The sequence below is a fragment of the Muntiacus reevesi genome, chromosome 2 (genome assembly GCF_963930625.1).
Source record: "Muntiacus reevesi chromosome 2, mMunRee1.1, whole genome shotgun sequence".
NCBI classification, from domain to species: domain Eukaryota; kingdom Metazoa; phylum Chordata; class Mammalia; order Artiodactyla; family Cervidae; genus Muntiacus; species Muntiacus reevesi.
This window is the reverse complement of record NC_089250.1, coordinates 122,582,146-122,653,648: the sequence shown is the minus strand read 5'-3', so window position 1 is coordinate 122,653,648 and position 71,503 is coordinate 122,582,146. Positions and strand designations below refer to the sequence as shown.

General features: G+C 46.6%; 2 protein-coding genes across 2 annotated transcripts in view; both read right to left on the bottom strand.

Moving 5' to 3' along the window:
* C2H10orf53 (chromosome 2 C10orf53 homolog) overlaps nucleotides 1-7,451 on the bottom strand; it is an 8,763-nt gene extending 1,312 nt beyond the window's left edge. The window contains exon 1 of the mRNA XM_065919952.1: nucleotides 7,355-7,451. Within this exon, the coding sequence (XP_065776024.1) occupies nucleotides 7,355-7,451 (97 nt within the window). The remainder of the gene's footprint in view (nucleotides 1-7,354) is intronic.
* Nucleotides 7,452-15,893: 8,442 nt separating this feature from the next.
* On the bottom strand, nucleotides 15,894-68,416 carry CHAT (choline O-acetyltransferase). Its single transcript, XM_065919951.1, has 14 exons — nucleotides 68,351-68,416; nucleotides 65,385-65,576; nucleotides 64,648-64,766; nucleotides 63,240-63,293; nucleotides 58,633-58,813; nucleotides 56,566-56,743; nucleotides 32,444-32,613; nucleotides 29,897-29,997; nucleotides 28,600-28,728; nucleotides 25,816-25,938; nucleotides 22,774-22,918; nucleotides 22,559-22,621; nucleotides 17,883-18,020; nucleotides 15,894-16,163 (listed from the first exon to the last, which is right to left on the bottom strand). The coding sequence occupies exons 1-14, from the start codon at nucleotides 68,414-68,416 to the stop codon at nucleotides 15,894-15,896; spliced, it is 1,929 nt and encodes a 642-aa protein (XP_065776023.1).
* Nucleotides 68,417-71,503: the final 3,087 nt, after the last annotated feature.

Here is a 71,503-nt window from a genome sequence, read left to right as displayed (position 1 = left end):
AAAAAATCAGAAATACAGGCAGACTTTTACAACAATAAGCTCCTTTCTGTAGGAATATAATATTAATAATGAAATACTGTGAATTACTTACATGCCCAATAATAAGAAAATGGTCAAGTAAATGGTGGTAAAGATGATAAGATAAGATTTTAGTTTGACATTTAAAAAATGTCTATGAATTTTTAATAGCAAGAAAAAAATTTGTAATATAAGCAAAAAATCAGGGTTACATTTTAAGATGTATTAAAAATATGTATTCAGTGTAATTAAAGTATGTGTATATATTAGGAAAAATAAAACTAGGGGTTAGCTCTGTGGTGAGATTATGAGAAACTTAAAAAAAATTCTTTTAGCATATTCTAGGCTTGTTAATAATATTGAGAGACAAATGTTTTCAAAGTTAATGGACTACATTTTTATTCTCCCCTTTGAAATCTGCATTTTAGTTATTATATTCACCAGTGCCTTCCCTAGAGGCCAGCTATGGGAAAATTGTTATTTATTTTATAAAAAATGTATTCTTTATTATGGAAATGCAAGGGTATATGGGCTTAGGAGAAATGGCGTGCATGGGACAGCCTGGAGCTGTGTTTTCTCCAACACATTTCTCCCCAGGTCCTGATATGCTCACACTATAACCTCCATGTGGGAGTTTGTGCACTACATCATCACATTTGGCAGTCTTTGTCGGTGAGGATTTTGGTGAGGATGGAAAGAGAAATCAGATGGGAGGAGGGCATGTTTTTCAAAGTTTCAGCATTTCAATCAGGCCTATGTGGAGAAAAGCTAACAGTTATGACAGTTAATTGCATTTAATTACAGAGACAATTGCTGTTTCAAAATGTTGGCGTGTCCACTTCTTCATCTTTTAATCAGTTCAGGAACATCCAGCCCCAACTGTGAACATTTTGATTGTGTGATTTTAATTTCACTTCTGGAAAGGAACTTCAGAAAGCAACTCAGCGAGGATCTCCATTAACAAGATAGCACTCCTTGGGCACCCAGGGGTGGCCCTAATTGTCCTCGTGTCTGCTAACATCTTTCTCTACAGAATACCCACATCTTTGGCATATTTGTATTATTGTATTCTATTTCAGTGTCTTATTCTTAAACATCTTTGGAGGGAGGCACTCAGTTTGGACCAGGGACTTATTTAAATGAAGCTGTCCGCCCAGTTTGGAATAGTGAGTGGATTTTCTAGGGCATAAAGGCATAAAAACTGTCTATAGACAGTTTTCTGGGGATCCTATGCCCCCTGGCAGTGCCTGCTCAGGTGAAGGGAGACACAGCCTGAGAGGGAAAAGCTACAGACTGGTAGGTAGGAGGAAATTTGACTTCCACGACCCTGGTTGTGCATTGTCTGAAGACACCCCTGGGACATGTAGTTCAATTTGAGTGGAAAAAATCAGGAACAAAACAGCTTCTGCACTCTCATCTTATACCCCACCCTTATCCTAATAACCCCGAACACCAGCTCTCCAAAGCCTGGGGGTTCTGGAGAGAAGGAGCACAGGTTCTGTCTGGGGCTGGCCCCTGTGTCCACAGGATAAGGGATGAGAGGCTTTGCAGGAGATCTGGGAAGATGTACCCCCCCTCCCCACGACCTGACATGGTCCTTTCTCTGCAGGGCACATCTGACTAAGCCTCACATGAGCATCTGGATTTGGGGTTTGCTTTACGAGAACAGCGGCACTCTTTTCATGAAAAGTGTACCTAAGACATAGGGTTTGATTCACCAAATAACCCACTCTATGGAGGTGGAGGGCAGTGCTCAAAATGGGAATCTGCCTCAATATCTGAGCAGATGAAGTCTCCCAGGAAGAAGTCCTTGTAACAGAGCATGTCCTTCTTCAATTTGCCTTATAAAGCTCTCTGCTTCCTTCACTGACCACAATCCATCCCCCTCCAGGGCGGGGAGGGGCCTGTTAATACAGCTCATTGAATAAACAAACTCATAATGGCATTGGACACCTCCAAGGACTCTTTTGACATAAATCTGCATCTTATTAAAGGGATAAGCCACCTCAGAGTCTACATTGTGTATTCATCCTCAGGATGCCCATCCCCTTCTCACCAGTCCACAGTCCAGGATGTGTTGAGCCTGGCAGTAGGGCAGCGAGTCCAGGCTTAAGGGATCAAACTCAGAGAAGCACCAGAATTCCTGCAGTTCATCCAAATGCCACCTCTCTACATGGAGGACCCATTTTTTTCCTATGAGCTGCTATGGTTGCCTATTCAAAGAAAGGTCAGATAAATATACTCTGTGCAACAAAGTCTTTGCAAAGGTAGTGGCTAAACTCCAGCATAAATCAACCAGAAGCTGTAAGGCCACCTGCAGATAGTCTGACTCTTTGAAGTGGCACCTCATTCTTCATGAGGGGAGCTGGGTGAACTGCAGGGATATGGAAAAGCCTCCCTCTTTTCAATACTGGTGGAACCGTGTGCCATCTACAAATGATTTAGGAAGTCAAGGCAAACAAACAGGCATCTCCCCCTCCTCTGCTCACCACAGATGCAAAATCGATGACCATTAACAAGTGCAGTTAATGCATAACTAGGGACTGGAGGATGGCACCCAGAGCATCTCAGCTAAATAAGGATGGATTCTATTCTCATGAGTCTCTTCCTCTGTAGCAGGTCATTTGGCAGACTTAAGTATAACAGGCAAGGGGTAACCGTGGCTAGGGAAATTAACACTCTTTGTTAAGTATGAGTTAGTTTCATCAGTCTTGAGGCCATAGTCAGGACATTTTTGCTGAGCTTTTATAATTTATAGTAATGAAGAAAGAACTAAACATTTCAGATTGCTTAAGGCAGGGTAAGTTCAGGAGAAATCAGGCATATTTCCAAAGCCAGCAGGGTTTCGGGAAATGATAGAGGACTACGGTTTTTAAAGAAACACACAGAACTTGGAGGCAGGTTTTACAGACACGGGTCTGTGCCTGGTGTGATGTGTGCATGTCTGTGTGCTCAGTCCTGTCTGACTCTTTGCATTCTCCATGGACTGTAGCCTGCCAAGGTCCTCTGCCCATGGGTTTTCTAGGCAAGAATACTGGTGTGGGTTGCCATTTCCTCCTCTAGAGGATCTTCCTGACCCAGGGATCAAACTCACATCTCCTGTGTCTCCTGCATTGGCAGGTGGATTCTTTAACTACTATGCCACCATGTGAGTTGGGTCTAAAGTGATGGGGGAGTGTCGGACAGAGAAAGGGGAGCAGATGCTCCCTGCTTTGCTTCTATTAACACTTTGGAATTTGTCACTGGCCCTCAGTAAATATTGGCTGAGAGTATTGTATAAATTACCATTCAGGGATACACAGAGCTAACTTTAAAAATCAACCACCTGCTGACAGCTTGGAATACTCAAATCTCCTTCAACCATAAAAATTCTCCTTTCCATTTTCTCAAAATACTCCTTCTCCTCCCCTACTGTGGAAAGAGCTGCCTGGACTGTTTATTTCCTCATCTTCACCCACTCCCTCACCTCCTGCAGTTGTAGCCTCAGCCCACCTTCTGAACCTAAACTGTCAGAGGTGAAGACCCATCAGTACATTTGTTGACTCACCCAGTTCTTCCCCCCAACCTTCCAGCAGATTGATGCTCAGACCTACCTCCTTTCTTGCTTCTTAAAATACTTGGGCTGCCAAAAAGTATTTTAAACTCTCAATTTTATCAGATTGTAAATGTAATGCAGACTAGTGATTTCTTAAAACCTTTAAAATTAAAGAAAATAAAGGACAAAATTTTTAAAATCACTTATAATACTTCCCCCTCTCTTTGTCTTTTTCAATGGAAGCGAGTTCATAGTGTAGCTAAAATTCAGGAGTATGCTTTATTCTTTTAACATTATGTTGTGGTGATCCAGCCTGTTAGTATACATAGATCTGCCATAGAGGGTTTCACGTGATGGATGAACTGCAATATATCCAGTCGCTCCTTTTTCCGGCTGTTTCCAATTTTTCACAATGACCAAGGAATGCAGAAAATGTTCCTGGGCATGCTTCCATGTGTGTGTGTGAGTTTTTATATATCTATGTAACTGAGAAATGAAGCAACTGGATTCCACAGTATATGGTTAAGTTTTACAACACTGCCAGGTTGCCCTTCAAAGTGACTGTGCCAACTTCCCCTCCCATCACAGGTCTCTGAGAACACTCTTTTTCTATGTTCTTCATCAACCATAAATTCATCTTTTTCTAAAGATAACTCCTGCTAACAGTGTGGTGCCCATTAGCCATTTTCTCTTGAAATTCTTATCTTATCCTATGCCTCCATGTTCTCTGTCTTTGCCCTCCTCAGAGGGTGGCAAAAAGTGGTCTGCCCAGCTCTAACTTTCCTTTGTTTCCTCCACAGTCTCTCCTTCTGGGTTCCAGTGTTCAGCTCTATGCAGGTTCATTTTAACTAATATTTATCCATCCTTAAGATATTCCAGGCACAGTTTCAGACTGTAGGACACAGTGGAGAATAGAACAGACAAAAATCCCTGCTACCCTGAAATCCTGGTAGGAGAGAAGGATAACAAGAGAAATAAGTGAAACATAGTTATGTTGGATACTAATGTGCACTAGGAAGAAATAAAAGAGGAGGGAAGGGAGATAAAGAAGATGGAGGCAGAGGGAAGTGTTGATATTGTCAATGGAGGTGCTCAAGGAACACCTGTCCATGAAGGTGACTTTTGAGAAAGACCTGAAGGCTGAGGGAGTAAAGACCAGGCAGGAATGTGTAGAAAGAGCATCCCAAGTTGAGTACTTCCAAGCTCCAAGGTAAAAGTGGGCTAGGTGTGTTCAAGGTCAGCGAGGAGGCTTATACAGTTGGAGCAGAGTGAACAGGAGGAGAGGGTAAGCAGCAAAAGGAGGAAATGAGGTTAGGGAGGTCATGTGGAGCCTGGCTGTCCACTGTAAGCCTTTGGCTTCTGCCTTGAGTGAGCTAAGAGCAACCGGAATATTCTTGGAGGCAAGAGCTGTGCTCTCACTCAGGTTTAATGGCATCGCCTGGCTTTGGGGCTGAGGATAGACTACAGTGGACAAGGTGGTCACAGGGGACTCAGGGGACTCAGTGAGGAGGCCAGGGCAGTGATCCAGGCAGGAGATGACTGACAGTGGCTTGGACAAAGAGCCAGAGGGTGGTGGGAGGGAAGGTAAGACATGGTTGAATTCTGCAGGATGCTTTGAAGATAGAACCAACAGGATGGGCTGCTACATGAAAGTGGGTGTGAGGGAAAGGGAGGAGAGAAAGATGCCTGCAGGGTTTTTGGTTTAAGTGAAAGAATGGCACTGCTATGAACTGAGATGGAAAAAATGCAGGAGTGACTGGTGAGTACTACAGAAGCTAGTTTAGAAATTTTGAACACATTGGTATGAGATGCTTACTAAGCATTCCAATGACAATGAGAGGTCCTGCTTGCAGATATATGATTCACAAATCTTTTCTCCCATTCTAGATTTTCTTTTTTACTTTCTTAGTATTGTTCTTTGATGCACAAAAGTTTTCAATTGTAATGAAGTTCAATCGTACTGTTTTTTCTTTTGTTACCTATGCTTTGATGTTTAAGAAATACTTGACAAATCTAAGGTCATTCAGATTTGCCCTTATGCTTTCCTCTAAGAGATTTTTAGTTTCTAAATTTAGACCTCTGATCCATTTTAAGTTCGTTTTTAAATATGGTATGAGTCTAATTTTACTCAAAAGATATTCATGTGGACATCCAGTTTTTCCAGTAAAATTTATTAAAGAATAAAAAATTTGCCCATTGAAAAGTCCTGACACTCATGACAAAAGTCAGTTTACTAGAAATGTGATGGTTTACTGTTAGATTCTTGATTCTACTCCATTGTTCTATATGTTTATCCTTATGATAGTATCACACTATTTTGATTACTATAATTTTGAGGAAGTTATGAAATCAGCAAGTGTGATACCTCCAACTTTGTTCTTTCTCAAGATCATTTGGGCTGGTCTCAATCCCTTGAAATTACCTATGGATTTTAGAATGACTTTTTCCATTTCTGCAAAAAAACCATCATCAAGATTTTGATATGAATTGCATTAAATCTGTATACCACTTTGGGAAGTATTGTCATCTTAACACTATTAAGTCTTTCAATCCATGCAAATGGTATATTTTCCCATTTACTTGGATTTTCTTTTATTTCTTTTAGCAATGTTTGTAGTTTTCAGTGTATAAGATTTGCACCTCCTTGGTTAAATCTGTTTATATGTATTTTGTTCTTCTAGATGCTGTTGTAAATAGAGCTGTTAATTTCCTTTTCAGATTGTTCATTGCTATATACAGAATTACAACTGATTTTTGTGTGTTGATTTCATATACTTAAACCATGCTGATTTTATTAGCTCAAGCAGTGTTTTTGTGAACTCTGGGTTTTTCTAGCCAGGCACTGACTGGATCTGAAGCACATCTTCCTGACCCTTTCCCCCCATCTCCATCCTCTTAGGGAGTACCAATACTTTTACTTTAATCCACCACCCCTTTATGGCCGTTCTGGTCCAAGCTAATATTATCTCTCCCTTGGACCACCCCAACAGCCCCTTATCTCCCTGCTTCCATTCCTGGCCCCCTCTAATCTGTCCTACTTGCAGCAGCCACAGTTTCATTCCTCTGCCTAATACAATACAGCCTGCTGTATCTGGCCTCTGTCCACCTCTCCAGCCTCATCCTCCCATCAGTTCAACAAAGACACAGGTCATTTGTTCATGCTTCCAGCTTTTGCAGACATCAGTCCCACTGCCTGGAAAGCTCTTTCTTCCTTTTCCCTAGTTAGCTTCTCCTCATTCTTTAAAGCTCAACTCAAATGTAATTCAGGCAAGTAAATCTTTCTAGTTCTCTTTCCTCTCCCCTCCTATTATGGCCAGTGGTAGGTCCCACTATGATTATGCACCTCCATCAGAAGCTTGGCACAACTGACAATTAGTAGTCAACAAGGACACACACACTTCAAGGTCTTGTATCTTGTTCAGCCGTGTGTCCTCAGTACATGGAAGAGTGTTCAACAAATACTAGATGCTCAATAATGAAAGATCAAGGAATAGACTCTGCCATTTTCCAGCCAGGTGACCTTGGAAAAGTCACTTAATACTCCTGATCCTCAGTTTCCCAATGTGTAAAGCAAGGCATGTAACCTTTCTATTCAGGAAATTTACTACTCAGCACCCAGTGGGCTCGCCGTGAATGTCTGTTCTCCCCTTAATACTAGGCAGCAGGGGTTTAGGGAAGATTTCCAGAGAAAGTAAGAAGGAAGGAAGTCTAGGCAGAGGGCACAGCCTGTACAGATGTTCAGAGGCTGGAGTGCACCTGAGCACATGCCGTTGGATGGCCCTTTGGCGCTCGGCTGCCTACCTAGCAGGCCCTCCAGGCGATAGGTGCGGTGCTCCACTGACAGACCGATTGAGCTGTATGGCCCATAGCGCATGATGACCTGCGCGTTCTTGGGCATGGCCGGGACTCTTGCTGGGGTTACAGCGCAATACACACTGCTAGGCAACTGCTCTTCTGGCCTTCGGTGGGGGTGGGCGTGGTCATGCGTGGGTGGGCGGAGCCACGGAGGTTGTGGAGGATTTGCACCCCAAATCACCAACCAAGGACCTGGCGTGGGGACTGGGGATGAGGAATCCTGAATGCCTGCACCTAGGGTGTGCCTACTTCTCAGGTGCAAAAAAATGTAGTGATGTCGGAACCACTTGCTCTCGCAACCCTCACAAGCCGGTAAACACGGTATTTCAACCTGGTGTGGCAAGTGTTAATGATAAATAATAGCAGTTAACAACATATATAGCTAGTTACAGAAAGTTTATGTCAGGCGACAAGCTAAGCACATTCCATGTTATCTCATTTAATCATTTTGCCGTTCCTATGAAGTAGGTTATGTTTTGTATTTACAAAACAGAAGCTTGGAATGGCCAAGTAACCTTCCCAGGCAAGTCAGGCATGTGGTATAAATTGGAACCCTTTGTAAGGTGTGTATAATGTCTTTTTATTTCTCTAGCCTGGTATTTGTTGGAATTCTTGAAACTGTGAATTTAAGTCTTTCATCTGTTTTTGGAAAATTTTGAGCCGTTATCTCTTCACATATTGCTTCTGTCCCATTTACTCACTTTTCAGGGACTCCAGTTAAACATATGTTACAGTTTCTCAACATATTCTCATTGCATTCCCACTGTATTATTCTCACTGTCTCCTTTCCTGTGTTTTTCTTTCTTCCATGCTTCTTTTGGGATTGCATGTGTATGTGTATACATATGATCATTTTTGCTTGTAATCCAGTTTACTAATTTTCTCTGCAATTGTGTCTTAAATGCTATGAAACCCATCAATCTAGTTCATTATTTCAGCTGTTTATTTTTCAACTCTAGAATTTTAGTTTAGTTCCTTTTCAAATCTGCTGTGCCACTTTTTTATACAGTTGAGTTTCTTGCCAAGTTTTTTAGGCCTGGTATTATCTTCTTGATCATTATAAAAATAGTTGTTTTATACTCTGTGTTTGGGAATTCCACTATCTGGAGACCTTGTGTGTCTATTTCTATTGTTATTTCTGCTAGGTTCTGTCGATTTGTCTTGTCTCCTAGAGTGCTTGGTTTACTTTAATTTTATACTGGACACTGTATTAGAAAAATTATTTGTAGAAATAATTTGAGGCCAAGCATGATGTTATTTTCCTCTATGGAAGACTTTATTTTTCACTTCTTGCCAGGGCCTGGTAGCACCAGCAACCCAGGATCATCTTAATACAATTTCAGGATTTGAGATTTGCTTAGCCATCCAGATGGCCTGAAACTGGGCTGCAGTCCATGTGGAGGTTGGTTTATTTATATTGTTTTCCTCATTTCTATGGTGCGGTCTTTTTGGATCCTGGCCCAATGAGGGTGATGGCTTACCAAGATTCATTTGGTGTGTTTTAACACTCCAGTTTTTGGAAGCCAAACTCTGCAAACTCAATATTGCATCTCATCTTTTAGGTTGCCTATTCAAGATCACTAGATAGCTCCAGAGAAAAAGCATCTCAGTGTTATGCTTGCTCTCATTCTCTCCCTGATCTTAATCCAGCTAGCTCTTTTATGATTTTCAGGAAGATTTTAAAAATATATATGCCAGGTTTTTTTTTTTTTTTTTAATATGCCAGGTTTTTAAAGATATCTTATGTTGGAGTCAGAGTCTGAATTAAACTACTCTATTGTAATCAAAAACAGAAATTCTCCCATTGAGAATTTTGCTGGAGTTGCACTGACTCTAGAGATCAACTTGGGGAAAACTGAATATTTCTGGGACCTTCTTATATATCATACTGAAATATCTCTCCTATGGGGCTTCCCAGATGACGCTAGTAAAGAACCCACCTACTAATGTAGGAGACATAAAAGACAGATCCTTGGGTTAGGAAGATCCTCTAGAGTAGGAAATGACAACCCACTCCAGTATTCTTGCCTGAGAAATCCCATGGACAGAGGAGCCTGGCGAGCTACAGCCCTATGGGGTCAAAAAGAGTCAGACATGACTAAGTACATGTGCACACACACACACCTCTCCTTTATTTAGATCTTCCTCAATGCCTTTAAGTGTTGTTTATCATTATCTATGTATGGTTTTGCATGTGTTTTGTTAGATTTATTGCAAGTCATGTATTTTTTTTTTCTTTTTTTGGGGGGGCCACACCATGTAGCTTGTGGAATCTTAGTTCCCTGACCAAGGATCAAACTCATCCCCATGAGTGAAAGTGCCAAGTTCTAACCACTGGACTGCCAGGGAATTCCCTAAGTCCTGTATTTAGCATTGTGATTTTATTGTTGTATAAAATGAAGTTGACTTTTATATATTGATCTTATGTAGCTACCTTAACCATTTCTTATGATTTCTATTAATTTTTTATTATTCATCTCCTGAGTGGGAAGATTTTAAATCACCACTTCAGTTTAAGATTAAAGCACTATCCAGAAATTTTATTTCTTCTTACATCAGTCTTAATTAATTATATTTTTATAAGAAAATTTCAATCTGAGTTTTTGGACATTTTTGACATAAACTGGTTGGTGTATTTTTGCCATCTTTTTATTGTCTACTTTATTGTGGCTATGTCAGTTTTTATTCATAATATTGCTTATTTCTGACCTTCTCTTTTAATTTTATTGGTTTTACCTGTGACTTGTCTATTTTGTTAGTCTTTGAAAAGACTGATTTCAAAGTTGAAAAGTTGAAAAGAATCAACTTTTCCGTTATTTAGCTTCTCTGTTGTTCTTGTTTTTTCTTTCATTGATAGCTGTTTTTGTCTTTATTACTTTCTTTGAGTTTATTGGTCCTTCTAATTTCTTTGAGTCTACTGTTCCTTCTACTTTCTTTGAGTCTACTGTTTGGTCCTTTTTCTTACTTTTTTAAGCTATCTTAACTCATCGGTCTTTCCTCTCTCCTTTTTTCTGTTGTAAGTATGAATTTCCCTCAAAGCATCACTTTTGCTGTATCTCAGAGGCTTTTTAAAAAAAATACAGTTTCCTGTGCTATATAGTAAATCCCTGTTATTCATCTATTTTATCTGATTTTAGTTTCCCAACCAGGGATTGAACCTGGGCCCCCTGTATTCGAAGCACAGAGTCTTAACCACTGGACTGCCAGGGAAGTTCCTATCCTAGAGGTCTTGATATGAGGTATCTCTATTTTCTTGCTCTAAATATTTTAAAATATCTACTATTATTTTTTTGACCATGGGTTTTAGAGTGATGTGTTTTTTGGATTCTGGAATATTCTTAGCCATTTTCTCTTTAAATAGTGCTTTCTCCCTATTCTCTCCCTTTTTCATATATTTTATTTCTTTGCAATGTTAAATGAATCTATTTCATAGCTCCTCTCAGTCATCTCTTTTCTCCAGCCTTTGCGATGCTGTTCACCTATTTGTCTTATCTGCTGCCTTCCTTCCTATAAGCCATTTCTTGTGCTGTTTTTTGCCCGTGACCTCATTTTTAATGGAGCGTTTTCTCCCATGGGGGTTTGGTGTGTTCAGGGTTGTGGAAAGTGGTTTTGTATTTGATCCTGCTGAGGTCCTTTGGCTCTTACTGACCTAGGCAATTTAAATAAATTATTGGTTTGGAATTCCTGCTTTAGAGATAAGATGTATATACTCAGATTCTACATCCACATATAGCAGAAATTTATAATTAAATTTCTTGTGGATGTCTTTTTTCCATCATCTGCAGTCCTATGTGAATAGCATGGTTCCTTAGTACTCTCCTGGACTGATGGGAAGAGCGTTTCTAGTTATTTTTACAGAGTTAGGACACCTCTCTGAGGTTCTGGTTTAGTGTGGGGCATTTAGCTGCAGCTCCGACCCTGGCTGGGCTGAGGTTATGTCCTCTCAACTTGCAGGGGTGGAAAAGACCACTGTCGACCACTGGAGTCTGTGTCTGGTCCGATACACCTTTAGCTCCTGCTCACTGCTCTGTTTTGGATACTGTTTTTTTCCCCTTAGAATTTGGGTTTATTTTCTTTCTTTTGAACTTGACTATGTGTTTAAAATTTTTTTCCTTTGTGTGTATGTCTTTACAGGTGGAAGGGACCCTTCTCTATCAGTTCAGCCTGCTGTTTTGCAGTTTCATAAATATAAGAGATAGAGACCAAGGACAGAAACTTGGGATCCAATGAGTGAAAGGAACAGAAATGGGAAGTGAAATCCCACGAGGAGATGGAAGAAGCAGTAGGAGAGAACAAAGAGCGAGCTGATCCTTAGGATACAAGGGTGAACAGGGCTCTGAGAAAGGCCCTCTCTTGTGATATGAGGACAGCTTTCCCTTCAGATGTCACACTGTTCACCCTGTAGACTCAAGAGGCTGCTGTGGAAGGAAAACTCAGAGAAAGAGAAAAGCTGAGAGGCTGCCTCGATTCATAAAGGGAAGCCAAGGTACTGGTTCTCCCTCTGTCCCCAGGGGGAACTGCTTAGGCATAATTTGGAAACTCGTGGTTGCTCTTGTGAACCTGGGAGGGACTCCTCCTTACATTTCTACCTGAATGTACCAATGTCCACCTCCCAGAACCTTCAGATGAACAGGAGGGGAGTGGCATTATTTTGCTCATTGGGGGTTGGCTTACCTGTTGTTACTCTTCTCTGTCACCTACATCTGGTTATGTTGGGGCCAACAAGAGCAAAGCCACATTCCTTTCATCCTGTTCCTTCATATCCCCTCCATTGCTCCTGGAATATTCTTAGTCATTGTCTTCTTGGATAATGCCTCTTTTGCATCCCAATCACACAAATTCATACACTTGAAGGTTCCTTTTGGGCTTTGACCAGAAAGCATTTGGGCTTCTATTTGGAGGGATCTTGGTTCTGGTTCAGGCTTCCCGGGTAAAGAATCTTCCTGCCAATTCAGGAGACTCAGGTTCGATCCTGGGGTTGGGGATCAAAGGAAATGTCCACCTACTCCAGTATTCTTGCCTGGAGAAGCCATGGGGTTGCAAAAAAGTTGGACATGACTGAGCGACTAAACAATAACAACGACAGTTCAGGTTCTGTGGATTCTTGGGGTTGTGGAGGGGGTTTTGCAGTTTGGAATATATCTGTGCAGGGTGCAGGGCCATGCAGGGTTCAGGAAGTGTGTGCACATGTACTTGTGAGCCTGTAATAAGAATGTCAAATTTTTATATCACTTCTAAGTTTTCGAACAATGACCATCGTATGTCATTTTGCCACAACCCTGGAAATGGGTAGGGCTGATATCAATATTCCCATTTTACAGATGAGGAAACTGAGGGCTAGATAGGTGAAAGTGGCATTCCCCAAAGTCACTCTATCTTGCCATTAGAGCTAGAGCTGTGTCTGTAGTTTAGGCATCCCACCTCCAAACCTGATGCTTTTCCCTCCACTTCATTCTGTGTATGCATGTTCTTACAGACTTAAGTGGAGACACCCATCTCTATACCCAACCTGATCACAAATACCCCATGAAACCTCTCTGTCCTTCACCCTATACATGCCACACACTAGAAGAAACTAAGTTCTTTCTTGCTCTCTGTCTCCCAGATCCTGTTTTTTAGACATCCACTGCTGCTGTTGTCAGACCTCAGACAAAGGCGAATGAATTGTTGACCCAGCTGACAGAATTTACTACACAATTTTTTATAGCATTTCTGGGTAGAAACAGCAGCCAATGCCATCTTTCTTGGCATTACTTTTTATTGAATATAGACTTACAGTCTTTAAATAATTTGAATATAGTGCTTTCAATATACAGTTCTTTAGTCACACATATATTTCTTTAAAGCACAAAACTATAACTTAAAATCAAAAGGCTATAAATACACATGTACATATTGCCATAAATCTAGAACTGTTTTATAAAAATAGAACTCAAATATCAACTTTATATATTTTGGCAACTTAGCAGTATGGTAAGGTGGCCACATACATTTTTATTATGCATCATTGTCCCCCCAAATCTGAGTCTCTAAGTTTCGTTTTCCATCTCTCTGAGGACTCGTGGGACAGTCTCCTCTATCAGGGTCCCCACAGAGATGGCCATGGCCATGGCTCAGCATTGCCTTTACATAAAGGCTCAGTGTATCCACCTGAACTTGGAGGGGGAAGACCAGCTTCCAGCCCCTCCCTCGGAGGGAGGGAGGAGCTGTTCCCTCCTACCAAACGTCTGCCATCCACACATGGTCGATATCGGAATACACAGTTAGTTTCCTTTACCTAAGCTCAGAAGAAGGGAAATGTAAGCTTGGTTCTGACAAATGAGCGTTTGAGAGAAAGTCTGAAATAAACATCACCTGAACAGTGCCTGCTGGGGTAACATCATCCCGACAGCGGGCACCAGTGCCCACCTGCTCAAAGGTCCTTCACACACGTGACCTACCATCCTGACCACCTCACAAGGCTGGGATGCTCTTATCCCCATTTGATGATGGAAGAACTTGAGTCTCTGGACTTTTTAAGTCTCTTGGCCAAGACCAATGAGGCTGCCTGATTCCCAAACCAGAGCTGTCTATCTGCCCAGGAATTTTTGGAGAGAAACCAGAAGAGAACTTGGATCTTCACTGTGGTCATTTGCTGGAAACCATAGGCAGCTTTGAGTCAGCTTACAGCAGGTGAACAGCAGTTCCCCAAACATTCCTGGAACTCTTGGGCTGTACTTTTCCAGGGGGAGCAGAAAGGTGGATGTGTGAGGGAAGTAGCATGGACCCTGCAGACCAATGATTTTGAAGGGGGCAGTGGCAGAATCTCCCAGATCATACAGTAGAAAGTCTCAACCTAAAACCAGGGGCTCAAGAAATTTACAGCTTAGGGTTGTCTGTGTTATCAAAGGTCCCAGCAAAGGTCAAAATGTTCCCCCCATCTCAGCCCTGCCTGCTTCTATGTTAGTCAAAGGACAGAGAGCTTGCACAGTGCTCCAAAGAAGAGACGTTCAGAGTCCCTGGGCCACAGTGGAGGGTGTGACAGAGCAGGATGGACAGGTCATTGCCTCATGTCTTTGCGGGAGTAGAGGGCTTTTCTTTTTTTAGGAAAACCCACAGGAAGCATGGCAGAACTCAGTGTGATTGGAGCCCAGTTCTGCACCTCCTCTGGACAAAAGCAGGCTGCCTTGGCTATTTGCAGTCTTGATTTTTCTGGTTGCTTTCCCATAAAAATATGCCCTAGCAGAAAGTGCCTCTCACATCTCCTCCATGATCACTGCCTCCCCAGACATTCTCAGCTCAGTTCTGTGGACTGCTGACCCCTCCATCAGGGCTGGCTCTGTGCACAGCCATTCCCTCCTCCCAGCCCCTCTCTTCACCAGCTGTGCCCTCAGCCCCCAGGCCAGTGGAGAGCTCTGACTTGGGCTCCTCCACATGCATTTTAGTCAGAATCCCTAGATAACATCCGCTACATAAAGTAGCCCAGCTGTCCAAGGATGTCCAGCTTAGGCCACTGAGATCGTATTCTGAAATTAATGTCACTGTGCTTTTCTTAAAAGCCTCTCTTAAGAATGAATGAAACAAAACAAGTAAATAAGAGCAGCAGAAAACCCCTGAAGCATCCTCCTCTCCTCCCAAAGGCAGATCACCTATCAGGGCATGTTTCTTGTGAAGGCGAGTGGGAACGCAACCAGAAATAATGCAAGCGGCAGGATCCCTGGGGAGGTGGACCAGTCCCTGCCAGGCCCCCAGGGAAACCAGGGAGCAGCAGCTACTCCAGGGCAATGGCAGACCATTGTCTTCCCCTTTCAGAATAGCCAGACCAGATTTTCTGAACTCAGTAGAAGCCTGCTTCTGGGAGGCAAAAGGAGAAATGTGTTTGCAGGCTCAGATCACAGTATTTTAAATTAACTTGGGCTGTGTGTGTGTGTGTGTGTGTGTGTGTGTGTGTGTCGGGGGTGGGCACTGCTTATAGGACCACGTGTCTCAGGGCGGGTCGCTCTGAATGCCATGATCAGACTGCTTTGAATCTGAAAACAAAGCCCTCTGCTCCTCCGCAAGAGACACAAGGCAATGACCTGGGGTTAGCCTCTTCCTTCATGGTTCATTTGGGTATATTGCACATAATAAGGTGACTCATTCCGTCATTGGACATGCTAGGTCCTGCTGGGAAGCACACACCAATACTGAGCTTCTGTGGCTATGGAGGGAAGTCAGTGGTAGCTTTCCCATCTCACCCGGGCCACCTCAGAGCCAGGCTGGTCTTATTTCCCAGCACACAGGCCCAAGGACACCTTGGTAAATAATGATGACTCCCATGCCTCATGAGGGATGCGTTCCTCCTACCAGTCCAGCTTTGAGTGATGCCTCACTGTGGTCTGCGTTGGGTCTGGAGTTATAGGGAAGCTACAGAAAGCTGGGGTGAAGGCTGGGAGCAAGGGATTCGGCGGGGTCTGGCAGCTGCAGAATGCTGGGTTGAGGAGTTGAAACGTGGCGGCAGCAGCCATCAAGGTTGGTGCCCCTGACTGGGCCTTGTTACTTTTTCCTTTGTCGCCGGTGGCTTGGCTGTGGCAGACAGTGGCAGGCTGCAGAGGCGTCTCATTTCAAGGAGGCTTTCTTCCACAGCTTTTGCAAACTTGGTTGATGATGTCTCCTTGCAGTTGTGGAAGCTGGAGATGCAGAAAAGGATGCTCTCTGGCTGGGGGTTGTAGCAAGCACCGTACCCATTGGGTACCACGGGACCATAGCAGCAAAACATCTCCATGGTGGTGGGTACCTGGAGGAGAGGACAGGTCAGAAGTTGCTTGTGCTGAAAGTCTGCTTAAAGCATGACGTTTCAGCAGTCCAGGGACCTCAATGAGATATTTGCTTTTCTTTGACTATTTCCCACCTGGGTGTGTGACTGAATTAACCACATCAACTGATTGCTTCATCATGGATGGCCACAGCCAGAGTCATCAAAACAAACCCATCTAACTGCATGAATCAGAAGAGAGGCCATAAGCCCCTCCTTGGTGTGAAATCCGCTCTACACGTGGAGTCGGAAGCTCCCAGAGTGACCTGGTGCTGGGCCGAATCTCTCCTTCACCTGGGGGCTGTTTGAATCACCCAGGCAATCAGAGTAATTTACTAAATCGCACCCTGGTGGCACCCAACAGTTAGATGGCTTCCCAGAGGGAGTAATTTATGAACTGGAGGAAATCTGGCTCCTCGTCTCTGTCGATTTTTTCCCACATCCTTAATTACTGTCAGTATTGCCTGACTGGTCTGCTTTTCTCCCCGCAGCCTGGTCACGCACAATTACCCAGCATTGGGCATTTCAGAGATTGCCATCAACTGGAGTTTTTAGTTATGTACCTGATACATTTTGAATTCAGAGGGCTGCGATTTTGTAATCCGGATCACAAGCCAAGAAAAAGTGCTTCTGAATGCATTGAAGCCATCAATGTTCATTCCAGTTGGAGGAAAAAAAATACCACCACACCCTGAATTAATTGTATTAGCTGATTTTAGAGGGGAAATGGAGCACGTTCTTGAGCAGGTGCAGGGCGCGGTGTGTGTTTTAAACCCACAGGCTCTGTGTGCTCAGGCCTTCAGAAATGACACTGGCCGTTTTAATGGTGCAGAACAGACCATTAGTCTTGCTAATAGAGTCACCTCATTGTCAGATAAATTTGCCGTGCAACAGCCGAAGGCCACAAAGCCGTTCCGAAGCACTTTTTGCTCATGGATGGTTTCCTGAAGAATTTATGTTGTTGTGTTCTGTCCTCGTTTATTCACGTCTGCAAGCTCACTGCCGTAATGACAAAATGAAATTACTGAGTGGGCTTTCATCCTCAAACACAACTTTATCAGCCCTTTTTATTGCCCATGTTCTACTTTTTGCAGATGAGGTGGAGTTTTAGTAAACTGACATTTGCGGGGCGGAGTAGGGGGAGAGGGTGTAGGTATTTTCTCTCCTAAATGGCTGCCTTTCTCTAATGGATCATGTTCTGTTTTTTTGTCAGCGGTCCTCCAACAGAACAAGGCTGTAACACTGGTTTAGGAGATGCCAGGCCTGCAGTGGCCCCTTACGATGAGGTCTGTGACCTGTTTGGAGGACTCTGTCTGTGCCAAGCACTGGGGGTCTGGGCTTTCCACCTACATCATCGCATTTGATTGAGCCAGGACTTGCCTCTGGGCCCATGGTCACCATGGTAGGACACTACCTCTTGGGCAACACTGGAAGAAGTATGCCTAATGGTTAGTGCACCAGAGTGGGTATTCTCCCATCCTGCCCACCTCTGCTAAGGAGGCATTTGTGATTATGCACGTTTAGAAGACGGGGAAAACAGCACTCTGAGCATTTCAGTCCTTCTGCTGAAGGGCAAGCAGTTCACTGGAAGCAGAGCCAGGACCAGCTGATTCCAAGCAGTGGGCTGTAATCAGCCAGCTTGTGAGAAAGCCCACTGCTTCCACTAAGTGCTCTCGGGTGCTGACTGCACTGGGGCAGTACCTGGCTGGTAGAGAGGACAAATCGGTTGCTCATCAGGTATGTTTCATCCGTGAACATCTCGGGCAGTTCTTTGCACATTTCCCGGGCCAGCTCCCGCAGCCCCAGCAGGTGGTTGTCGATGGCCATCCCTGTTATGGCCTGAGACAGAGAACAGGACTTGAGACACGGGCTTCCCCTCCTTTCCTCCTCTCTAGTCTGGAAAGCTCATGGGGACACTAATGGCTCTTGCCCACCCAGTGCTTGCTGTGGACCACATCCATGTGTGGCGGCTGCCCAGGACCAAGCACTGTCCTACATGGCCTCTGCTCCTTGTATATTTCTTCACACACAGGATGAGCCAGAGCAGGTTGGGTTCTAGATGAGGATGCCCGAGTTAAAAGCTGGTGAGTCTGACTCCTCGCCCCCCAACAGCATGGTCCCTGTCGATGTTCAGCGTGTATAACCCCTCATGTTCCTAAATGGCTGCCTTTCTCTAACGGATCATGTTCTATTTTTGTGTCAGCAGTCCTACAACAGAACAAGGCTGTAGCACTGGTTTAGGAGATGCCTGGCCTGCATCTCCTAAACCAGCAGTGCTGGAGAAACAGCAGGGCTGGCTTGGCCCTCCTGGGTACCTCTTCAGTGGCAGAAGCTGGGCAGGAGCACAGGTGCTGGCTGGAACCCATCCAAGCATTGGGAGGGGTACCCCAGGCTGTCACTGGATGGGTTTTCACCACAACCAACAGTTCATCCTCCAGCAGGAGCCCAAGGAATGAGGGGCAGAGGGTGCTGAGGTGTCCTTGAATCCGGGCTGCTGTTTCACAGGCTCAGAATCTATTCAACTAAACTGGACTCAGAATCTAAGAGTAATTTTGAGACAGGAGCTAGATAGCTTAGCAGAGGCTCAGCTCACATTTTCAAGGGTTGTTGGATGAAGAAAGGGTCTTTCTTTTTGTCACAGGTATTTGAAATCTTATCAAAGGATAAGAGAATAGCAGTGGAAGACTCCTACGTAGGAGGAGCTCAGGGGTGGTGGTGTGGCTGGAAGGGGACAGTGGAACCAGGGCAGTCTTTTCTGTCTTCCCCACGGGAGGCTGTGTGCAGCAGGCACAGGGGTTTTGCATGGATTACAAGTTTGATTGGGGCAATTTGTGCGGCTGATGGAAACCTGGAGGCCTCTTTCTTTTAAAATAAATTTTAGAACGTATTTATTTTATTTTTGGCCATGCTGCATCTTCGTTGCTTTCTGTGGGCTTTCTCTGGTTGCAGTGAGCGGGGGCTACTCTTTGTTGTGGTGTGCGGGCTTCTCCTTGCGGTGGCTGCCCTTGTGGCAGAGCACAGGCTCTAGGGCGCGTGGGCTTCAGTAGTTGCGGCACGTGGGCTCAGAGTTGTGGCTCACGGGCTCTAGAGCACAGGCTCAGTAGTTGTGACGCATGGGCTTAGTTGCTCCACAGCATGTGGAATCCTCCCAGACCAGGGATTGAACTCGTGTTCTCTGCATTGGCAGGTGGATTCCTATCCCCTGTGCCCCCAGGGAAGTCCCTCCTCTGGCCTCTTGTAATAACCTCTGGATCAACATCAGGGTACCCGTGAGTAATTCTTAGGGGTTTCACGGTTACATAAGATGGCCACTTAGCTGTTAACAATGCCCCACATAGGTGGAAATCTTCTACCACAGTGAACTTCGTTCAGGTTTACAAGGCATGTTTTAGAATTTGATAGCTGTTCTCTTTCAGTTGAGAATGGATGCATAAAGATGACTCAGGGACCCCAGTCTCTCCAAACACACCTAATCATAGGCTGAAAAGACATGTTATACAATCACCACTCACTTTGGACGTGCCCCGTTAGGACAGAGGCGAAGATCTGTGAGACAGGCCAGTTATGAAGTAGATGCATTTTTAATTTCTCAGGTTGTCTCTATTTAATGACTGATTTGTGTAGATCTATCAAAGCAGCTACTCTGAACAGCAGCCCCCATTTCACCATCTCTGAAGTCACTGTAGCAACTGGGGTTGATTCAACAGACTCTTTGGATCAGAGTCATGAGTAGTAATGAGCAAAATGACTCAACATCCAGTCTTTTGTTCATTCAAGAACCTTAACTGAGTGCCTACTATGTGTCTGAGAAGCTGCTAGAGAACAAAGCAGTCACAGACTCAGCCTCATGGAGTCTTGGGTGGGGTGGGAGACATATTAACCAACCATACAAATAAACTTGTGATCGTAAACTGAGTAAATAATAGAAAGGAGAAGCATACGGTGCTATGAGAGGATGTGACAGTGTGTCTGGACCACATTTTCTCCTTTCCTTGGAATTTCCTTTCTCCACAACCTCTACCAAATGTACTTTCCAGATACATGGAGGTTTCCTGATTTCCTCTCTGTCCCTTACCCCGCACAGCTAACCAGGGACCTACAAAGCATCTTTATGACTCTCCTCTCCCCATCCCTGATCTCTTTTATTTAGTTGTTTTCACCAACTTAAAATAGTTAACACAGCAGAACCCTATGGCAATGCTTTGGAGAATATTTTCCTAAATTTTTCATAAAATTTTAAATTATTATCAAAGTTGTATATTTATAGTTTAAAAAAAAAAAACAAATAAGCCAAAGACTTATGTCACTTTGCCAGCACTGAGTCCCACTCCATAGAAGCAATCACTTGGAACTCTTTTAGCTACTGACTTTCTTAGTTCTGAATAATATGCTTAGACTGCTGCTACTGCATTTTTCAATTTCCTTTTTATAGAATATGAAACTTTGGCTCTTTGATACCCTCCTTCCCAAATATACTTCCACTCCCCTATGCTTCCAACAGAGTTAGATTTGAACTCCTTGTCACTTGATCAACATTCAGTGTTTACATGGCTATAATTATGCAAGTATTCACAGCTGAGTCCTGAGTCCTGCATGTGTTAGGATTAGATTTCCTTTCTTAATCAGTTTTTCGTGTTCCCTGGAATCGACAGTCTGTAAATGATTAAATTATGATTTTCCCACTTGCCTACCTTTCTATGTATCTACAATTTATTGATTCGTAAATCCTCAGCCAGAACTGTAAAACTCTCCTTAATGCATAAAAATGTATCAGATAATTTATCAGTTTAATTTCTCCTTTCATTTCTTGCTTCTCTGTGGACTGACTGTTCCCTGGGTCTGCTGAACAGCTGTCAACTTGAGACCTCCCTTTGCTCTCATCCTTTTTCTCGACCTCTTTCTGGTGTTGCATCTTCTGATGTTTAAGTCTGTGATTTTCTTTTTTTGTGTTTTATTCTCTATGTTAGTGGTCTACATCCTCCAATAGCTTTACTAGAAAGAGAGCTTAATAAATAAAATTTGTAAGCCCTTGCCTTTGCCTATGCTGTTCCCTTCTAGGGCCATCCTTCCCTTCTACATCTACCTGACAAACACTTCATGCTTTAAGTCTCATATGAAGCACCACTTCCTCTGGGGAGTTCACCTGGCTTTCCCAAGCAGAAGGAACTTATTCCTCCATGTTCTCTGCTACTTCCTGAAATACTTAAGGCCTCTTTTACCTACTACATAGTGAACTCCCCAAGGATAGGGCTTCATTTTTTATTTGCCAGCACCTAAAGCCTTGCCTGGCATAGAGCAGAAAAACAAAGGATACCCACGGAAGACATGAGAGCAAGCTTGATTTTCCCAACAGAACAAACACCTATTCAGATGAATCAGGGACCTAGCAACTGAATTGGAGAAAAGCCTATACTGCTGCTGCTACTGCTAAGTCGCTTCAGTCGTGTCCGACTCTGTGTGACCCCATAGACGGCAGCCCACCAGGCTCCACCTTCCCTGGGATTCTCCAGGCAAGAACACTGGAGTGGGTTGCCATTTCTTTCTCCAATGCGTGAAAGTAAAAAGTAAAAATGAAGTCGCTCAGTCATGTCCAACTCTTCGAGACCCCATGGACTGCAGCCTATCAGGCTCTTCCGTTCATGGGATTTTCCAGGCAAGAAGAGTACTGGAGTGGGGTGCCATTGCCTTCTCCAAAAGTCTATACTGGCTAGTTCTAAAACCCAGATCTATGTTGTGCTTGCTTTCAAATACATAGACAGTAAACAAAGTAAATACAAAGTAAACTCCTTTTCATAGATTGTATGATCCTTCAAAGACTGTATCAGAATGATTCACAATATATTGATCACCAGTCCAAGCAATAGCTTATTTTTGGTTTGTATGCAAATAATGACTTTGCAGTGCCAGAAAATATATTATTTTCTTAACCCAGGAAAGCATTTCCCTTACCATTTCAATTTCATCATTAACTTTCAGCAAAAAAAATCTTTTTATTCACAAGCAGTATAAATAAATAAATACATTGAGAATAAGAAGGCAGAAACAGCCCTGGGTGGGAATAAACACTGCCTCACCTGAGACTGAATGAACCACATACTTCTGCCTTCTCTTATATAAACTGTAAGGTGCTTTATGTGTTGGTGCTATTATTACTGGTGTTGTTTCAAAGACCATTCATTGTATCCCTGTAAAATTCATGTAAAAAGCAGGAGTGCCATGTTACCCAGCTTTTAAAAATAAGAAAGAGGAGGCTCTGAGAGGCAAGGTGGCCTCATCAAGTCGCTGCATAGGAGGTGGTCCAGCTGTCACCCAGAGTCTGTGCTGAGGCCCCGGCTCTGGGCGCAGCCTGGGTCCTGAGCGCAGGCGAGGTCACTCACCATGACTGTGTACTCTGTCTGGGCTCGGATGGCATCCTTCAGGAGCAGCAGCTTCTCCGAATCCTGTAAATGGACAGAGGCGCAGTGCACGGGGCTTTAAGAGGCTGCTCAGGTACAGACCAGCCAAAGGAGCTGGGTGTCCCGGGGCTGAGCCACAGGCGGCCCACAGCTGCCCCACTGACCTCCCTGAGACCCCTCAGGCCAGCAAGACTTACCGGCACAGCGGCTGTGTGGTGGTCAGCGATGGCTTTCACAAAACGCAGCGCCTCCGGAGTGGCCGATCGAATGTTGTCTACCCGTCCCTCGTGGAACCGGCGGATGGACGCACTCTCGTAGGTGGGCACGAGTTTCCCGTGGAGCCTGCACAGGATGAAGGGGGAATGGCAGACAGTGCTGCCTTCTCAGGGAGTCATAAATGCTGAAGGAAAAATAGCCTCGCCTGCCTTTATTTTTACAGTCCTGCCTTCGCTCGGCACAATCTTTCATTTTAATGCTAATAGAATTCTGGAGGAGATTCCCCAAAGATGAATGTTGGGGAGCCTGTGATATGAAGAGCTGAGCACACTTTCCTGCGTGGGTGATACTGTGTGGATATAAAATATAAGGAAGTCATGACTGGTAGTTGTTGTTTTTTTTTTTAAAGTCCCAATCTGGTGGGAAACCTAGAATTTTCTGCAAGACCCAATGAGTGAGTGATTAATAGCACAGCGTGGAATAATTCATCATTCCCACTCTTGAGGGAATCCTGTTTTATTTAAAAACAATTCAAGCATGACCTATGGATCGAGGCAGGGAGGGGGCCTTAGTGGCCATGGGTGCCAGCTGCTGCACAGGCCCACCATCCAGGGGCAGCGTTGCTTCCAAAGTGACCCATGGGTACCAGGGCTGTGTCTCTCCTTCCTCACGTCTGTGACCCCTGGGCCCACCAGTCAGAGCAAGTCTCTTCCTCAGATATGCGAACTGAGCAAGCATCCTCAGGCTGGCACACCAGGCTGGCAAACACCTTTCTCTCCAGTCAGTAAAGCTGTTGGTGTTAAGGGGTCAGGGACGGAAAAGACACAGAACTCGGAGAGGGGCAGTGACAGCCCAAAGTCACAGCATGTTGTGGCCTTGTATCTTGGCCTCCTTCAGGCAAGTCTCCCTCGCCCTGGGTGAGTTCCAGGAGTGGGGAATCGAGAGTCTAACTGGGTACAGTGCTTGACACTATGACTTGCCAAGAAAGTGGTACTTCCTGTACTCATGTCTCATTTCCCCCCAAGACTCTGGCAGGGAGCTCATTTCCTGTATCTCTATCCTGTATCCTGCTCCCCTTGGAGCAAACACCCTGCTGAGCACAAAAGTAGATGCCATCACTGGCTGGTAGCTGATCAGCCCCAATTTAGGCAGCTTCCAGGTTTCTGCTGAATCTAGAAGCAAATTAAAAAAAAATTTTTTGTTACAGTTGAAACTCTGAAGCAATCATTCATTCCATAGGCAGCAGGTGGTATTTTGCCTATTCAATGAGCCTGGGAGCCTCTGGCCTCATCTATTCCTGGCCATGTCCAGTGACAGCAAAGATCTCTGGAGGGTAGAGGAAGGGGGCTCTGTCCCCATCCCTTCTGGGATTTGGATCTGAAGCTCTGAAGTGCTTGAGCACCAGGGCAGCAGTGTCCCCAGCCATGGCGTTAGCAGGACACTGACCTCATGGCACATTTTAGCCACACGCCATCTGAGTATCAGAATGGCTTTGACTGCAGTTCCAGAGGCTGGGTCCTTCCACAGCCCAATGCCAGCGAGGTCTCCACATCCTGGCGGTGAGCACAGTCCCTGTGTGGGGTGATGTCAACCTGACAGATGACACTCAGAGTGGCTGCATTCCCTCACCCGTGAATCACACCCCCTGCGAGGGACACTGGAGTCTGGGATGCCACCCATTCATTAGTGACACCTCCTGGCAGGGTCTTCTCCATGTCACTTTATGCCTGTCCTGATTGCAGACCAAAAGCAGGTTCTGGTGGGGATGTGGTGTTATTTACTACATCGCACCTGTGCTAGTTATGAGCTGCTGCTTCTGGGATGCTGGGACCAACAGGAGCCAGCCCTGTCTTGAGGAAGATATATTTTGCATTATTTTTTGCCTCTCATAAAAGGCCAATTCGGCTCCCTACCCTTACTCCCAACTCTGCATCTCTTCCCCTGGACAGAGCTACCACTTAAGGGATTTTTCTAAACCACACACTGACCATGCCACCACAGGCTAAAACCCCTGCAGCATCTTCTCAGGGCTCTGACAGTCCCTGGTGCCTACTCTGTCCCAGGCACGCAAGATGACCGAGAACATCACACCTGGGGGAGACAGTCTAGAAAACAAAGTCTGTGAATCCATAAACAGGGGAGCCCACATGCATAACAACTGCCATGAATGAAAAAAGAACGCAGCGTGCTGTGACAGAGAACTGGTGGCAAGAGGCTCCGAGGTGGCCTCTGAGGGCTGGCGCCTGAGCTGAGACCTGAGCTGTAGGAAGGAGCTGGCGTGTGAAGAGTGGCGGTGACAGATGGGTGGGCAGAGGCACTGGCACAACGCAATGGTCTGGAGGTGGAAGAGAGCTTGGGGGCAGGGCCCCGGGAAGGCTGGTTCACAAAGAGCCTTTCTGAGCCTGGACTTTGTTCTAAGCGTGATGGGAAACCACTGGGAGGGTTCGAGGTAGTAGGTGATGGAATCTGATTTGTATATTTCAAAGTTCATGCTTCATGAAGACAGGATTATTGGGGACAAGAGTGGACCTGCAAAGGCAGGCTACAGTTGACCAAACATCAGATGGCGGGGGCTTGGAGGTGGAAGGCAGAGGATGGAGGAGCACTGCTGTGGGGTGAGGGGATGAGCGACGGAAACCAGTTAAGCCCCAAATGTTTGACTTGACCCACCAGGGGGTGGGCAGGGATGCTAGTTCCATCTCCTTGTCAAGACCAGGAAAACTGGGTGGAACAGGTCACGACTCCAGCGCCCCAGGTGGGCTGGCTGAGATCAGGAGGAAACCATGTGATGTCCTTACCACCTGCCTGGCCCTTGTTAGTTCTGCGTCCCTCCACCCCACCTCCCATGAACTCTGTGCCCCTGGGTCATTGCTTGCCAGCTTTAGGTGACAGAGTCCTTCCATGCAGCCTGCCCTGGTCATACCCCCATTCTCTAGGCTCACAGAGAGTCATCCCTCCCTCCAAGATGCTTCTAGACCCTAGAGTAGTTCGTCAGTCAGTTCCCCTGGGCAGGCTGTGCTTACCTGTAGAAGGCCAGCTGGAGGGCCACCTGAATAAAGGCATCAGGGCTGCATTTCTGTTGCTTAATGAATGTTTTCCCATAGCTGTCAAACTTATAAACGGTGAAGTCGAGATTCTTTACTATTCTGTGGAAGAAAAAGGAAAGAAGCTTTCACTGCATGCAAAATAGAATGCACTCACCACAGAGTCTAACGAAGTTTCTCGAGCCTGGTCCATGTCAAAACGGTAAGGTGTCCAGGACACAGCCAGAGACAGGTCTTGATGTATGGAAGTGGCAGAGGGCATGCCGACTAGGAGGACTCTGAACTGAGGGTGAGGCTTGGCTGGATAGGGCAGTGGTTCTGTACTGTGGGTGGGGGAGGTGGGCCTGGCTGCAGGGAGGGACACAGAAGCACAAGGGTCATTTGCATGGGCAAGGAGAACACAGCCCCCAAACAAAGTCCTAGAAATTCATTGCCCCCAGAAGTAGGCCTTATAGAGGCCATGTATTTTGACCTGTTTGGTAAGGTGTGTCCAGCATTTCCATGGACTCTTTGGGCATCCTGGCCGTCCTGCAAGACCTGCCAACCCCCCATGTCCAGGGAAAAGTCTTTTTCTCTGACAGCTGAAAGCAGCATCTCTCACTGAGACTTGTCCCTGTTGTGCTATAGGAAGAAAGGCCTGGGGCCTGGCTGCTGGTCATAGTCACTGCAGCTAAAGCTGCTCATCCGAGCTTTGTTGGTGACTGAAAATCCATTTTATCCATAAATTGATGCTGAACCTCCTGTGATATGCCTAGACCTTTGCTGCCCACAAATCACTGTCAAGTAGAAGGAAGATTCCCTGAGTCCACACTGAGACAGACCTTCAGTGCTGGTCTCCCCACTCCCTTTCCCTCACCATATTGACCAGTCTTCTTCGTAATGAGTTTGGGGTCCAGGCTGATGGCTTGCAGGAGCAACATGCAGCAAGGTCCCTACCATCTGGCCACCAGCCATGTTTGTATACGTGTGTGTGTGTGCATGTGTGTGTGTGTGTGTGCACGTGTGTGTGTGTGTGCAGAGCCCTGGGTGGGCAGCCCTGACCCCTGCTCCCACCCTCCCTCAGGATTCGGTGTTCCCTGCCTGCCTTGTCTTGAATTATTCCTCCAGTCATGTGAGCTCAGCTCTCGTTGGTCCATGCCAGGTTCCGAGGACCCAGCAGGACTCGGAGAGGGCCCAGTTCTCATGGGAACTCACCCTTCAGTCTGTCCTGTTGACCTACTACCCTGGACAGGCTGAGTTCACAGTCACCCCAGCCACCTGGAAACCTCTTGGCCAAGCCCTGGTCCCTCAGACCCTACCTACCTTCCATGGCAGTTCAGGACCTCATGGCTTCTCCTGCTTCCCCACCCACAGGCCTCTCTTGGCTCTTCCGGTCGTCTAGAAAGGAAAGCTGGGCACTTGGGACCACATGACAGCTGCCTGAAGACCTGAAATAAGCCAACTCTTTCTTCTGCCCAGGTCTCACCAACCCACCAACTCACTCACCTTCGTGTCCCAAGAGCAGCCCCATAGGGTTGAGATACGAGCAGTTACAGATGAACACCTAAGGCCTCTCTTCTTCCCCCTGGAAAGTCAGTCAACACCTCCAGCAGCTCGCTGTGGACTCACCCTCCCCATCCCTCGGCTTCTGAGCCCAGCCACGCTCTGTCCTGCTCACCCACGCTATTCCCACAGTCTCTTCACTGGTTCCCTGAAACCCCATGCCCTAAATCCTCCAGGGGTTCCTCACCACTGCAGCACAGCTTCCAGTCCCCATAATGTAAGGACATGAAGTTCTTTGCAATGTGACCCCAGCTTCCCTTTATTGCCCCAGCTCTGGTCATTCTCTCACTTGCTGGCCTCCAAACAACCTGATCTTACGTTCCTGTGTCTTTCCCAGCTGCTGGCACCATGAACTCCTAGTTATCCTTCAAAGCCCATCTCTGCAAAATCCCTTGCTCCACCTCCTGGCAGAACTCAGCTCCAGTGTCCTCTGTGGGTTCAGAACCAAATACTTGTCTCTGGTTTGGGCGCTTATTGCATCTGACACTTTTGTTTCGGGGATCCAGTTCCTCCTCCAAAGTATGGAGGGTGGGACTAGTGGCACATTGATTTCTGTGTCCCCACAGCCCTATCAGAGGCCTGGAACACACCAGAGCTCTGCACATGTATGATGAACAAATGAATGAAAGAATGAATGAATGCATTCCTGCTCATTTATTGAATGAGGGAATGAACAGTCAAAGTCCATATCTAGTTGCCAGACCGTGGCTCCCAGCACACTTTGCAACTGCTAGCAGGGGCTCACAGCCACTCCCCCCCACCCCCCGGGGTCTCCTGCTGGGTCCCGTTAGGGCTGCCCTTGGGGGGAAAAAAGGCCCCTTGTCAAGTTGCAGTGTAAATTCAAGCAAATTGAAATCGCCTGGATTCAAATGACTTATTCAAACCAGTTGGCAATGACCCCCCACCCCCACCCCGGAAGCTGGAGATGATTTCCCTGCCTTGACTCTGCTCAGTCAGGTGAAACCTGTGGAAAAAAATAGATGCATGTTTGCATTTTATGGAAATGAAGGATACTCTGGCAAGGTTATTTCCCCGAGAGGTACAACTCCCCTTTAGTTTGGCTGCATTACCATGAAGGGGGTGGGCGGAGGCGGGTGGGAGGAGGCAGAGGAGTTGGGGTCTTTGGAAGCTCCTAGGATACCTTGGCAGCTGGTAGGGTGGGGGAGTGGTATGGTGATCCCCCCTGGAGCATCACCCCCAAAGACTTGGGATTCTCCTTACTGTTGAAGTTTTTCTGCTGAGGAGGCTAAGAGGCCTTGAATTTCCGGGGAGCATTTCCACCTCAGCCTCCTGGGTGCTGGGAGCTCGCTGACCGAGTCAGCTCGGACCATCTTCTTGCTGGTCTTCACCCTGCAGGACAATGGGGTGACCTCCTGTGGCCCTGCAAGCTGGGGGGCTGTGGGCAGCTTATTTCTTTGCCCTCCAGTCATCTTAGCTGTTGGAGTTTGGTGTGCCCTCCAAACCACGACACAGATGAATGGACTGAAGCTCTGAGAGGACACCTAAATTAGTGAGCGGCCGAGCTAGGATTCTATCCAGTTCCACCTGACTGCAAAGCCCAGGATTTCTTTTCATGTTTTCCTGTTTGACCATACTACACCAATAACTCTTAAAAAAAAAAAAACAAAAACAAAAAACAAAATAACTCACACACTTGGGGACAAATGGAACAAGCAAATTGTTTTTCTGTCGATGAGGGCTGGTTTGGGTTTTCAGTAATCCTAAAGAATCCCTTCAGGGAAGTCCAGGTGGCTCTAGTGGTAAAGAATCTGCCTGTCAATACAGGAGACATAGGAGTCTCAGGTTCAATCCCTGAGTCGGAAAGATCCCCTGGCGGAGGGTATGGCAACCCACTCCAGTATTCTTGCCTAGAGAATCTCATGGACAGAGAAGCCTGGTGGGCTATACAGTCCATGGGGTCACAAAGAGTTGGACATGACTGAAGTGACTTAGCATGCACGCACAGAGTCCCTAAATCATGGAAGAGATTTAGAACTTATAGATTCAGGGAGAGGATTCTAGTAGGAGAGAATGAGCAAAATCATGAATGGAGGAAGGGACCCAGTGTACCTAAAGGACAGAGAAGTACTCAGTCTGGCGACCTTGGAAGGTAGGGAGAGAGACCCAGGCTGAGAGGAGAGAAACAGGTACAGCTCCCCTCTGTGCTGGGTCAATAGTGGGCCCACACCCGACTCCAGACAGGTAATAGACATCGACCTGGACTTCCCTGGACCACAGCAAATGTTCCCTTACAGCTGAGAATTCTTGGCCAAATATTGCCCTAACTGCCCTAAACTTGTTGCTCAGTCTGCCCCTTCTGTCCAAGATCGATAAAGCATACGATGTCTCATTCAAGCTGGTTTTCAAATTCGTCTTTTGCTAGGACACATGCCAGACTAATGCAGCTCCTCAGTGGCCGCCCACATTTTTCTTGGCCTAGCTTGGCCACTGCTGGGAATCTGGCTTTGCCTCCCATGGCCGCTCAGTGGCTCAGGAGGGGCCCTGCCCCCAGACTCACATGTGCTTGAGCAGATGCTCCGTGCACTGCACCAGGACGATGCCGTCGAAAGGGGAGTGTTCACACACCACGCCACAGGTGCCGTCTCGGCCCACCACGAACTGCAATAGCAGAGAGAAGTGAGCAGGCCTCTGGGTCAACATTCTCAATCAGCCGCTTGGCTCCAGGTCAGGACCCCTGGATCCCCCCTACTGCCCCCACCTCTCAGGGAGACCTTTTCTCCAGGAACAAAGCATGTCATCTCCTGAAAAGAACACAATCGCCATGGCCTGAGAATTGAGGAGCCTCAAGACAGCGCTAAACTGTGTGACCTCCTCCCAGAAATGCCCTAGGTGGTGAAGGAAGAGCCCACAGCTGCCTGGCTCAGGTAGCCCAGCAATTTCTAAGAGCTCACGCCGAGGCTGTGCACGCTCTCCTCGGGTCCTGGGCAAGCCCCTTCGGCTCCTGTTAGCCCTATTTCCCCTTCACAGTGCATATCAGGGCCACCATCCGGGTCTGCTTTGTGTGATTATGTTCTGGTGGACACTGTGTGGTTGGCCACCACTGATATTATCCCCAGGATCTAGTGTCCACCCCATAGTAGGTGCTTAGTGACTTCTCTAAATGAGTAATGAAGGATAATGACCCAATTTGGGTGGCATGCAAATTCCCAGGGAGAAATAAATATCTCATGATAGGAGTGAAAGAAAGGTATACCAAGGATGCCCCATTCACTGCTGCCTGAGCTTCAAGTCAGGATCCCCAATTTCAGTTCTGTGGTTACCACCTTCCAGCCGGGAGAGCTCTGACAAGTCGCATCAAATCTCTGGCTTCAGACCGCTCTCATTTAAAATGGATCCAATAAGGCTCAGTTCACAGGATCAATACAAGGATTAGAGAGACGGTATCCGTAAGGCCCATGGGAACTATAAAGATTACTCATGATTTTTCTAACTATACAAAGGCTGGATTTAGCTGACTTCGGGAAGGGAGATGCTCAGTGTGTACAAAGGTACTAGCAGGAAATCATGAAAAGAATGAGATCTTGATTCTAAAAGCATAACCTGAATACAGTCGAGCTGCCTTGAAGTCCACCTCAGCACAGCATTACACTCCAGAGGTACTAACCCATCATCCATAAGCAAAAAACCAACAAGCAAACAAATACACAAGCTACTGAAATCTGATGAGAACTTCCGGGGAACTGTGCCATGGCACACCTCTGAGCTGACTCCAAGTCTCCCCCAGTCTCATAGTATGCCAGCTCCCAGAACCGTTACTCCTATTCCTCAAACAAGCACACTTCCCACAGAGGTTTTCTGCAGGTCCATCCATGCAGGCTCTTTTCTCACTCTCTCCCATGCCCTCTGCCTTTCTGTCCTGAGACTTGCTCTCAAACCTTTCCATTCAGGTTCATGGAACTTTTTGGGCTTCTCCAGCTCCCCTGATAATCTGTCCTGCCTGCAAGAAAGAGCCCAGAAGTGGGCACACATAAGGCAGGAGGGGAGGGCTGTGGCCACTCACACATTAGTGCTTTTCTGTTCCTGTCACTAAAAGTAAGGGTGGAAAACAGTGCCTTTTAAAAACCACTACCAAAGCTTACTATGTTTCAGGCCCTGTACATCTATTATATCATTTCATTCCCACAGCTGCTCCATGAAAGATTGCAAGCCATTAACACTACTGGTGGAGGCTAAATAGCCAGCGCAGCAGGGAGAGAACTCATCAGAAATAGCAGAGTCAATATGCAAACCAATAAAAAGGATAACCTGCAGAATGCAGGGGACAGAGAGAGAGAAAAATGAGGCAGTCTGGAAAAGCTTACCAGTGGGAGCTAAACCAAAACCAGAGAGATGCTAAACCAAAACATAAACATGGTTGGGTGCCACTTAATACAGTCATCGTGAAAGTGTTGGAGCTCTACAAATAAACAAGGCTAGATTCAGGATCAGCATGCTGGAGAAAAAGGGTGGGGGATGGGAATGAATGGCCTGAACTTCATCCCCATCTGTGTGAGTATTTTTCTCTAGGCCAAAGTGAATGTCTTATTTCTGGGCTGACGTCATGTGAATGAGAACTCTGTGAATGGTTTTGTTTCATTTTATGACTCTTCTTCTGTGGAGATGCTGGGCTGCCGCACTCCTCAGGGATGAAGGGAGGTGTGTTGAAATGTCAGGGCTAGGGTGACGGAAATTCAGAAACACTGTTGTCTTCGGGCATCAGACATGATTCTTGATGAATGCGTTGAGGGTTTGTTTGATGGGAGTCCCTGGCATGCCCCCACCTGATAGTGTGTGATGGAAGATGGGAAATGAGCCCCAGGTCTGACCCAGAGGGCCCTAGGCTGAGCACAGGCTGCAGGAAAGTTAGGGAGTTAGCACTACATTTGGCCACTTGCTCCTGAGAAGAGTTCTGGCCAGTCCAGGGGCCAACATGAATAGCACATCTCCTGGGTTTCCCTGGCCCCAGATGCAGCATCCTGGGTGAGCAGCAGAGGCCATTGAGTGAGCCTGCTGGACGTGAGCACAAGGTGACTCAGGACACTGGCCATGCCATGGGGAGGCTTACCTGCAGGGATTTGTCGTACCAGCGGTTGGCCCCGTTCTTGCTGCAGCCTCCGCCATGGAGGAGTTGGAGCGCCCGGTTGGTGTCACTGAGCTCCATGCCTCCGGGGGCATCCAGGCACACCAGGCAGATGCAGCGCTCGATCATATCCAGAGAGTCCCGGTTGGTGGAGTCTGCAGGGCGGGCCAGCACGGCCTGACTTAGCACCTGCCCAGCCCTGGGCCTGGGGTCCCTTCTGCAGAACCCACACCATAGGCAGATACATATATGGACACCCAGACCTTGAGCCAATCCAGAACCCCCTCACCTGTACTCCAGGGGGTGAGCTGGTAAGTCCAGGTTACTGTCCTGAGCTTCTGTGCTAACCCTGGGGGCTGGCACACCCCCATGGTCCCTGTAAGAGTCCTGCCCTCCGGCTGTAGCCAGTTCCGCCCCAAGATGTGCAGTCACTAGTCCTGCCCCCCAAGATGAAGGGGGTGGTATGGGGTCTTCCCCAGATGCATTAGACTCTCAGGCCAGCTTGTGTCAAAGAAGCCCCAATTCCCCCATCCAATGGCCCCCTTAGAGGAGTCCCAATTTCCCCACCCAGTGTCCCCAGTACTCACACTTGCCCATTACTCACACGTCTGGCACATAGGCAAGTTCATTTGTCCTGAATTGTGATTTTCAAACATTAGTTGCCAAAAAGTTTTAACAAGTCAATTTCACATGATAATTGGAAGTAAGGAAGTGAGGATGTTGCTCTCCCAGGTCCCCCCTCACCCCAGCTGTTGTTTCTATGCAAAGGGCAGGTGGAAGGGCCAGTCTGCCCCTGAATCTGTAGCCAGATGAGCCCACTGGGGCAGTTTCAGGTACGTAGAGCTCATCAGAACAAATACACTAAAGGTCTCAGAGTTGTACAAAAGACATGTCACTGAGAGTCTGACTTCTCCACAGGAGACAGTGGGCATGGAGTTTCCTCTAAAGTAGAGCTGGGCTAGCCAGATGGGCTGCCCCATGCAGCTTCCTCTCCTGAGCGCAAGAAGGTTTGCAAAGCCTGCCCAGTGGGACCGGACTGTGGCCACAGCTGCCATGACTGTGGGGCCATATACCTCTCCCAATCAGGAGTCTTTACTGTGGTGACTGTGTTATTTCTGCACCATCCCACACAGGCGGTGGGGCTCCGGGCCCAATGGTGAGGGCTGCCATCGCCCAGGCATCCTGACCCCTGGGCTAGATGGGGTGCAGGGTTACACCCTTCCCCCAGTCCCAGTGTGTTCCATGCATGAGAAGATGGCGTATGTGTTATTTGGAGGCAAAGGAGCATTACATGGCATATTCTAATACCCACACCCACTTCAGTCATAGAATACCTGGTTTGTAGCTTGGCACATAGATGAGCAGAACTAAAGCTACATTTTCCAGCTTCTCTTACAGCTGGGGGAAATCATGTCTCAGTTCTACCAACAAAAATCTAGAAATACTATCTGACAGCTTTCAAGAAACCTCCTTAAATACAGTTAGCACATTCTCTTTGCTCATTTTTGCACCTTCCTCTATCCTACTACCTGGCTCACAGGTGTGATGGCCAGAGCCCTAGCTTCCATTTTGGGCCAGGAGGATGCAGGAAACATCCTCAGAGTGAGATGGAAGAATTCTAACCATCTGTCAGCTCTGGAAGGCTCGGTTTTGGTATATATGAGAGAGAGAAACCTCTGTTTTCTTTAAGATACTAATATTTTGGGTTTTCGGTCACATGTGACCAACTCTAATACTAATCTTATACCATTTAGTTGCACTGAATTCACATCTTCACACTGCAGGGACGAGTTGGAGTTGAGAAGCTGTGCCCTTGGTTCGCCACAGTCTTCTCATTTATTTAACTCTCTTGTCTCTGTAGATATTTAAGGTCCCTGTCCAGAATGCTATTCTCTATGTCAGATAGAAACATTCTGGGGGCTGGAGATCCCTCCAAAAAGGCAGTTGGTTGAGTCACCTCCCAGTTCCCTCCTGTCCTAGCATGAGGGCAGACTTTTGGGCAGCCCTGGTCCTGGGTACTGGCCTTCCTATAATCCTTGATTCTGAGCCCGGGTATGCAGCCCTCTGCTTCTGCAGCCACTTGCTCCTCTCCACTCAGGCTCTTTCCCCTCCCTTTGGAACTCCAGGGACAGCTAAGTCTGAACTCCTCTTTTCAGAGCCTAGCCCCCCCCCCCATCCTACCCCAGCCCCCACATCTGGATCCTTCTTTCTTTCCAGAGCCTTAAATCAAGAAGTATACCCATCGTGTGTCACAGTCATCTGGAAAATGCCTTCCTGATGGCCAGGGAATGTGTGGGAGTAGGTGTGACTTCCACACCCTGAGGCTCAGATCTCCCTGCAGCCTTCGTTCACCAGCCAGGTCCTGCCCGCGGGTTGAGCCAGGCACAGCAGTGCCTTCCCCAGTCAGGGGGCAGCTGAATCCACAGCTGACACTGCCGGTGAGGACCATGTCTGGAACCTGTCTGTCCTTTCCTCTGTCCAGCTAAGGGCCTGGAGGGGCCATCGAGGAAGTCCTGTCTGTTCCTCCCTCCTCTTGGCCTCATCCTGGGCTCTCTGGGCTGCTCCCTGCCCCTGGCACAGGCAGCCTCAAGTGAGGCAACACTTGAGACCCTCCCCTGGGGCTCCTCAGCACCTCCTGGGCACACAGATACTAAGGCCACTTGAGCAGTCCCTGCTCTGCCAGAGTGAATTCTCCAGGTTCATGAGAGGTGTCCACAGATGTCCACCAGTGAAAGGAGACTGTGGTCCTTATCATCTTCCTCCTTCCTCTTGCACATCCTGGAGGAAGGAGAAGTCTCTCACGCTGGCCTTCCACTCTGGAATGAGGCTGGCCAGCAAGCCAGCCCCTCCTTGGGTCTTCTTCCCTCCCCAACTTGTCTGGAATATGGATGAGGCGAGTCCTCTGTGTTCAAGATTCTTCTTGATCCCTATGAGTCCAGAGTGACTCATCACCTTCCACCGGGCCTCTTGGACTTTCCTGCCTCCTCTGATCAACTTCCAGGCTTTGGTCCAAGCCCTAGGGATTGAACGTTCAAAGAGACTCCATTGTGGTGGACAGTGTGGGTGCGGGGAGGTGGGAAACTCCTGTTCCTCCTCCCTTAAATGTGGCACAGTCATCACTTCACCCTCTTCAACTTGAGTCAACTTCTACTGCCCACAAGATAGAATCCAAACTTCTCAGCACAGCCCTCCGGACTCCATGGCTAGCCTATGCTGCCCCACTGGGTCACCTCCCTGGAATCCTGGCATGGACCTCACAGGAGCTCCTGCCGCTCCTAGATACCTGTACACATCCATCCCCTCAGATCATGCAGCCTGCCCCCTGGGTGGGAGCCCTTCTCCTCCTCTGCCTATCAGAGCTCTACTCATCAAATGCTCCTGAGATCCCAAACCCTATCGCAGTGTGGGCCCTGCATCCCGTGTGGGTGAGAGCAACCCAGAGGGCTCCTGCCCCACCCCGAATGCCTTGCCCTGGTAACATGCTGGCTCGGGTGCCTGCTCAGGGCAGACGAGGACCCTCTGCTTGCTCCCCCAGGCTGGCCTCACACAGAACCTGAGCCAGCGCCGGACCAGTTACCTCCACATCCACTGCCTCCTACCGCACAAGGCGTGACCTCACCGTGTGGGACCCTGTGGCTGCCCCAGACCCAGCCACTGACCATCCAGCCCTAAAATCAGACCTGGCTGCCTCCTCTCAAGCTTTGGCTCACAGAGAGCAGGGCCTGGCTTCCTGGCTTAGGTAGGCACAGGAAGCGTCCATGCCTGGCAGTGGACTTGAGTGTGCATGGACAGGTGAGGCTGAGATCTGCGGGCATAGCTCAGAGAGGGAGTGCCAAGGAGTCCTTCCAGGCCCTTTGGAAGACAGGAAACTTCTACCTTTGTTGCACGGAGTTTCATAGGATGAAAGGGGTGGAGGAGAGAGGGAGACAGGAAAGGGATTGCTTACCCTCTGCAAAACTCCCCCACCCTGGCTCCTATTGGAGCCCCTGCCAGCGGCCATGGTGCCCGGCCCTCCACTATGTGTTCTTCTGGGGGTCCCTGGGCTCAGGGTGGCTGGTGACTTCAGAGCGTTGAGAGGCCTTGGCCAGGCCTGGGTCTGATTCAAAATAGGTGGAGAGGAAGGAAGGAACACATCAGGAAGGATGTGTTACACATCCAGTAACAGTGCTGGAAAAGCCTCTGAGGCTGGGCAGCAGACACCCAGGCTGGTGAGTGGAGCTTGTCAGTGATGCCTAGCCGCTTGGGGAGGGCCTGGGCCTGGGGACCACGGGCAGCCCCAATGCTCTACACGTTGGCCTGTGTCTCAGTGAGCTCTGGGAGCCCAGGCTTGGTATCTGCCTATGAAACAGCCCCAAGGGCAGTGTAGAGTAGGCAGGCTGCAGCTCCCCGGGAAGCCCAAGGCAGGCCTGTCCAGCTCAGAGCCTGGGGAGCAGGCCTGATGCAGCCGTTGGGCAGAAGAGTGAGGGTTGGGCACCCTCCTTTTCAGCTGGGTAACTTGAAGCTGGTGGCGTAAAAGGACAGGTCCCTGGGCATCAGTGCCCCAGGCACCTCCAGGCGAGACAGAGGAACCCCTGAGGAAGGGCTGAACCATCACTGCATGCAGGTTGAGCAGGACCCCGGAGCTCAGCACCACTCAACAGGAACCAGGTCCTGGCTCATTAAACAGAGTGAAATGGGAGCAGGATAGCAGAGCCAGGATGCCAGGTGGCCTTGCAAATGAACTCCCTGCATACAAGCAGCTGATCGGTCAGACGCTGACAAGTTTATCGTGTAAGGCAGAAAATGAACTACATCCAAACTCATCTACCATGACTCTGGCCCAAATGTAATGGAAACATGGGGTGGTGGGCCAGAGGCACACGGCAGGAGCCGTTTGTCTTGTGACATCCTCATCGAGCACATGGAGGCTCGTTTAATGTGGTAAATCAATCTTCCTCAAGGAGCCCCTGCTTAATAGGTAGAAGTCAGAATTGAGTAATAGGAGGAGCTTGCTCTGCCACCCACGCCTGGGGAGTTGATAACTTTGGTGATGCAGAAATTCCAGAGGCCATGAGGCCTTGGAGGACCCTAGAGCTTCTACTAGAGGTTGAAAGTTTCCAGTCTGTGACTAAGGTGAGCAAAGAGAAAATGAACATAGCATCTCTGCCTTTGGAGGCCTGCAGACCTCGCAGGTGTTGATCCCCAGCACACCCACCTGTGCGCATGCGTACACACACACACAGCCCTCTCTGGGACACTTGCCTTCTCTGATCTATTCCCTGGGAAAATGACCCATGTTAGACTTCTACTGTCCTGCCTCACATAAATCTGGGGAGAGGAGGCACTGGGTTCCTTTTCAGATACTTAAGAGCTTCTAAACATTTGTCGTTCACATCTGAGCATCTTTACTCCATAGACAAAGGAATCATAGCCCCTTTTGGAAGGAAAATCTGCCATCACACCTCTCAAATCCTTCTCTACTCTAAGGCTTATGGGTGATCTTTACACTCCCAGCCCCTAGAGGCTATGAGGATGCCAACAAATGTATATCCAAGCTATATTCTATCTACAAGAAACTCACATCAAATATAATGACAGAAGTTGGCTGATAGGAAAAGGAAAAAGATGTACTGAGCAAATATTAATGAAAATAAAGCAGGAGTGAACATATTAATAACAGATTTGAGTAGACTTCAAAGAGAAGTATTGCTACAAGAGATGTTGAGGAACATTACATAAAACAAATGGGTCAGTCTTGATGTCAAGATGACATAGTAATTCCAAGTGTGTATCAACCAAACATACCTCTGTTATTTTTTGAAACAAAAGTTAACAGAACTGAAGGAAGAAATAGACAAATCCATAATTTGGAGACTTTGATACCCCTCTCTTGATACTTAACAGAACAACCACTGAATGTCAGCAAGGATATCGAAGAACTTAACAACACCATCAATCAACAGAAGCTAATTGATAAGTACAGAACACTTGACCACCAACAGCAGAATGCACATTCGAGTGCCCCTGTAACATAGATGCCACAGTAGACCATATCTTAGGCCATGAAACACTCTAAACAAATTGAAAATAACTGATATCATACAAAAATGTTTCCTGACCACTAGAATCAGCTTTTTTTTAAATAACAGAAAAATAAAAGAAAAAATTTCAAACATTTGGAAAGTAAACAACACTCTTCCAGATAATCTATGGGTCAAGGAAGAAATTTAAAGAAATGAGAAAAAAAATAAAAGAAATGAAAAAGCAAACATTGAAATGAATGAAAACAAAAATATACCATATCAAAATTTATGAGACACAACTAAAGCTTTGTTAAGAGGGAAATGTATAACACAAATGCTGACATTAGAAAAGGTGAAAAGACTTAAATGACTAATATAAGCTCTCACCTTAAAATATTAGTGAAAAAAAAGCAAAATAAACTCAAAGCAAGAAGGAAGAAGGGAATAACAAAGAGTAGAAACCAGTGAAATTGAAAATAGGAAAAAATAAAACAATGGAAAGAAAACTGGTTCCTTTAAAAATTCAATATCAATAAGAAAAAAACTGCCTATTTTCATAGTATTAACACACTATTGAAAAATCACATGATTAGATCAATTGATGAAGTACAAGTTACAAAATTCAACATCTTATCATGATAAAATCTCAGAAAACTAGGAACAGAGTGAAACTTCCTCAACTTCATGAAAAGAATCTACCCAAAACAAAAATGCCTATAGCTAATATCATACTTAAGGGTAGAAAGATTGTATGCCTTGCCCCTGAGATAAGGAACAAGAAAGGATACCCATTCTTACCACTGCTGTTCAACTAGCACTGGAAGTTCTGGCCACACAAAAAGGCAAGAAAAGGGAATAAAAAAGAAAAATATCAATAAGAAAAAAACTGCCTATTTTCATATGACATGGTCTGTCTGTGTAGAAAATCATAAGGGATCTACCCTCAGAAAGCTCCACCTAGAACTAATAGATGAGTTAGAAGTTTACAGGATATAAAATAAACATACAAAAATCCAATACCAGTGACAAAGATACGAACACCAAAAGTAAAAATGCAATGTCATTTAGATCATGCAAAATGAATGAAATTCTCCGTGTAAATTTAACAAAAGCATGCAGGACTTATATAAAGAAACTACAAAACATCTAATGCAAAAAATCAAAGCTCTAAGTAAATAGAGAGCTATATCACGTTCATGCATGGAAAAACTCAGTGTAGTGAAGATGCCAATTCTCCCCAGGTTGCTACACAGGCTTAACCAGCTCCCATCAAAATCCCAGCAAGACTTTTTGTAGTTGTAGACAAGATTATTCTAAAATCTGTGTGAAAAGGCAAAGGAACTAGAATAGCTAAAACAATTTTTAAAAAGAATATAGTTGGAGGAATCAGTGTATCCAATTTAAAGACTTATCACATAGCTAAGAACGTGCAGTACTGGCAGACAGATGAACACATAGATCAATGGCAGAGAATAGAAAACCCCAAAATAGACTAACACAAATATGCCCAATTGATTTTGACAAAGGTGCAAAAGTAATTTAATGGAGGAAGGATGGCTTTTTCAGCAAATATTACTGGAACATCTGTACATCCATACCCCTCCCTGAAAACCTTGGATAAAAATCTGATACCTTACAAAAAATTAGCACAAAATAGATTGTCAGCTTAAATGTACAATGTTATAAAACTTTTAGGAGAAATTCATCTTTGGGATATTAGGACTAGACATATAATTCTTAGGCTTGTTGCCAAATGTATGATCCACAAAAGAAAAAACTGATAAATTGTACTTTATCAAAACTAAAATCATCTCTTCAGTGAAACACCCTGTTAAGAAGATGAAAAGAGGAGGAGCCAAGATGGCAGAGGAACAGGACAGGGAGACCACTTTCTCCCCTACAAATTTATCTAAAGAACAATTCAACGCAGAGCAAACTTCACAAAACAGCTTCTGATCGCTAGCTGAGGACATCAGGCGCCCAGAAAAGCAGCCCACTGTCTTCGAAAGGAGGTAGGAAAAAATATAAAAGATAAAAAGAGAGAGAAAAGAGCTAGGGAGGAGACCTGTCCCGGGAAGGGAGTCTTAATAGAGGAAGTTTCCAAACACCAGGAGACCCTCGCACTGGCGGGTCTGGGGGAAGTTTTCGAATCTTGGAGGGCAACCTAACCGGGAGGAAAATAAATAAAACCCACAGATTACGTGCCTAAAAGCAACTCCCAGCAGAAAAGTACCCCAGACGCCCGCATCCACCACCAGCAAGTGGGGGCAGAACTGGAGAGGAGCGGGCGTTATTGCTTAGGGTAAGGACCGGGCCTGAGTGCCCTGAGGACAATCGGAGGGAGCTTTTGTGAGAAACCAACTTAAACTGTGGGACAACAAAAGAGAGAGAGAAAATTAACCGGCCCGAAGCTGGCCGTTCTCAGAACAAAGGGTCTGAGCAAGTCCAGAGGAGCTAGCCGGCTGCGGACTGGCCCAGCCCCGCCTGAGGCAGGAGGCAGGGGGGAGGGGAAAGGGGCAAACTCGGCCCCAAAGGCGGCATGCCCTAGCACACTGCAAACAGGCCTCTAGTTTCTAACCAAAGACCTCCTGAGATTCTGGATGGTCCACATCCGCCGGGAGGGTCACGGCTAAACACAGGGCGCACGCACCCGACTAGCGCGAGCTGAAACTGAGGCTGGGACCGTGGAGGGGAGAAGGCGCACCGCACGGTGAGAGTGCTCACGACAAGCTCCTGGCTGCCTGAGCTGCTCGGGCGGGGAAGGCACAAAACGCAGGCGCAACCGAGTCCGCGCTTTGGTGGCATACCCGAGGGCTGGAACCGCACGCAACGCAGGGCCCGCTCCATATAGAGCAGCCGGGAGCCTGAGCAGCGTGGACGGGGAAAGCAGCGCCCCTCCGTCCCAGCAGCGCGACAGAACTAGCGAACCTGAACAAGAGACCACCTCCGCCCGCCTGTGTCAGGGAGGAAATTAGGCACTGAAGAGACCGGCAAACAGAAGCCAAATAAACAAAGGGGACCACTTCAGAAGGGACCGGTGCAACAGATTAAAATCCCAGTAGATAACACCGACCACACTGGAAGGGGCCTATAGATATCCAGAAGTGTAAGCTGGAACGAGGAGCTATCTGAAACTGAACCGAACCCACACTGACCGCAACGGCTCTGGAGAAATTCCTAGATATATTTTTACCTTTTTTTTTTAATTAAAAAAAATTTTTTTCTTTTCTTTTCTTTTTTATTTTCTTTTAAAATTCCCTATTACTCCCCCATTACTCCTTAACTTTCATTTTCATATATTTTTACGATTTTCTTAATTAGGAAAAAAATTTTTTTTCCTTGTTTTTTATTCTTTTTCTCTTATTTTCTTTTAAAGTCCTCTATTACTCCTCTACTACTCCTTAATTTTCATTTTCATTTCACTATAACCTTGCAAAAAAAAAAAAAAAGAGAAGCCCTATTTTTAAACCGAACTTCATATATATTTCTAAAATTTTTTGTGTTTTTGTTTTTAATATTGTATTTTTAAGAGTCTAACCTCTACTCTAGATTTTTAATCTTTGTTTTTCAGTATGTAATATAAACTTTGGACATTTAAGAATCCAATATTCAGTTCCCATTTTTATTCAGGAGTGTGTTGATTACTCTCGCCCAATCTTGACTCTCCGTTTTCTACCTCAGAACACCTCTATTTCCTCCTTTCCCCTTCTCTTCCCAACCCAATTCTGTGAATCTTTGTGGGTGTCTGGGCTACGGAGAACACTCTGGGAACAGAGAACTGCGTAGATCTGTCTCTCTCCTCGTGAGTCCCCCTTTTTCTCCTGCTCATCTCTATCTCCCTCTTCCCTCTCCTCTTTTTCATGTAACTCTGTGAACCTCTCTGGGTGACCCTCACAGCGGAGAATCTTTTCACCATTAACCTAGAAGTTTTATTATCAGTGCTGTATAGTTGGAGAAGTCTTGAGACTATTGGAAGAATAAAACTGAAATCCAGATGCAGGAGACTTAAGCCCAAAACCTAAGAACACCAGAAAACTCCTGACTACACGGAACATTAAGTAATAAGAGACCATCCAAAAGCCTCCATAACTACACTGAAACCAACCACCACCCAAGAGCCAATAAGTTTCAGAGCAAGACATACAACACAAATTCTCCAGCAACGCAGAAACATAGCCCTGAGCGTCAACATACAGGCTGCCCAAAGTCACACCTAACACATAAACCCATCTCAAAACTCATTACTGGACACTCCATTGCGCTCCAGAGAGAAGAAATCCAGTTCCACGCACCAGAACACCGACGCAAGCTTCCCTAACCAGGAAACCTTGACAAGCCAATCGTCCAACCCCACCCACTGGGTGAAACCTCCACAATAAAAAGGAACCACAGACCTCCAGAATACAGAAAACCCACTCCAGACACAGCAATCTAAACAAGATGAAAAGGCAGAGAAATACCCAACAGGTAAAGGAACATGAAAAATGCCCACCAAGTCAAACAAAAGAGGAGAAGATAGGGAATCTACCTGAAAAAGAATTTAGAATAATGATAATAAAAATGATCCAAAATCTTGAAAACAAAATGGAGTTACAGATAAATAGCCTGGAGACAAAGATAGAGAAGATGCAAGAAATGTTTAATAAAGACCTAGAAGAAATAAAAAAGAGTCAATTAAAAATGAATAATGCAATAAATGAGATCAAAAACACTCTGGAGGGAACCAAGAGTAGAATAATGGAGACAGAAGATAGGATAAATGAGGTAGAAGATACAATGGTGGAAATAAATGAAGCCAGAGGAAAAAAGAAAAAAGAATCAAAAGAAATGAGGACAACCTCAGGGACCTCTGGGACAATGTGAAACGCCCCAACATTCGAATCATAGGAGTCCCAGAAGAAGAAGACAAAAAGAAAGGCCATGAGAAAATACTCGAGGAGATAATAGCTGAAAACTTCCCTAAAATGGGGAAGGAAATAGCCACCCAAGTCCAAGAAACCCAGAGAGTCCCAAACAGGATAAACCCAAGGCGAAACACCCCAAGACACGTATTAATCAAATTAACAAAGATCAAACACAAAGAACAAATATTAAAAGCAGCAAGGGAGAAACAACAAATAACACGCAAAGGGATTCCCATAAGGATAACAGCTGATCCATCAATAGAAACCCTTCAGGCCAGAAGGGAATAGCAGGACATACTGAAAGTAATGAAAGAGAATAACCTACAACCTAGATTACTGTATCCAGCAAGGATCTCATTCAGATATGAAGGAGAATTCAAAAGCCCTACAGACAAGCAAAAACTGAGAGAATTCAGCACCACCAAACCAGTTCTTAGACAGGAAACACAGAAAGGTTGTATAAACGTGAACCCAAAACAACAAAGTAAATGGCAATGGGACCACACCTATCAATAATTACCTTAAATGTAAATGGGTTGAATGCCCCAACCAAAAGACAAAGACTGGCTGAATGGATACAAAAACAAGACCCCTATATATGCTGTCTACAAGAGACCCACCTCAAAACAAGAGACACATACAGACTAAAAGTGAAGGGCTGGAAAAAAATATTACACGCAAATGGAGACCAAAAGAAAGCAGGAGTCGCAATACTCATATCAGATAAAATAGACTTTCAAATAAAGACTGTGAAAAGAGACAAAGAAGGACACTACATAATGATCAAAGGATCAATCCAAGAAGAAGATATAACAATTATAAATATATATGCACCCAACATAGGAGCACCGCAATATGTAAGGCAAATGTTAACGAGTATGAAAGAGGAAATTAATAGTAACACAATAATAGGGGGAGACTTCAATACCCCACTCACAACTATGGATAGATCAACTAAACAGAAAATTAACAAGGAAACACAAACTTTAAAAGACACAATGGACCAGCTAGACCTAATTGATACCTATAGGACATTTCACCCCAAAACAATCAACTTCAACTTTTTCTCAAGTGCACACGGAAACTTCTCCTGAATAGATCACATCCTGGGCCATAAATCTAGTCTTGGTAAATTCAAAAAAATTGAAATCATTCCAGTCACCTTTTCTGACCACAGTGCAGTAAGATTAGATCTCAATTACAGGAAAAAAAATTGTTAAAAATTCAAACATATGGAGGCTAAATAACACGCTTCTGAATAACCAACAAATCATAGAAGAAATCAAAAAAGAAATCAAAAGAAATCAAAATATGCATAGAAATGAATGAAAATGAAAACATAACAGCCCAAAACCTATGGGACACTGTAAAAGCAGTGCTAAGGGGAAGGTTCATAGCATTACAGGCTTACCTCAAGAAACAAGAAAAAAGTCAAATAAATAACCTTACTCTACACCTAAAGCAACTAGAGAAGGAAGAAATGAAGAACCCCAGGGTTAGTAGAAGGAAGGAAATCTTAAAAATTAGGGCAGAAATAAATGCAAAAGAAACTAAAGAGACCATAACAAAAATCAACAAAGCTAAAAGCTGGTTTTTTGAAAAAATAAACAAAATTGACAAACCATTAGCAAGACTCATTAAGAAACCAAGGGAGAAGAACCAAATTAACAAAATTAGAAATGAAAATGGAGAGATCACAACAGACAACACTGAAATACAAAGGATCATAAGAGACTACTACCAGCAGCTCTATGCCAATAAAATGGACAACTTGGAAGAAATGGACAAATTCTTAGAAAAGTATAACTTTCTAAAACTGAGCCAGGAAGAAATAGAAGATCTTAACAGACCCATCACAAGCAAGGAAATCAAAACTGTAATCAGAAATCTTCCAGCAAGCAAAAGTCCAGGACCAGATGGCTTCACAGCTGAATTCTACCAAAAATTTAGAGAAGAGCTAACACCTATCTTACTCAAACTCTTCCAGAAAATTGCAGATGAAGGTAAACTTCCAAACTCATTCTATGAGGCCACCATCACCCTAATTCCAAAACCAGACAAAGATGCCACAAAAAAAGAAAACTATAGGCCAATATCACTGATGAACATAGATGCAAAAATCCTTAACAAAATTCTAGCAAACAGAATTCAACAACATATTAAAAAAACCATACACCATGACCAAGTGGGCTTTATTCCAGGAATGCAAGGATTCCTTAATATCCACAAATCAATCAATGTAATACACCACATTAACAAATTGAAAGATAAAAACCATATGATTATATCAATAGATGCAGAGAAAGCCTTTGACAAAATTCAACACCCACTTATGATTCAAACTCTCCAGAGAGCAGGAATAGAAGGAACATACCTCAACATAATAAAAGCTATATATGACAAACCCACAGCAAGCATTACCCTCAATGGTGAAAAATTGCAAGCATTTCCCCTAAAATCAGGAACAAAACAAGGGTGCCCACTCTCACCACTACTATTCAACATAGTTTTGGAAGTTTTGGTCACAGCAATCAGAGCAGAAAAAGAAGTAAAAGGAATCCAGATAGGAAAAGAAGAAGTGAAACTCTCACTGTTTGTAGATGACATGATCCTCTACATAGAAAACCCTAAAGACTCTACCAGAAAATTACTAGAGCTAATCAATGAATATAGTAAAGTTGCAGGATATAAAATTAACACAGAAATCCCTTGCATTCCTATACACTAACAATGAGAAAACAGAAAGAGAAATTAAGGAAACAATACCATTCACCATTGCAACAAAAAGAATAAAATACTTAGGAGTATATCTACCTAAAGAAACAAAAGACCTATACATAGAAAACTATAAAATGCTGATGAAAGAAATCAAAGAGGACACAAACAGATGGAGAAACATACCGTGTTCATGGACTGGAAGAATCAATATTGTCAAAATGGCTATTCTACCCAAAGCAATCTATAGATTCAATGCAATCCCTATTAAGCTACCAACGGTATTTTTCACAGAACTAGAACAAATAATTTCTCAATTTGCATGGAAATGCAAAAAACCTCGAATAGCCAAAGTAATCTTGAGAAAGAAGAATGGAACTGGAGGAATCAACCTGCCAGACTTCAGGCTATACGACAAAGTCACAGTCATCAAGACAGTATGGTACTGGCACAAAAACAGACAAATAGATCAATGGAACAGAATAGAAAGCCCAGAGATAAATCCACGAACCTATGGACACCTTATCTTCAACAAAGGAGGCAAGGATATACAATGGAAAAAAGACAACCTCTTTAACAAGTGGTGCTGGGAAAATGGGTCAACCACTTGTAAAAGAATGAAACTAGAACACTTTCTAACACCATACACAAAAATAAACTCAAAATGAATTAAAGATCTAAATGTAAGACCAGAAACTATAAAACTCCTAGAGGAGAACATAGGCAAAACCCTCTCCGACATAAATCACAGTAGGATCCTCTATGACCCACCTCCCAGAATATTGGAAATAACAGCAAAAATAAACAAATGGGACCTAATGAAACTTAAAAACTTTTGCACAACAAAGGAAACTATAAGCAAGGTGAAAAGACAGCCCTCAGATTGGGAGAAAATAATAGCAAACGAAGCAACAGACAAAAGATTAATCTCAAAAATATACAAGCAACTCCTGCAGCTCAATTCCAGAAAAATAAATGACCCAATCAAAAAATGGGCCAAAAACTAAACAGACATTTCTCCAAAGAAGACATAAAGATGGCTAACAAACACATGAAAAGATGCTCAACATCACTCGTCATCAGAGAAATGCAAATCAAAACCACAATGAGGTACCATTACATGCCAGTTAGGATGGCTGCTATCCAAAAGTCTACAAGCAATAAATGCTGGAGAGGGTGTGGAGGAAAGGGAACCCTCTTACACTGTTGGTGGGAATGCCGCTATGGAGAACAGTGTGGAGATTTCTTAAAAGACTGGAAATAGAACTGCCATATGACCCAGCAATCCCACTTCTGGGCATACACACTGAGGAAACCAGATCTGAAAGAGACACATGCACTCCAATGTTCATCTCAGCACTGTTTATAATAGCCAGGACATGGAAGCAACCTAGATGCCCATCAGCAGACGAATGGATAAGGAAGCTGTGGTACATATACACCATGGAATATTACTCAGCCATTAAAAAGAATTCATTTGAATCAGTTCTAATGAGATGGATGAAACTGGAGCCCATTACACAGAGTGATGTAAGCCAGAAAGATAAAGAACTTTACAGCATACTAACACATATATATGGAATTTAGAAAGATGGTAATGATAACCCTATATGCAAAACAGAAAAAGAGACACAGATGTACAGAACAGACTTTTGCACTCTGTGGGAGAAGGCGAGGGTGGGATGTTTCGAGAGAAGAGCATCGAAACATGTATATTATCTAGGGTGAAACACATCACCAGCCCAGGTTGGATGCATGAGACAAGTGCTTGGCCTGGTGCACTGGGAAGACCCAGAGGGACTGGGTAGAGAGGGAGGTGGGAGGAGGAATTGAGATGGGGAATACATGTAAATCCATGGCTGATTCATGTCAGTGTATGACAAGACCCACTGAGGTACTGTAAAGTGATTAGCCTCCAACTAATAAAAATAAATGAAAAAAAAAAAAAGAGAAGATGAAAAGATAAGCCCAGATTGGGAGAAAATATAAAGCCACATATCCAATAAAAGGTTAGTAAAGAATATATAAGCAGTTCTCAGAATTCACAGTAAACAACAACAAAAAAAATCCAAAACCCGAAACCTAAGCCCTAAAGAATCCAATTAGAAAATGGGCAGAAGACATGAAATGATATTTCCCAAAAGATGAGATATAGAGGGAAAATTAGCACATGAAAAAATATTCAACATCATTAGTCATTAGAGAAATATAAATTACAACCACAATAAGATCACTGCAGACCTATCAGAAGGTAATAATAAAAATAAAAAATAGTGACAGTGAAAAGAAACTAGATCATTCATACATTGCTGATGGAAAAGTAAAATGGTACAGTCACTCTAAAAAATACTTTAGCAGTTTCCTGTAAAAGGAAGCATGCAAATATCATATGACCTAGCAATTTCATTCCTGAACATTTTCTTTGAAACAAAAACTTATGATCACACAAAAACCTATGCATATATTCACAGTAGCTTTATTTGTAGTAGCCAAAAAGTAGAGACAACTCAGATGTCCTTCAATGGGTAGATGGTTATGTCACTTTTGTTGAAACATCCAAATTGTGGAGTACAGAATGAACTATTCACACATACAGTAACCAGGATGGACCTCTCCAGAGTATTATACTAAGTAAAAAAGCCAATCTCAGACAGTTACATGCTGCATTATTCCATTTATATGACATTCTTGAAACAACATCATAGACATGAAGGATGGATTAGTGGTTGCTAGGGATTAAAGAAGGGTGGAGCTGGAGGGAAAGTGCGTGCAGCTGTAAATGGAACACCAGGGGTCCTGTGGGGATGGAAATGTTCTCTATCTTGACTGTATCACCCTCAGTGTCCTGGTTGTGATACTGTAAGATTTGCAAGATGTTACCATTCCCTGCGGGGTGGGGGTGGGGGAGGCAGAATGGTACAAGCATGTTTATTTCAAAGAAGTGCATGTGCGTCTATAATTATCTCCAAAGAAGTTTAATTTAATTTTTTAAAAAAAGAAGTCAGTATCCAAGAACTGCTCTTCCCTCTGGGTTCCAGCTACCCTTTCCACAAAGACAGATTTAAAGTGCTATCGTACTTTCAGAATTTCAGAATTAGGGGAGGAGTGGTAAGTGGTGAAAGGCAACAGATTAAAAAAAACAACAAACCAAAACCCACAGCCTCTCAGCTGCCTTGAAACCAAATATCACAGTGCTACCCATGAAATGGAAAGTGAGGGCCAGAAAGATGACACAGAGGGAGAAAGGAAAGGGTAGAGGAGTCTGGAGTGTGTCCATGCAGGGCATGTAGCATTTGGGGAGCCTGGGGCAGGCAAAAGAGCTCCCCAGAGTCAGTAAGAGTCAGGACTCCACACCGGGACTATAGCCATTCAGCCTGAGACCACGGGCCACTGTCCCTGACTGCAGGAGCAGTGCCCATCCACACAAGTCCATTTTCAGCTCACTGGATTTTTTTCAGGGTGGGTTTGGGCTTGGGAGAATATCCCCAGAGTGTTTCCCTGAATCTAATAAGAGGTATCCTTAGTGATTGCCCTCTGTGCAACAGGCACGGGAATACCAGCTTTGCATTCCACAGATGGGCTGCCATCTCCCCATCCTGGCCTAAGGAGCCAGACTCCAGAACAGCAGTGAGGGGCCAGTCAAGCCCAGACCTCTCGCCCTGGAACCCCGGCCCCTCCCTGTCTGGTTGCTCTCAACCAGGAAAGCCTTCATGCTTCCACTGTGAGAGGGAGGGGTTGGCCCAAAGAAAGAAAACAGCATTCAGGCTCAAGAGCCAGGAGATATTTCTGGGGCAATTAAATCAGAGAGGCTGTTATTGCTAATGTGTAATTGGTTTTAAAATCAGCAGGCTTGCCTATCTCTGGATGACAATATTTAAAGAGCAAGACGCCCCATCCCGAGTGGGTCTTGTAAACCATGACCGAAGAGGCCCTCTGCAGACACAGCAACCTTCTGTCTGTTCCCTCCTTGAAAGCTGTGGCTCAGCTCTAATTGGCTGCTGGGAATAAATATTTACGGGACTGTGCAAACGGAGGCATCTGCTTCCAAAGTCTGTTCACAGGATCTCCACTGCACCCGGGCAGGCGAGCCAGCAGAGGGGCGGATCTCCTAGCTGGTGATCCTTTTCCTACAAATTGACAAGTGCTGTAGTCATCCAGACTCAGGGCTGGATGTCTAATTAAATTTCTAGACCAGGATAACGGTGTTGGCTCCTCCTGGGTTCAGGAAGGCCATAGCTCCACTTTGGGTGGGGAGGGAGGTCCTGAGAAGATGCACACAGCTCTCCTGAGGTCCAAATTTCACCCTTGAGTGCCAGGCCCTGAAGAGGCAGGTTGGGGAGATAGATGTTCTCTGGTCACTCCCAGCTCCACCACCCTCCACCTAAGAGTGGGAACTACCTCAACCTGTGGGAGACATCGCCTCCTCTGCTCCATGGGGGTGCAAGTCTCACCTTATAGGCTATTATAAAGACTTGCAGCAACAAGTGACAGAAAGCAATAGGCCCAGGACAGGGCCCAGCAATAAGGGGAACCTCCATGCACGGTGGCTGCTAACATCTGAATAAGTGGGTTCCAACCTGGACTGTACCTGAGGGTGCTTTAATAATATACATTCCTTAGCCTCATTCCAATGCCACTGGAAAATCACCAGGACCCAAGAATCTGGTTTGGTTTTTCTGATTTCTTTTTGTTTTTTTGAGCTCTCTAGGTGACCCTCATATTGTCAACTAGCCTCAGCCACACTGACCTCAACCCACCTTGGTTTAGCCTCAAGTCTTACTTGGCACAGGAAGTCCTCGTGAATCATGAGATATAGAGTGGAGAGGCCCCCAAATTCCCACAGGGCTCCTAAGGGAGACCTTCCCTTTGGTTTTATCCTGTCTACTCTTGTCCTGACGAATCTGTTTATTCTAGTCTTCCCAGCAAGATGGCAAATCCCAGGGGCAGAGACAGTCCCCGCAGATCTTGTAGCCCTCAGCCCCCCAGGAGGGCCCTTGATGTGTATTGTGCCCCACTGGCGATTCCTGGACCTCCATAAACTCTACCCTTTCAATGTCCTGGGCAGAGAGTCGGGCTGGGCAGCCTGGAAGCTTACAGAGCCAAGCTGGTTGGGGGATCAGGGACCATCACTGGAAGGAGAGTGGGTTGATGCAATCAACCACCCCTGTGGGTCTTAGCGGACCCTGTGGAAGTTCTCGGGGGAATTTTGTCTGAGCTCAGGCTCCCTGGTGCAGGCATCCACCAGGACAAGTGGAGCTCAGCTTGGCTGAAACTTCCTACTGCAGAATGCCAGCCTGGGCCCCGTGCCCATGGCCACTGGTCTCTGCCGGGGTCTCTGGAAGGGAGGTAGAGACCTTGGGACTTCAGTTGAGATACCCTGGAAAGCTCAGCCCATTTTCCGGTGTTAGTGGTGGTTCTCCTGTGTGCCAGAAAGACCTCCGGCCTCACCACAGTCAGCAGCTGCTCCTGGAACCGGGAGAGAGAGGGGCTTCCCAGAGGTTAGTGCTCTGGGAGCATCATTTGCAGTGACAGCCGCCCTCCCCAGCACTCCCACCCCCTGCTGCTCCAGGGTTCCCTGGGTGGACCTGGTCCTTCCCTGCTCTCCTCTCCTCCTTCCTGGACTCTTCACAGTGCTTGACTGGCTCTCCCCTTGCCCTGTTAACCTTCTCTGAAAGTGTTCTGTTCACCTTTTGCCTCAACTGAAAGGTGCCCCCTCTGAGGGCCCACTTCCTTGCACCCCCTCCTAGGGGACTGTCATCTTCCCTCACACTCAGCCCAGCACCAGATGGGTCGGGGTCATCCCCTCCCAGCTCCTAAATGACTCCCCCTCCCCTCTGGCTTTCTCTTTGGAGCTGCAGCCGTTAGGCTTTTATCCTCCCTCCACGCGTTGTCCTCATTGCTTATCCACTGACCTCCTCACAATGCCCAACCACCAGGACCTGGCTCACACTCTTCTTCCCCATCACCACTCCAGTCATCCTTTCGGTAGCTTGAACATCCCTGTATGTGACCCGGCTGGCACCCTCCTCTCTCAGCCCCTTGACCTCTCACCTTTGACAGTCTAACCTCAGCACCCATTCCTACCACATCTGGAGGCATATCACGACCAGGACCCAACCCCCTCTGGAGCATCAGCTCAAGCTTCCCACACCTTGACCATACTCTGACTCCTGCTTCACACACTCTGTTACCTCCCACTGCAGCACGTCTCACTGACATCTCCAGGATCCTTCAGCCCCACTGCCTATTTCCACTCTCCACCACCCACCCCTGTCTTTCACTTCCCTCCTGCAGTGGGCTAAACTGTGTAGCCCCCCCAAAATCCCTAAGCTGAAGTCTAACCCCTGTTCCAGGGACTGTATTTGGAGATGGGGGTCTTTATACAGGTAATTAAAATGAGGTCACTGGGGTGGGACTCTAATCCAACATGACTGGTGTCCTTGTAAGAAAAAGAGATGAGGACACAGACATCCTTGCACATAGAGGGAAGACAATGTAAAGATACAGGGAGGAGACAGCCATCCTGGTCAAGGAGAAAGGCCTCAGAAGAAACCCCTCTGTTGACACCTTGACCTTGGACTTCTAGGCTCTGGAAGTGGGAGAAGATAAATGGCTATTGTCTAAGCCCCACAAGGGTGTAGTAGGTTGTTGTGGCAGCCTGAGCAGACTAATGCACCTGCTTAGTTCAGATTCCAGCACTCTAACCATTTCCCTCCACACCCACCTTCTCTCCCTGAGTTATGCTCACTGACCTTGGTTGAACTCAGCAACCCACCTTCTCCTTACCTGAACCTCAGCACCTCAACATTGTGTGTGAGGGAGAGGAGGGATTGCAAAACAATGCTAAAATGTATTGTTTCTTCTAAAGTGAATGGCCCTCAAATATGAGCTCAATACAGTCCATGAATCTTAGTAAGTTTCCTGAGTAGGCTGTCTTTCTCACTTCCCATGAGACTCTATCATATATTCTCTTCTGCCTCCAGAATCCAACCCTCACCCATGGCTCTGCTGACCTGAGGTCAGGTTTCCTTGTATCAGTCAAAGGTCTCTGATTCTCTGTGCTCCATCTCCTTTTGCCTTTGCAAGAATTCCACCTCTCCAATTGTCTCCTCTCTCCTCACTAACAATTTCACTTACTGGATTACTTCCATGCACTTGTCTCTTCTACTAAAAACACTTCCCTTGACCCCCATCCTCTTCCAACTACTCCCATTTTTCTGCTCCTTCTAGTTCCAAAATGTCTGAAAAGAACCATCCACCCTCAACTGATTCTACTCAGTGACTGTCTCATTAACAGTTTCTTCCTACTGTTGGATGGCCTCCATCACCATACACCATCCCCCTGTCGAGTACTCTGGCCTGACTTTGGTGAAGGTCATGGCTGACTTAGGGCTGCCAAGCCCAGAGTCTCCTCTCTGTCCCATTTTCCCGAGAGTTCTCAGCAGCATCCAACGTAGTTGGCGGCTCTCTCCTTCCCTCTTGGATCTTTGTGACTCATCTCCTGGTTTCGTCTTGACTTCACAGGCTGCTCTTTCTCTATCCCCTTTGTGTCTTTTTCTACTTGACCTCCAAGGCCCCATCTTCCGTTTCTAGATGATCTCATCAAGGTCCATGACTTTAAATATCACTTCTGTGCTGATGGCTCTCAAATTTATATCTCTGTACCGACCTCTCCCTTGGGCTCCAGACACATAGATCTAACTTGACGTCTCTACTTAGATGACTCAAGGCGTCTCAGCCCTAATACACTGGGAAAGGACTTCTCCCTGCTGCATCACTTTCCTCACCTGGTTCTCATCTCAGTGAATGGTACCACCATCTACTCAGTTGCTCACATCAAAAACCTAGGACTCCCCTGTGTCCACAAGTCCGTTCTCTACATCTGTGTCTCTATTCTTGCCCTGCAGATAGGTTCATCAGTACCATTTTTCTAAGGGGAGGGTGGGATGAATTAAGAAAGTAGCACTGACATATATACACTATGATGTGTAAAATAGATAGCTAGCGGGAAGCTCAGCTTGGTGCTCTGTGATGACCTAGAGGGGTGGGATGGAGAGGGTGGGAGGCAGGCTCAAGAGGGAGCAGATGTATACATACATATAGCCGACTCACTTTTGTTGTACAGCAGAAACTAACATAATATTGTAAACTATACTCCAATAAAATAAATAAATTTCTAATAAACTTATTAAAAAAAAAAGCCTAGGACTCTTGCTCATTCCTCTTTTCCTTATTGTTGCTTCTACTTTGAAACTTCTCTAGACCCCACCCATGTCTCTCCATCTTTCCATCTTCACTCTCAACTCTAGCCCAAGCTGCTTTAATCTTTCACTTTGACACTCAAATCATTTCCTAAGTGGTTTCCCTGTTTTCCTTCCGTGGGAAGGGGCGCTCCAGAGAGGCAAGCTCAGTGAAGGATCAGATTCCGCTGTGCAGATGACACAGTCAGTGCTAACTGGATTAATTAAATTTTCAGAGCAAAGCCGTGTGTGTACCTCCCTCCTTTCTGTCATGCTTCCTTTAGAAACAGCACTTCCATTCAGAAAGCCAGATCAAGTGCCATTAACAAATTAATTCCGATTAGCGCACCCAGGCACTCAGACCCCAAGGCAATCCTGGTCAGTCGTGCAGGGTGATGGCTTGGGCCTGGCCTGCTAATAAAGTGGGAAGCCTACTGGAAGCAGAGGCAATTCTTCTGATGCCTGTCTCTGTCCCTAGGGGGGAGAAGAGTAGGATTTGATTACACCATAGTCTCCTGAGGGAATTAACTCACTTTCAAATTATAAGTTATTAATTCTCCCACGTGGCCATTAGGTTGGTAAGAACAGGATCACCTCTGGCACCTACCTGTGACCCACAGAGCCTCCAATTTAAGACCAAGAACTTGAAGGTGCCCAAGAACTGAATGAAAGAAAATTGTTTCGTAAGTGGGAAATAAGTCTGGGGCCCAGTATCTTTAGTAGTCCTTCATTCCTTTATTTAACAAGCATGATTGGGGATTAACTGTGTTTGGGACAGCAGATTCAGCAGTTAAGCCAGGTAAGGCCCCTGTCCTCCTGGGTCTTACAGACTTGGGTGGCGGTGGGGGAAAGAGACAGATAATCAGCATGAATCAAACAGACAAAAAAATTGACTTCAAAGAGTAAGAAATGCAACCAAGGTGAAAAACAGGACAAGGGGCAGAGTGTGCTGGGGAGAGGTGGGGGTACTCTAGGAAAGTCTCGGGTGGAACACCTAAGCTGAGCTTAGAACCGTGCAAGGAGCCGGCCAGCCCTGGAAGAAGAGCTTTCTAGGGAGAAGGATGTGCCTGCTGCTGGACAGTCAAGCCCCATCACCTTCTCATTCTCCCACTACGTCCAGCACAGCCATCTCTGCCAGGCAGACTGCTCCCCTCACGGTACTGGGCAGGTCAGGTATGGCCCTGCTGGGCAGCTGACTTTGCCTGCAGTTGGTCTGCCTGCCTGGACACTGTCCCTCCCTCCTGTCTTACTCATGTCACAGGGATTTGTTCAATTCCCGCCTCTTCCCTCAAAACCTTTCAAAAGTCTCTCAATTAGAAGGGCTCCCTCCCCTCTCTAAAGTCCTGGAGCATTTATTTGGTACCTACTGGCTCTACTGCCTTACGTGGGTAGACACTGCATTACTATGTACCTGAATCCATCCCCGATTCCTATCAAGGGGGCTGCTCAGGGCCAAAGGCTCCATCCTCTTTGTCCCTTACACACCCCAGGCCTAGCCCAGGTCCTCAGCTTACAGACACTCAAGGACTGAATGGTCACCTGGCTGGCACAAAAGCCCAAGAGGTAGATAGAGGCTCAAAGAAGTCCCACTCTTCATCTTGGAATGTAGGCAAGAAAACAAGACTCTCCACCCAGTTCCTGAGAATAGGGGTCACTTCGGGTTTGAAAAGTAGTTTCCAGAAGGACAATTTGAAAAATGTAAGGCCGTTGCTGGATTTCTTATGGGAAAGCTTAGAAACTTTCTTAAGAGCAGCAGCCAGAAGAATAAGGTCAGCTTGAAGATGAAGAATTCTAGCACCAAGAAATCACGTGAAGGAGGCAGCCAATTACCCTTCCAGAGGTGGGCCCTTCCCAAACCCCCACCTGACAGCTCTCCCAGCAACTCATCCCGGAAATGAGCACCTTCCTTGCCCACCAGTAAAACACCACTGCTTCACTTCAGCTGGCCTTCCTTCAACTCAAAATCTTGCCCCCCCCACCCCATACTCCCAGATATCCTCAGATTCCAGGGCTAGTCAGCCTCACCCAGAAAGTCAGCATGCCTTCAGATGAATTACAAGGGTACAAAAGGTGCCTTCAGCTGACCGCAGGCCAACTGCAGGACATGCCATTGGGTCCTGGGCTGGAAGGAGGCCTGAGCTTCCCATGCTATGGCAAATGTGGATGAGGTACACCCCTGGAGGGAGGGAGGCCAATGGGCGTGAGGATGAGATGAGCATGGAGACGTGCTGGGCGCTGCTGCTAACCTTTCATGAGGACCGTCCTGGCCTCAGTCCACTCGCTCCTCCCGTCTGACGTCAGCAGGCCGATTGGAGGCAAGCGTTCATCCTCGTTGGAAGCCATTCTGACTATCTTTCTCAACTGAGTGAACAGATCCCCCTCACTGAGACGGCGGAAATTAATCACAACATCCAAGACAAAGAACTGTGGGGGAAACAGGTCAAAGACGTCACTCAGGGCAGCCCGCCCGAGACGTCAGGCCTTCCCTGAGCCTCCACACGGGAGCAGGATGGGGGGACACTCGGGTCCCTGGTTCCCAAGGTACTGGATGGTTCAGAAGAGCCATAATGTGGGGACCAGCCCGACGCTGTCAACCGTGCTGGACTCCAAGCTCTCCCAGATCAAAGAAGGCCAGATTGAACTTAACTAAAGAAAGTTTTTTTTCTGTAGTTCCTACTTGATGTAAAACCATTATATTTGTGGGAAACAGTGGAAATTGATACATCTGCTTGCTGTTGGAGGGCTGTGTCAATCAAAACTGAAAATGTGCATGCCCTATGATTCAGTAACTGCTCTTATAAATGCATACTTTAGTCTAAGGCTTAGAGAAACATATACTTGTGCCCTGGGAGACATATAAAGGAATGTGCATATCAGCTTTGTTTGCAACAGAAAAATTAGACAGAGTCCAAATGTTCTGCAGTAAGGGAATGGTTAAGCAAAACGTGGAGCACCTATCCAATGCATGTCTATCCAGCAGTTAAAAGGAATGAACTAGCTCTAGATACAGCTACAGGGATAGATTTAAAACGCACTGGTGAGTGGAGGAAAAAATGGCAGCAAATAATATCAGAGAAAGATTAAAATGGAAGAACAACACACAAAATGCTCTGTGCGTACATGTGTACCTATACACATGTACTTGCTTCTGCTCTGTAGGTGAGGCCTGTGAACTGGCACTCAGGAACTTCGAAGCTAGAGCCTCAGCATTGTAAAGGGTTCTATTCATAGTCCCAGGTCAAGATCCCTTCTCTGCTGATTGACATGTGCCTCACCCCACGCCCTAAGCAGCATACAGGTGGTTCGTTTCAGCGCGGGAGTCTTGAGAGCATTTCTGGGAGGGATGGATACTATGGTGTGTGTGTGTGGCAGGGAGTGGGGCACTGGGATATTCTGGGTTTGACTTTTGAATGAAGGTGGAGAAAGCTTCTTGTCTTGTGGCCAGCCAGCTGTCAGGTAGGCTCCCAACTTGGGAACAGCCACCTTCTGATGGCAAACTTAGGGCTCCCAATTTAGACTGAAAATGTCAAATGAGCCTAAGAAGAAAACACTATAGAAATAATACCAGGGGAGCCCCCAGGTGGGTGTCAAAGTTGGGTTTTAATGAAAACAAACAGCGTTTCATCAGATGAAGTATTTATGTGAAGCCTCAGTATATAGAATACACTGTCTGGCATCCCCTGGGCCCCCACAGGCTCTTTTGTATTCCCTGGAGCCCAGTCTGAGGACCTGAGCTGCAGGGGATAGAGCATGGGTTTGTGACACTGAGACCGAGGAGTCCTTCTCACCCCTGGACAAGCCACCTAATCTAAGTCTCGTCTCCTCATCTGTCAAATGAGATCCAAGGTCTCCTCTGCAAGGTCATCCTAAGATCAGATGGGATGAGTATAGATACCAGGCCCACCTGGACATGGATGCCCAGACAGTCAGTCTGTAAGCTGTCCATCTGTGTGTGGTCTCCAGGAAGGCCATGACCTGGGTGACTGCATGTGGAAGGGCTGAAGACATGCTGGGTCTCATTAATGACCCTCAGTCTATCCAGGCAGTTCACTGGACCTGACTTGGCTGGACAAGACTCAAATGGGAACCGACCGAAGGCATCCCGACTGATGACACTCCTTGTTCTTAAAATCCAACCAGTGGAGAGAAATGGGACTGACAGAAATCAAGAGATCCCATTTCGGGGCCACCCTGCCCCAGCTCACCGTGTGACTCTGGGAGGGGGCTGAACACCCCTAGAGAAGCAGGAAGGGATGAACACATGTGCACCCCTCCCCAAGCCCGAGAGGCCGCAGTACCAAGGGGCCACTTACCTGGTTGCAGCAGGCCACAATGACGTGCTCCGGCTCGGGCATGACACTGCTCTTCTGGGCCACCAGCGTGTCCTGGGTATGGCCGGGGAGCCGGTAGGAGGAGAAGAGCCCGTAGTATTGCTTCATACAGAGCGGCTGCCCTGACAGCTGGCCCTTGGCACTGTCAGTGGGGATGGAGTGGCTGCAGGGGGAGGGAGGGAAGAGAGGCTGGCAATCAAAATCGGTTCTACTCTAACCTGACGCCAGAACTGCATGATGATGGCCGTTCAGGAGTTAGAGTCCCATTTTCTAAAGTAGTGGAGCGCTGCAGGGAGACCCTCATGTTCTCTAGCCTCCATTAGTCTCCCTCACTCCAGCCTCATGCAGGACACATGCAGGTACAGATCTGGCCGCTCTGGGCCTTTGCTACAGCTGCTCTGCTTGGCACACCTTCACCCTCAGCCCCGCACACAACTCATCTGTTTAGAAAACTCCCTTCACTCTTTTGAGAGCTTACTCCTTCATCACCTCTTCCAGAAGCCTCCTTTGAGTTCAAGGGGGAAAGCTCTCTTTTTCCTCTGATCTCAGCATGTCTCAGGTACTTCCTTCCTTCCACTTCCTCGCCCACTTCCTCTTCTTCCTCCTTCTCTCTCACTTTCTTTCCCTCTATCTTTCCCCATCCTGTTTCACCCTCCCCTCCACATTCCACCTCCCTTTCCTCTTCTTTTTTTTCTCTCTCTCTCTCTTTCTGCCTCTTTTTCCCTCCCTTCTTCCCTCCCTCCCTCCTTCCCTTCTTCCTTCCTTTCAGCCAACACTGACTGAGCACTCTCCTGGACCAGGCACCATTTGAGGATCTGGGGAAGCAGGTGCAAAGAAGACCTGAGTTTCCTGTTCTAATGGGGCACAGGTCGGAGATAGGTAAGGGAGCAGAGACAATAGTCGGGCAATAAGATGGGGTGAGGAGTCAGTGACTGGCAGGGCAGGGCAGGAGGGGTGGCCAGGGATGGTCTCACTGAGGATCAGACTCAAGAGCTGAACCCTGGGGTTTGCAGGCAGCCACGAGGTGCGCTGGGGCAGAGTGAGGCCAAGGTGGGCTGGGTGGAGCAGCCCACTGTCCTGCTGCTCCAAGTGTGGGTGTCAGATTGAACTGGAATGACCGGCTGACGACAGGGTGGTTGTGGGACTCCAGGGGGAGCTTTCAGAAACCTGTAACAACTTGACAGAGGACGTTTATATGTGCTGAATCTAACAATGAAACAAGGGATCTTGTGTTTTGTATCTATATGCCGTTTTTCTGCTAATTCAGTTGGTGGCTCAGATAGAAAAAAAAACTGCCTGCAATTCGGGAGACTTGGATTCGATCCCTGGGTCAGGAAGATCCCCTGGAGTAGGAAATGGCAACCTGCTCCAGTATTCTTGCCTGGAAGATTCCAAGGATAGAGGAGCCTGGTGGGTTACAGTCCATGGGGTTGCAAAGAGTCGGACACGATTGAATGACTAACACTTTCACTCCCAAAAACATTTTACTAAATAAAAAAATTTATTGGTCCATCACCATAGATCGTTTGAGGAACACTGGTCAAAGGTGAAAGGAAGCCAGTTAAAGCTGAGTAAAGAGATGGACAGAGAAGTGGGGAGGCCTGTGGCCTCTTTGGCAGCAGAAGTCAGTTCCATTTCATTCTTGGGGCAGTGAAAGCCCCGGGAAGGCGAGAGCACTCAGGGGCATGATCTGATCCGCTTTGCTGTCATAACAGCCCTGGTTCTGGGTGGAGAATGGGTGGAAGCCAGTCACAGGAAGGAGGCTGTGGGCTGCTGGGAAGGTGATGGGCCTGGAGAGGGTGATGGGAGTAAGAAGGGGATGTGAGTATGGGTTCTGGAGGGAGCGTGACATCCCTGAGCTTGGACTAGATGAGCAGGTGAGGGAGAAAGATACCATGGGTGACTTACAGGATCCTGGGTTCACCACCGGGGCTGTGTGGCACATTTACTGAGATGGCAGGACAAGGTAAAGGGCCTGCTGGGTCATGGGGAGGGGGCCCAAGGGTCCACTGGGGATGACTCAGTTTGCAATGACTAGGAGGCACCACAGTGGGGATGTCAGGGGGTCAGATACTGGAGTGAGAGGCTCAGAGAGGATGGACACAGTTGTATTTGGTGCTGTTTATGTGTCTGTTTCGCTAGATAGTCTGAGAACCTTTTGAAGACAGGGATGGGGCCTTATTTCCCTTCATCTTTCCAGCATCAATTTGAAAAGTGAAAAAAATCTGCAAACAATAAATGCTGGAGGGGATGTGGAACAAAGGGAACCCTCTTGCACTGCTGATGGGACTGTAAATTGATACAGCCACTATGGAGAACAGTATGGGGATTTCTTTAAAAACTAGGGATAAAAAACTACCATATGACCCAGCAATACCACTATTCAGCATATACTTTGAGAAATTATAATTGAAAAAGACACATGTACTCCAAAGTTCACAGTAGCCTTATTTACAGTAGCTAAGACATGGAAGCAATTCTAGATGTCCATCAACAAATGAGTGGATAAAGAAGATGCGACACATATAAACAATGGAATATTATCAGGCATAAAAAGGAATGAGTTTGAGTCAGTTCTAGTGAGGTGGATGAAGTTAGAGCCTGTTATACAGCGTGAAGTTAGTCAGAAAAAGAAAACAAATATAGTATATTAACACATATACACAGAATCTAGAAAGATGATATTGATGAACCTATTGGCAGGGAAGGAACGGAGATGCAGATGTAGAGAACGAACTTACGGACACAGTGGGGGAAGGAGAGAGTGGGACGAATGGAGAAAGTGGCATCGACATATACACACTACCATGTGTAAAATAGACAAGTGGTGAGAAGCTGCTGCATAACACAGGGAGCCCAGCCCGGTGCTCCATGATGACGCAGAGGGGTGGGATGTGAGTGGGAGGGAGGTGATATATGTATCATTATGACTGACTTGCATTGTTGTATAGGAGAAACCTACACAGTATTGTAAAGCAGTTTTCTTCCAATTAAAAAAAATTGCTTTAAGAAGGAAAAGTGAGCAAATGAATAAATGAGTGAATGAAGGGTCCAAAACAGGCCCTTGAGCAATGGCATAAAGTTCTAGCTTTATAACCCTTACAGTGATTAGATGTGGGAGCTTACATATGGACATGTATGGGTATGTGTGTCCGTGTGAGCGTGCACACACACACGTGGGAGTCTGGGGTCTAGACTGTCAGTGATGGACAGATACAAAGTTGTGGGTGGGGCCTAGGCCACTCTTGCTCTGCTGCTCAGCCGGACAAGGTAAAGGATGAGATTCTCTGAAATCAGTCGGAGGGTCATCAGGACTGAGTTTTAGGGGATGGCAGAGAGCTCCTGGTGAAGAGGAGAGACACAAAGAAAACACCACGGGGAGACAGCAGCTGGAAGGCCTGGAGACCCAGCAAGGGGACAGTACGGTGAGGAGTGAGCAGACAGAAGCACAGAAATGCATAGAGAGCTGCTGTGACCAGCTTAGGGCTGAAAGCCTTGCAGGCATCATCTCATAGGACAGTGGCCGCAGCCCCAAGAGGCGGCCACCATTATTGTTTCCATTTGACACACAGGAGTCTATAGTAATTGGAGTGATTACTCACTCAAGGTTGACACATCATGTGTTGTAGGTGTCAGAATTCAAATGCAAGTCTGCTGAGCCCAGACTCAAAGCCCTGAGCCACTCTGTATTTTGAATCTGGGGCCTGCCCCCTTCTCTCCAGAGGAAACAGCCCTACCCTGGAGGGGCTGTAGTTCTAAGCCTCCACTTCGAGGTTCGGTAAGTCTGAGTCAGATCAAGTTGAAACGTGAGAGAAGTCTGCCCCATGCCCTCCTCTGCCACCTCCTGGCTGTGTGACCACGGACGAGGCCCTTGAACTCTCTGAGACTCAGCTTCCTCATCTGTGCAATGGACACTGCTTTGGACCCTTGTTTCTTTCCAGCAACTGATGCCCTAATATTACCTGTCTCTGGGGACCCTAAGACCCTCTCTCTGGGTCCCTCACACCCTCTCACTCTCCCTGGTGCTCCTGGGCACCCAGTGCTTAGACAAAAGAAGGACTTTCCTCCTAAAATCAGTGATGCCCCACTGTGCTTATGCAGCTCTCTCCATCTCTCAGGACACCCTTTTGTCCGCTGAGTCGGCCGCCCATTTCCTGAGGTTGATGGGGCTGGGGAAACAGGCTCAGAGTGGGGAGATCGCTCCTTTCAAGGAGCAAGTAACAAGGCTGAACTTATCATCAGCTGGTCCCAGCAACGTTGCCTTCCCCACCTCTCGATGTGCTCGCTAGCTTCCTGAGACACCGAATCACAGCATGTATGTAAATGTGACTTACAGAGGGAGATGGACATGAAAAAGATCAAGGAAGGATTGGGCTTACCCTGGGAAAAGTGACTGTTAATGTCTGGGCCAGCTGAGGGAAAGGTCATTCTGATGCTTGGGATGTGCAGGGGGTCATCTGCTCAGTGACAGAAGCAGGGAACACGGAGCTGAAGAAAGACAAGGTCCCTGCCTCCGCAAGTCCTTGGCTAGTGTGCCAGGGAGACAGACGAACAGGGCACTACCCTTCCCAGGTGGGGCTCAGTCCTACCTGTCCAGCAGGGCCTTGTAGCTGAGCACACCGGAGATGAGGTTGGCTGCAAACCTGCAGAGAGAGATGAGGCCTTAGTTTCTCCTCTCTGGGGCCCATGTTTCCTCCCTCCCTCCCTTCTTCTTTCACTCCTTCTTCCTGTTTCTCTTTCCCCCTCCCCCTCCTTCCCACCTCCTCTAGTCTCTCCCATACTCATGGACCACCCACCAGATGACTGGCCTTAAGGATGCAATAATCAGATAGGGTTCCTGCTGCCCTATCCCTGCCCCTAGGCTGTCAGTTTCCTTCACAAACCTGGGACTAAAAACGGTCCTGAGGAGAGAACTTGGGGGAGGAGAGGAAATGGGAAGGTGAATGAGAGGAGGAGGAGGGAGAGGAAGCCAGGAGAGGCCATGGAGCAGGCAGGAGGGGGCTAGACCATCAGGGGCGGTGTTCTTCCAGGGGAACGCCAGTGCTGGGAATGGACTGGGCCAAAACCCCAGGGTTCTGGGAAATTCAATCTCCCAGGAAAAGTCAGTAATCTGGTCTCCTTAGTGCTAATGTAAAAGAAAGCCAGGTGCTGTTGGCTGGAAAAAAGGCACCAGAAAACCTTACCATTGGACCCTGTCATCTTAACTGCCCATGGACGATGAGCCTGGCTTAATTGCATCGGGAGGAAAACACCCCCTTCAATGCAGTTTTGAGAACTGTATCCAGAAGTCATTCATCTGTCCACATACTTCCTCTGCCCAGCAGAATGCCCAGCTGTAGGGGTAGGGGGAAGGTTGCCCAGCCCCCTCCCCCTCCAGCCAGCAGGTTGATTGGGCTGGGTGAAGAAGGAGGGGGCGGGGGTCTTCCAGCTTGGATCAGAGGCCAAGGTGGACCCTGCCTCAAGTTTTTATTTCCTCCCTCTGAACTGTCCCCATGCTGTGCCACAATTTGGTCTTGAGGCCAGAGACCTGGGTTTGGCTCTGAGAGACCCTTCCACCCTGCTCCACTCCTGCATAAACGGCCCCTCTGTCGTCGTCATCAGCGCACCAGAGGCCGTTCCAGCGGCTCAGCGAGCTCTGAAATTGCAGCAGATGGCAGAGACTCTGGTGGTGGCTTGCGGGAAGGAACCATTCCCACTCCCTGGGAGCCTCTGCTCAGAGCTGGAGGCTGCAGGGAGCAGAGGCCCTCTGAAACAGCCTGGGGCCGTGCATCCCAGGGACAAGCCCCAGCTTCAAGCACTGGTGGGATCAGAGGCTACAGGTTTCCTCCCAGGACCTCAGCCAGGCCAGTCTGCCATGGGGGCACTGTCTCAGGGTCATTTGGCCTCAGAAAGCTCAGCGAAGCCATGAGCTTCAGCCTCTCCCTCCTGGTGGTGGGGCCAGGCCCCTTCCTCCAGGCAGACTCCCAAGCTATGAGCCTGGGAGCCTGGTGTCCTCACCTTAGCTGGTCATTGGTGTCTTGGAAGTGCTGCCGGGCAAAGATCACAGCTGGGCTGGAGTTCACAGGCAGGGCCAGGCGATTATTGAGATACATGTCGTTCAGCCAGTACTCGGACACCTGCCAGGGAGTGTGCCGTTACCCCCAGGGGCCACACACACCCTGCCTGGGGAACACATTACTCCCACCTTGGCACCTCGGAAGGGAAATGGGGACCCTTTACTAGATCATGTACTTTTTCCATTCATTCATTCCACAAACATACACTAAGCCCCAGTTATGGGCTAGAGCTTGTGGCTCCCTGAGCCATCCCGCCTGTCCTTCAGCTTCACCCCATGCTGTCTCCTGTCTTCCAGTTCAGTTCATCCTGGTTGTGTGCTGCCTTATCCGTGTCCCCTGCCCAATCTTATGAGTGTCTCATTCCTGCTTTTCATCCCTCTGTTCTTCCCTGACTTCATGCTATCCTCTGCTGCCCCCAGCCCTATTACTCATCTGCCCCCATCTGTCTGCCATCTCTGTACCCTGTCTCTCCCCATAACCGCATCTCTATCACCATCTGTCCCCTCTCAGCCTCTCACCCTTGCCCCTTACTATCCCTCTCTGTCTCCCCCATGCCCGTCCCTCCCTCCACCCCATCTTTGTCACTGACCTGCCCCTTATCCAAATCCCTCTATCTTCTTATCTCACTTCTGCCCCTTGCTCCATGGGTTCCTTGTCTGCTGACCCAGCAGCTCTTACCCAGTTGGCAGTCTTCTCCTGCCGTTCTAGGAGCTTCTGCTGCAGGGTCTCGCCGAGGCCACCAGGGGCCCCAAACTGCTGCACGATGGCCTGGCTCCTCCTGAACTGCTCCTGGGGCACCAGGTGCTGCATGCACCGCAGGTAGGTGGCCAGGGTCTGCTGCAGCGGGGGCACAGGGAGTTTGGGCAGCCCCTGGAAGACAAGGCTCACAGGTTCTTGTGTCTGTCCTTCTGTGTGGCCCCTGTCTGTCCCCAGATTGATCCCCTGTGTCTACCTCCATCTGCCCCATCCCTGTTCCCTATCCTGGGACTCAGCAGAGCTGTGAACTGAGGAGTCACCTGTTTGCTTTCTCCCACACTGCAGCCCTGCCCCTAGCAGGGGACCAAGTGCAGAGGAAAAGACCTTGATGCTGACACCAGACAGAACACACTGCTGACCACCTCTGTGATCTCGGGCAAATCACCCCTACCTCTGTGCGTCAGTTTCCTCCCCTGTAAAATTGAAGTAAGAAACACCACTTCTTATAAGATCCAAGTGATCATGGATGTGAAAGTGCTTATAAACCATTAAGAATAACTCTAAAGATGAAACAGCCCTGTTATTGATATTGACTGCTGGCCACTCTTAATTTAGGAGCTGTTCCCAGCTGGGGCTCCATAATCCAATTGATCTCTGGACCCAAAGGGTGTGACTCTAATGGAGGGGTTTGGACAGGTGAAAGATGGAGAGAAGAATAATTTAATGCCTGCTTTAACGACCAGAATTCTGCATGATACTCTGATATGCATGATGTGGGAGGGTGACTTGTGCACTGGACTCCTTATTAAATCCCTCCCTGTTATGAAACCCAGGGAGGGGCATTTAGCTCCATGTGGGTATGGGATGGGGATGGCGGATGATTAAGTTCTTCCATTCTTAATCTCTCTAAGCTTCAGCTTCCTTGTCCACAGAATTTAAACAGCAATCCCTACCTGAGAGAGGCATAGAGAGAATTAAATAAGAGAAACAACTGGCCCCAAATAGGCACATCATAAAATGTTATGATATGACTATCATATCATATTATACCTCCAAAGGGATTGCTAAGAGAAAACCCATAATTCCTGGGGTCCCAAAGTATCCCGAGAATCTAAGTAGACCTCCCCACCCATGTCCTCCTGGTGTGGGTTTCCCGGTTAACAAGCTCTATCACTGTGGGATCTTGTGTGTTCAACAGGGCTATGGCTTAGCCTGGGCAGGTATTTTTGTCCAGCTTTCAGGTGAGGAAACTGAGGGCCTAAGAGTGAAGAGACTACTCCAAAGTCATCCAGCCATTCAACGGCGAATCAGGACCTGAAATAATCCCCCCCACTCCACCCCACGGACAGCCCTCCCGCTCCTTCCTCCTTGGTTTTTCTTGTTTTTGCTTCCTTTTCCATTCATCCTTCTTCTTCCTCACTTAGCTGGTCACAATGAGAAGCCAGGATTTTTCATACTATTGACTAAACTTTACAAAGCTGGTAAATAGTGGACTGCCTTCTTTCAGGGGTTTCTCCTCTATGGGGTGGTAAAGGGAGTGAATTTCTATCCCAGCTGGGCTGTGGAGTGAAGGGGATCCATTGAGTATTTACTTGTGCTCTGTTCCTGCTGCTGCAGGGCCTGAAGTGAACCCCCCCAGCCCCCGGTCCCGAGTGTGAGTGAGCTGGAGCGCATGCGCGGATGAGAGTAGGGGATCCACCTGTCTGAGCCTGTTTCTCTAGAGCTCAGTGCCCTAGGGGGAGGGAGGAGGGTGTCACTGCCAACCATGGGCTGCTCCTGCTGCCCTGGGGAACACTCGAGGATGGGTCTGGGCAGCATTCTCGGTGGCCCAGCCCACTCCCAGAGAGCCAGGTCCAGCCTCCCCACCCTCTTCTTTCTCCTGGGGTCTTGGGGATGCTTGTGGTGGGTGAGTGGGAAAACATGTACAGAAAGGCCAGTCCAGCTGGTGACTTGTCCAAAAGTGACAGCAGGTCTGGTTGGAGCCACCCTTCTTCAGGGCTGTGACAATGACTCAGTCTGGGTCATGGGGAATCAGTGATGCGAAAGAAGGAACGAAGCAGGAACTCTCTGTTGAGATGTCTCAGCCCCTCAGGGTTCTTCCCAGACTCTCATGGATTTCTGGCTTTGCCTGGGTACAGAGACAGGGGCTTGTACAAAGGAGGGGCTTTGGGTCCTGGGATCTTAGGTCAAGAAACATTTCTGGGCAATTTATATGAGCCAGGTCCTGGGCTGGACTCAGGGACAATGGAGAGACAGAGCCTGCTCTCAAGGCGGCTGCAGTCCAAAGGGAGAGACAACAACAGAAGTATCTGTCAGACTGTTTGTCTGACAGACATGGTGAGCAACTTCACAGGAAGGAGCCAGAAAGTTCTGATCAAGTTTTCAAATGAAGCCCTGGGGTGCAGGTTGGGGTAAAGAGGTGTCAAGAAGACAGCGGTGGCACACCCGCTTTGGAAGGTGAATATGATAGGGAAGGAGGATGCCTGCCCAGAGGAGGATGGCATCGTCTCAAACTAGTGGGGACGTTGAAGCCTTAAGGCTCCACGGGCTGTGATGTGACAAGGCTTAGAGAAGGGAATGCAGCCTCATCCTCAGGCAATTCCACTGGGCTCAAAGCCATTAGAAGTGGAACTTGGAGAAGGGGAGGCTCCGGGAGAAAAGAGAGTACCTGGCTCAGATCAAGGACTCTCCCTGGCTTTGGGGGTTAGAAAGTGTAGCTGTCAGCATTCCCTCAGTATCTCCTGAAGACACTCCCAGCTCCACCAGGCCCTCCCAGGCTCCTCAAGCAAACTAGAGGCAGGGTTACAGTTGGTGTTCATGCCCAGGAGAGCACAGGGCTGGGGGCCAGGCAAGATTCGGAGGCCAGTCCTACTCAGCACTGTTCTGGAAGCAAGGGCTTGTGAATGGGGAGAGCAGAGATGAGAGAGGGGGCTCTAAACATCACTTACAGGCTCCTCCTCACTGCCCGGACTTGTTGCCGTCATTTTAGGGGGAGCTTTTTCACAGATGGGCATCTTGCTGACTTCTGATTGTGGAAGCAGAGGTGTGGACCTGGGGACCAAGAAGCAGAGAGGCATTGACACCACAGCCACCTAGACCTGCCACAGGACCCTTCACCTCCCACAGCCTGACACCCTGCCCCTGTTCTGACCAGGAGTGTTCCCTGGGCCTGGGAAGACCAGTCCCCCTGATCACAGCATCCTCTCTGCAGCTCCAAATAGGAGAGGGTGGGACCTGAAGTGAGTCTCCGGCTGGCACCTGCTCCACAAGACTGTTGTCATCCAGCCTCAACCTACCAGCCCAGAGCAGCATGGAAGGGAGCAGGGCTGGGCTTACTGACTCCAAATGCACAAGGGGTCATTGGCAGAGCCCTTGTGTTGTTTCTGCCTGTACTTTGCAGGTTAAAGTCTCTCTTTCCCACTAGACTGCGAGCTTCTCCAGGGTAAGACTATACCTGTCATGTTTAATGCTTCACCTCTGGGCCCTAGCCCTGTGCCTGGCATGCAGTAAAATTAGTGTTGGGTGGCTGAGTACAAGGAATGCACATGCCCATGAATGAATACAAGGTCCTCTAAGTTTCTGGGCTCCAAGAGGCACTCTGGGCTGATTGGAGCCTGGCTTGTGGCCAAGGCAGGGAGCACCCTGCTGGATGGGTTGTGACAGGCAGCGAGTCTGCTGGCTCCCAGTGTAGGTGGCATGAGAATGCTGTGGGAGATGATACAGGGAAGCTGGGAAGCCCAGGTCCTAGGGGCCACCTGATTAGGCCTAGGAAGAGGTGGGTTGATTTTGAAGGTGCAGTACAAGTGAGCCAGGCCAAGAGGGGCAAAAGCTAGTTTTTAAGGCTAGTGGGGCCCAACATCTGCCCTCAAGGCCCAACCTCTACCTCTAAGCATAAGCTTGAATAAGTATAAGCTCCCACCCATGGTTTCCACTCATCCATCCCCTATTATCTCCCAAGAGCCTAAATCTAAGGCTTAGCCCATTCTACCCTCAGGCAGGCAAAGTGGGGGAGGGGGTGTTGGGTGCAAAGCACAGTTAACTCAAAGACAGAGCATCCAGAAAGATAATTCTGACCCAGGGGTGGAGGAGCCAGGGGTTGCCTGGCAGCACTGGGCAGAGAATGTAGAGGCCTTGTGGGTCCCATGCCATAACACTTGGGACTAGGAGGTCCTTAGACCGGTGAGCGCCCTGAAGCATAGGCCTGTGGCTACCCACTGCAAATCAGAAACAGCAACATTCAAGGGAGAGTCAACCCTAGCGCCATGGGAGTTTTGAGAGGACGAGGAGGGCAAGGTCAAATTGGTAAGGGCTCTATAGACAGTGAAGCCAATGCCTCTTCTTGCAGCAGAAGCATACTGTGTTAGTATGTATCTTTGTCTTTGGATAATATTGTTGAGATTAATTTGTAATGAGCTCTCAGTTAGTTGGCCTAAAGAAGAGTAAGTGCTTACAAATCAAACAGTTCTGAATATAAGAAAAATTAAATGAATTTCAGGTTCATGTGAACTGGGAAATATTCAAGATTAAATTAGTACCTAGTATTCATGCTTCAGTTAGTTGATCTAACTAATATAGACATGTCTTAGAGTCATCAATATAATAATCAGTATAATACCTTCTTTGTGCCTAGATTTAATATAAGCTAAATAAGATCTTACTATATGTGTTACAAATTTGTCAGCAAGGAAAATAACTCAATGCGAAGAAACTTTTAAGACAAGATAATGTAAATTAGATAAGAGCTTTAGATAAACTCTCTTAAGAATAATTACGCTTTAGGAATGTCTATCTATTTTAGTCACTCCAGATAGTCAACAACTTGAAATTTTAGAGTTGTGCTAAATTAAGTGATGGAAGTTTATTGAACAGCTAGTTCACTCCCAAATAAAATAAGATACTAAAACATTAATTACTGAATACTGACTGACTTCCTCTTACACAGAAACTAAAGATGTTTGGACTAATAATGAATATGTTTGGTGCCATCCTGAGGTTGTCTCTATAAGAAAGTAAATATTTTCAGAAATTATAACTGGTATTTATGTTCACCAACCTATAGAATGTTAATATAAAGGACAGTTCATGGTTGCTTAAGGAAAGTAGAATGTGACTTTTCAGTGAAGAAGGCAGGAGAAATGGAATTGCATTTCATTAAGGGAAAAGGAATTAGGTCTGACTTACAGGTTTGGGATGAGCAAATTAAGTGATGGCTACATAAAATTATGAAGGTTTGTGGCAAGTAGACCCTGAGAAAATTCAGGGCTGACTCTCCCCTGAATTTTGTGTATGGAACAATTTTCTTAAGATGTTGGACTGCCTTTAATAACAGATTTTAAGTTTCTTTACCTCTTAAGTGATCTGTTGTATTTGCCTTTGAAGTCTTCTATTGTTACTTTGGCTAAGTGAGTAATTATTGTTTCTCAAGTGACCTCTGATCCCATTTGACTGAGTGTTCTAAACTCTTTTGATATTTATTGACCAAACTTTCTAAATCAAATTCTAATGAAGTCTTTTTGATCTCTCACTAACTTTGGGGTGCTTCAAAGGGCTTCCGAAACATCCCAAAGAGAGATACTAAACTAACTATGTTCATTTGGCATGTCAAATTAGATGGGAAGCATTGTCAAATGACTAATAAACATTCTTAGGTTATATTGTCTGGTGACTATTACTAATAAAAATATTCTAAAAATTATACAGTTTCCTAAAATCTGATATGTTCTGGTAAAGTGTTACCAGTCATAATTCTAGTTATTATCTTAAAGTGTTGTATGTCAGAGCAGTACCCAAGTTTCTGGGTCAATTGCATTGTAATCAGATTTTAAACATGCCTTCTTAAGTCTTCTGACATTATTGACAGTTATGATTTCATTCTGGTGCCTTTGCAAAATGCTTCCTCTTCAAAAAGATTAACAGAAAGAACTTTGGAATAAATACAAGTTTCTGATTTTCAGGCTATAATGCTGAACTAGGTAAGAAACTGAAAAATCCTAAAGAGAAACCTGATAGCTTCACAAACTGTTAACAAAAATTAGTTACATAAGAATAAGTGAACTGTTGAATATGGCTATGGTTTTTATGGTTTCTGTCTGAAAAATTAC

Excerpts from the sequence above, each read along its gene's own strand:
- CHAT (XM_065919951.1), bottom strand. The coding sequence starts at position 68,416 with ATGCCCATCTGTGAAAAAGCTCCCCCTAAAATGACGGCAACAAGTCCG. Across the intron at positions 65,577-68,350 it reads CGGGCAGTGAGGAGGAGCCT|GGGCTGCCCAAACTCCCTGT; the intron begins GTAAGTGATGTT and ends CTTGTCTTCCAG. Across the intron at positions 58,814-63,239 it reads TACAAGGCCCTGCTGGACAG|CCACTCCATCCCCACTGACA; the intron begins GTAGGACTGAGC and ends CTCCCCCTGCAG.